Source organism: Salvia hispanica, chromosome 5 (genome assembly GCF_023119035.1).
Source record: "Salvia hispanica cultivar TCC Black 2014 chromosome 5, UniMelb_Shisp_WGS_1.0, whole genome shotgun sequence".
Taxonomy (NCBI): Eukaryota; Viridiplantae; Streptophyta; class Magnoliopsida; order Lamiales; family Lamiaceae; genus Salvia; species Salvia hispanica.
This window is the reverse complement of record NC_062969.1, coordinates 8,336,322-8,399,562: the sequence shown is the minus strand read 5'-3', so window position 1 is coordinate 8,399,562 and position 63,241 is coordinate 8,336,322. Positions and strand designations below refer to the sequence as shown.

The 63,241-nt window shown below is 35.6% G+C and overlaps 8 protein-coding genes, 2 long non-coding RNA genes and 1 pseudogene across 22 annotated transcripts; 8 read left to right on the top strand and 3 right to left on the bottom strand.

The window, feature by feature from the left end:
• Window positions 1-3,305: 3,305 nt before the first annotated feature.
• Window positions 3,306-5,153, top strand: LOC125186292. 2 transcript variants are annotated; one of them, XM_048082644.1, is made up of 4 exons: window positions 3,306-3,880; window positions 4,114-4,148; window positions 4,236-4,408; window positions 4,751-5,153. In XM_048082644.1, the coding sequence occupies exons 2-4, from the start codon at window positions 4,131-4,133 to the stop codon at window positions 4,926-4,928; spliced, it is 369 nt and encodes a 122-aa protein (XP_047938601.1). In that variant the 5' UTR covers window positions 3,306-3,880; window positions 4,114-4,130; the 3' UTR covers window positions 4,929-5,153. The 2 variants fall into 2 exon arrangements, with proteins under 2 accessions (XP_047938601.1, XP_047938600.1); XM_048082643.1 differs by lacking the exon at window positions 4,114-4,148 and having other exon boundaries at window positions 3,307-3,880.
• Window positions 5,154-5,802: 649 nt separating this feature from the next.
• LOC125186381 lies at window positions 5,803-6,158 on the top strand. The gene is made up of 2 exons (XR_007170424.1): window positions 5,803-5,932; window positions 6,026-6,158. It is a non-coding gene; the product is annotated as an uncharacterized LOC125186381 (long non-coding RNA).
• An 8,465-nt stretch (window positions 6,159-14,623) lies between these two features.
• On the top strand, window positions 14,624-18,220 carry LOC125186209. 10 transcript variants are annotated; one of them, XR_007170384.1, is made up of 9 exons: window positions 14,625-15,046; window positions 15,152-15,229; window positions 15,881-15,995; window positions 16,087-16,191; window positions 16,358-16,425; window positions 16,511-16,554; window positions 16,636-16,787; window positions 17,228-17,266; window positions 18,021-18,220. It is a non-coding gene; the product is annotated as an uncharacterized LOC125186209 (long non-coding RNA). The 10 variants fall into 10 exon arrangements; XR_007170385.1 differs by having other exon boundaries at window positions 16,625-16,787; XR_007170383.1 differs by having other exon boundaries at window positions 16,352-16,425; window positions 16,718-16,787.
• Window positions 18,221-19,611: 1,391 nt separating this feature from the next.
• LOC125189340 (agamous-like MADS-box protein AGL29) lies at window positions 19,612-20,328 on the top strand. Its single transcript, XM_048086625.1, has one exon. The coding sequence runs from the start codon at window positions 19,612-19,614 to the stop codon at window positions 20,326-20,328; it is 717 nt and encodes a 238-aa protein (XP_047942582.1).
• A 5,158-nt stretch (window positions 20,329-25,486) lies between these two features.
• On the top strand, window positions 25,487-27,093 carry LOC125187403 (protein TOO MANY MOUTHS). Its single transcript, XM_048083990.1, has one exon. It carries the CDS (start codon window positions 25,550-25,552, stop codon window positions 26,945-26,947), a length of 1,398 nt encoding a protein of 465 aa, XP_047939947.1. The 5' UTR covers window positions 25,487-25,549; the 3' UTR covers window positions 26,948-27,093.
• Window positions 27,094-27,257: 164 nt separating this feature from the next.
• On the top strand, window positions 27,258-29,120 carry LOC125187404 (annotated as a pseudogene).
• A 38-nt stretch (window positions 29,121-29,158) lies between these two features.
• On the bottom strand, window positions 29,159-40,081 carry LOC125187401 (pre-mRNA-processing-splicing factor 8A). The gene is made up of 25 exons (XM_048083989.1): window positions 39,558-40,081; window positions 38,800-38,923; window positions 38,609-38,701; window positions 38,104-38,494; window positions 37,364-37,850; window positions 36,474-37,264; window positions 36,107-36,375; window positions 35,680-35,994; window positions 35,193-35,497; window positions 34,651-35,105; window positions 34,416-34,542; window positions 34,096-34,337; window positions 33,883-34,006; window positions 33,605-33,794; window positions 33,421-33,528; window positions 32,948-33,201; window positions 32,105-32,721; window positions 31,908-32,014; window positions 31,564-31,818; window positions 31,007-31,480; window positions 30,704-30,865; window positions 30,400-30,597; window positions 30,038-30,316; window positions 29,705-29,947; window positions 29,159-29,603 (listed from the first exon to the last, which is right to left on the bottom strand). The coding sequence occupies exons 1-25, from the start codon at window positions 39,875-39,877 to the stop codon at window positions 29,412-29,414; spliced, it is 7,122 nt and encodes a 2,373-aa protein (XP_047939946.1). The 5' UTR covers window positions 39,878-40,081; the 3' UTR covers window positions 29,159-29,411.
• A 2,910-nt stretch (window positions 40,082-42,991) lies between these two features.
• Window positions 42,992-50,157, top strand: LOC125190160 (chaperone protein DnaJ). 2 transcript variants are annotated; one of them, XM_048087371.1, is made up of 11 exons: window positions 42,992-43,465; window positions 43,738-43,806; window positions 44,681-44,770; window positions 45,298-45,422; window positions 45,677-45,872; window positions 46,048-46,223; window positions 46,955-47,084; window positions 48,082-48,242; window positions 48,871-48,962; window positions 49,240-49,336; window positions 49,840-50,157. In XM_048087371.1, exons 1-11 carry the CDS (start codon window positions 43,160-43,162, stop codon window positions 49,871-49,873), a joined length of 1,476 nt encoding a protein of 491 aa, XP_047943328.1. In that variant the 5' UTR covers window positions 42,992-43,159; the 3' UTR covers window positions 49,874-50,157. The 2 variants fall into 2 exon arrangements, with proteins under 2 accessions (XP_047943328.1, XP_047943327.1); XM_048087370.1 differs by having other exon boundaries at window positions 42,993-43,465; window positions 49,782-50,157.
• Window positions 50,158-51,336: 1,179 nt separating this feature from the next.
• Window positions 51,337-54,574, top strand: LOC125190635 (zinc finger BED domain-containing protein DAYSLEEPER-like). 2 transcript variants are annotated; one of them, XM_048087984.1, is made up of 2 exons: window positions 51,337-51,456; window positions 52,450-54,574. In XM_048087984.1, the coding sequence occupies exon 2, from the start codon at window positions 52,451-52,453 to the stop codon at window positions 54,470-54,472; it is 2,022 nt and encodes a 673-aa protein (XP_047943941.1). In that variant the 5' UTR covers window positions 51,337-51,456; window position 52,450; the 3' UTR covers window positions 54,473-54,574. The 2 variants fall into 2 exon arrangements, with proteins under 2 accessions (XP_047943941.1, XP_047943943.1); XM_048087986.1 differs by having other exon boundaries at window positions 51,344-51,456; window positions 52,500-54,574.
• A 2,554-nt stretch (window positions 54,575-57,128) lies between these two features.
• Window positions 57,129-57,694, bottom strand: LOC125191123 (VQ motif-containing protein 11). The gene has a single exon (XM_048088593.1). It carries the CDS (start codon window positions 57,659-57,661, stop codon window positions 57,293-57,295), a length of 369 nt encoding a protein of 122 aa, XP_047944550.1. The 5' UTR covers window positions 57,662-57,694; the 3' UTR covers window positions 57,129-57,292.
• Window positions 57,695-58,666: 972 nt separating this feature from the next.
• Window positions 58,667-61,746, bottom strand: LOC125188838 (glycerol kinase). Its single transcript, XM_048085898.1, has 4 exons — window positions 61,514-61,746; window positions 61,029-61,250; window positions 59,676-60,642; window positions 58,667-59,125 (listed from the first exon to the last, which is right to left on the bottom strand). The coding sequence occupies exons 1-4, from the start codon at window positions 61,645-61,647 to the stop codon at window positions 58,880-58,882; spliced, it is 1,569 nt and encodes a 522-aa protein (XP_047941855.1). The 5' UTR covers window positions 61,648-61,746; the 3' UTR covers window positions 58,667-58,879.
• Window positions 61,747-63,241: the final 1,495 nt, after the last annotated feature.

The window sequence follows — 63,241 nt, the reverse complement described above, 5'->3', positions numbered from 1 at the left end:
ATATTATTAAAGTGAGGTTAAAGATCCACCAAATTTATTGTTTTACCTTTGCTTGAACGTGATCTTAAATACTCCATTTGTCTCTGGCATTGCCATTGTATGCATATTTCAGAAAATAACAGCAGCATAAATTGCCGTTATTCTGTCACCTTACCTTTATCCAAAAGGAAGAAATGGACATGATTTTTCTCTTCTTTACTTTTTGATTTTCAACAAGGTAATGCTCTGGTTTGGAGATTCTTTATCCAAAGTAATGCCATGGATCAAGGAACATATTTTGGAATTTTGGATGGTGATCTTGATCTCAGGCACTAGCTCTGGCTTTAGACTTATTGGTGACAAATCTGGGGGTGATCAAGTTACCAAGAAACGAACAAGAGGGGGCCTCGTATTCAGCACTTTATCAGGTAAAATGCCTTATTTTTAGATGTACTTATTATACTGCAAGACTATAGTTATTTATGATTTACTTGTATCCTGTGAAGTTCTCACTTGGTAACAATCTTGACTGATTTTATTTGTCATGACCTCATTTTCATTGCCTATATAGTGTTCAGCTAATATCTCCTCTTTGATGTTGGACGGTTTTGTTGGTTTGGAATGATAGTGATGTCATTATTGGTGCACAACTTCATATCTCATGAATAATTTGCATCACTAGTAGCTGCATTTTGGAAGCCAGCAAAAATCTTCATCAATTTGTAATGATATGTTTATCTCAGTTCAATTCTCCACCAGAAATAGGAAAGAAACAGAATTCGGAGGCCCGTCATCTCAGGTATAGCTGAAATATCATTGGTTTAGTCTTGTTTTCATTATTTTTGAATCTATTGAATAGTAGAAGTGAATATTTGATGCTCTGATTCGGTCCACAACTGGGATTCTATCTGGATAATAATACATGTCGAATATTTGATACATGGTATTTATGTGGATTCTATCTCATCAAATCATTGTTGAACATTTGAGACATCTGCTGGATATTTTGTATCAACCATAAACTATTTTTAAATATCAGTCTTATAATAAAACAGTTATTTTATGTCTGGGTCAGTTGTTTTCAAGGTCCCGACCAGACCCGTCCCACGATCGATTTGATAAAAAATTCGAACCAACTTGAACATACTTTGGTAAAATCATTTTCTTCTTAAATCACTAGTTTTTAGAAATGCTGGCAGAGTTAAAAAAGAATTTAGGATTTTGGCATTTATGGCATGAGGTTCATTGAGTAAAACTTTTTTAATCACTTAGCAAGTGCACGAAAATGGTTAATTGATTTTCTATCCCCAGCATATATGAAATTGTTCATTTGCACGAATTTTATAGCAGTAATTAATGTGACAAGTATTACCAGAGTAAAAGACGAAAAATAGATGGTTTCTTGTAAAATTGAAATGTAGTAGTACTACTTATTTGATTAAATCAGGAAAAGAATTCCAGTTAATTTTTTGCTGTTTCTTTAGCCAGTTATCTAAATTGCAATAATTTAAATAAAATATAATTAGATCAGTTATGACATTATGAGTAAATTAATTTTGTTTTCTTGGGTGCTTCGTAAAAGGGGAAGAATCTGGCCATAGTTTTGTACATCCTTGTAGTATATCTATCCTTACTATCAACTTATTAACAAATAAAGCATAGTAGTAGTATTTTAATTTATTTTTCTTGGCATTCGTGCATGATCGCATCTCTATATATTTTCAAGACTAATAAGGATCCATTTATAGCTATATATTGAGTTTTGTTAACTTCTTTTATCGTTATATAAATTTTATTTGGCGTAATGAGGATCTGGAATTTTTTTGAGCAAATAGGCAGAGGAGAAATTCACGAAACTGCAAAACTATGAAATGCTCTATTACCTTTTTATAAACATGATATTGATAATCATCAATAAGCATAAGGTTTGATGAGTCTAAAAAAACGGTGAATTTGTCCCATTCATTTTATCCCGTGCATTAAACAATATTATCTCGAATTAAATAACTACTGCAACCTGATTTGGATTGATTGAAGAATTTGGCATGCAACTTGATCTGTGACCAATTATTGTGATGTTTGAGTTATTTACAAACACAAGCATGTCCCCTTCCATTAAGAATAACATCCTATATGCGTGTGGATAATTTGTGGTTTCTTTTAATTACCATTGTTATTGTAGTCTTCTATTGCATTTGCAAATACCATTGATGTTGATGCGAAGGTCGTAAACCACCATTGATTATATAAGGTTATCATTATTACCCAACTTTTAATATTTTATTTGTTAACCACCAGCTTTACTGAGTACTTATAATGTATATTCGTTAGATATAAGACATTATCATATCATGAATTTAAAATTAATATATTACGATAAAGAATTTGTTCAACCAAACAACTAAACAAGGGCTACTACCTAGTTTATTCAACAGAAGTACGACCCACAAATCATTAACGAAAATCATTGGTGTTGCAGATGCTGCTTTTAGCTTTCTTTGTTCTTAAATTATTTTATGCATGCCAAAACTTTGAACTAATACCGATAACTTTGCTGATCCACCAATTAAACCATGGATACATAACTTCATTTAATTTCCTATTCCATCCAATTTCAAGAGCATTGTTTTAAAGCGTACTCATTAATAACATAATTTATAGTTGAAGTGAGAAAACTGGAGTGTACAAGGGAGTAGTAAAGTTTTCCGCTGTCATTAAATCTGCGGTGAACTTAAACCGGCGGCGGCCACCGCCATTATCACCTTATTAACGAGAGTTTTAGAAGTCCACGTTGAAGATTCAACAACTATGATAAGTACTCAACCACAAAAGATACAATAATTTGCTAAGGATAAAAATGAATCGTTGAATTTAATTTTAACATATGAAAATAAACATGATTATGAATCAGACACAAATTGCTTTATCCAGTGAGACGATACATATGCAAAAATATTTCCCTTGATCCTTTTATCACATTCGAAATGTCCTACTATTACTATTTAGTACTTAGGTAATGACACAAAATTTTAGAATATCTTAGTATTTATTTAGTGAAAAGATATATTTTTATATATTAATGTGTAAGAATTTTTATAAAAAGAGTGTTACATTTTTTATGAAATAAATTTTTAAAAAGACGTGTGACATCTTAAGATAAAATTTATGGATTTATATTTCTTTTAAAGATCTGTTTTTCGGATGGTCGATTAAATATCATTTTATCAATATTTAGAAGTAAATGTAAAATAAATCAAGATAGATATTTTTAATAATTCCGCCACAAAATTCAATGTCTCTTTATATATAAATGATAAATCCCTCAGCTCCGTGTCTCCACCTCAACGCGGCCTCCAGAACCACCAAATAAACCACTACAGCTCTCAACTCACACTAACAAAATCAAATTCGCGCTACAAGGAATAGAAATGCTACTCCGAAGCTCATCGTCACCAATTCTGCAATCATGGCCACCAAATTCCGCATCAGACCCCGACGCCCTGCCTCAGCTGCTACGGACCAGATCCGTCTCCTTCACGGCCTCCTCCGCCTGCAGCTCGCCGACGCGGATCGCGTTCGACTCATGCATTAGAGAACCGCTGAAGCCGAAGAAGAGCTTCCGCCCGCCTGCGCCCGATCCGGTGAACATCCAGGATAGGAGCGATGTTGTGTCGTTTTTCCTGTCGAGCTCCGGCTTGGGCGAGGCGACAGCGGTAACGGAGGAGCATGCTATTCCATCTGAGAGGACTCTGCAGGAGGCAGGGGACGGCGGCGGCGGAGAGGGCGGGACGACGGGCCGGGACCTGGCCGTGGGATTAGTGAGGCGTATTATGAGACGATGATCGATGCTAACCCTGGAAATCCTCTGTTTTTAGCTAATTATGCTAAATACTTGAAGGAGGTAACATTAAACTTCTTTGATTTTTCTATTTTTAATGAAATCAGGTTTCATTGATGCTGTGTGCTAGTTAGAAAGAAACTGATCTGAAATTTGTAATTTCTAGTGAATTTGGTTGTATTATTTCTGTATAATTGTGAATAGTTTTGATCAGTAATTAACACAAACTATATGATTAAGTTAATTAACACACATTTATAGTATTCCATTGTTCATGAAGATTCATTTTGATGCAGTGTTGATTTTGAGTTTGATGAAGGCTTCTTCTTCGGTATTGTGTCTAAATGATGTAGTTACCATTGTTGTTTTCGTTGATGAATAATGGAATTGATTTTGTAAGCAATAATTTGATTTGTAGGTTAAAGCAGATTTCACAAAAGCAGAAGAGTTCTACGAAAGAGCTATTTTGGCTAACCCTGCTGATGGAGATGTGTTATCACACTATGCTGATCTGTTATGGCAGACTCACGGAGATTCTGCTCGAGCCGAGGCTTATTTTGATCAAGCTGTCAAAACCGACCCCAACGACTGGTGAGAACCTGATTCTTTGTTTCATGATTACATGCTTTTCTTTGTCACCACTTCAGAATCTTTGGTTGTTTGAGTAACAAGGGAAGCTCTCCTTTGTTTTTTCTATGATGCACGGCAAACTCTGATCCCATGCTTCTTCAAATAACACGGAGTTAGTTAAAAGCTCCTCCAGTTCGCCCCCCGTGTAGTGTTACACAATTTAAAGTAAATCTAGTGAAAATGTGGATATAATTTGATGTATGCATGAATGAGGAGTCATTTTTCTTGAGTTTTGTTTATGTCAACATGATCAAAGACATGTGTTTATGTGCTTAAACTCAGCAAATGTCAATCTTGTGGCAGTTTTGTGCTGGCTTCGTATGCTCGTTTTTTGTGGGATGCTGACGACGATGAGGAAGAAGAAAATGACGTAGAGGCGGCCAAGGCCTCAAACAACCAATATGCAGCGGGAAGTCATAAGTCACCTTCTGAATTCATCACAACTGAATCTCATTGGCCTCCTCTTGCTGCAGCTTCTTGATCTAATGCAATCTCTCTCAATAAGAGTGTGTATACGTGAAGAGATTGCTATATAGATGAGCTTTGTGTAACAGTATCTTCTGTCGTATATAGTGAAAAATTATGCGAGAAATAATTGATTTAGCCAGCAATTACTTGAGAGTTTTGTGAGTCTTTGCTCTCTTGTGGCAGCGTGTTTATGATCGACACAAATAATTGTACTACCTATGTTTGTATTTTTCTTTTAGCGAAAGTGAAATGCCAAAATGGAGTTGTTAAAAACCAATAAATTGTAGAAAGTACAATCAAATTTAATTAGCGTTGTGTCATACTTTTACCACAATTAATAATTCTAATGAAGTCAATAGAGACATAAGTATGAATGAGGTGCATCCGAATCATGTAACCCAACTGAAGCCCGGCCCAAATATCGACCCCCACGTCACCAACCCACCAAAATAGCATTATCCGATTCCGTTGCATCTCACCGCTATATTCCCACCATTGAACAATCTCATCCGGACCTCAAACCCCATTATCCATTCCAATTTACTCACCATTTCAGGAACGTTATCGGGACTCACGACCTTTCTCTTCCCACTCTCACCCACCGCGCGTGATCTAACTCACCCCTAATCCTACACTCCATAGTCCCCCGTCCCATACACTCCCCGTCATGTAGCGTGGCGCAGCAGCTGACAAACGAAAATTTAAGATAGGGAGTGATATACCAAAGTAAACCGGGATATCACCGTTAGATCGTCACAGCCCTTGTAGTGGGGCGGCACGTGTCCCAGCACACCCGCTCGAGAACTTTCTTACCAAACGAGGCAATCAGAAACTGTCTGCAACGGTCAGATCCACGACTCTCGCGGGTGCCACGTGTCCCACGTAAATATCTCTTTGCTCCTTTTGAGGTGGTTTTAGCATTATCTCGAAATAAGGCGTCGTGGCGGTTAAGTTTTGGAGCACATTTTTGTTTAGTTTGAGAGAGAGAGAGAGAGAGTAGAGAGAAGCAGAGAAGAGGTAGCTGAAGCTTCTCACTGCGACCGGTTTTTTAATCCACTTTGCTTGGTTTCACCTTTCCGCTCGTAACTTCACATGGTTTTGGCTTTGTAGGTGCACGAGAATTATGGCGGAGATTCAGCGCAGTGACGAAGTTGTGTCGGTGGAGCTCCCAGCTCCTGCTTCCTGGAAGAAATTGGTACTCTTAGTAGCTATTTTGCTTAATGTTGACTTTCGTAGAGCTCAATTTCTAAGATTTTTTGGCTGAATTTTGCTATACCTTTCCTTATTTAGTGTTTGCTTGCTTGTATTTTCTCCTGCGGTTGCTTTTACCCTGTGTTTCTGGTGCTAGGTTTAATTTATACCAGTTCTTGTTAATTTGGGATTTTTTTTCAACCATGTTGTAGCCAATAGTTGATATTCGTTTTAAGGTATTTTTTGGAGTGGAGGGGGCTTCCCTTTGATTTCCCCTTTTAAAAATTGTGTTTTTTTGGTTTCTCTCTTTTAATTTTTTGTTTTTTTTTTTATATTTGGGACTGTTTTTTGTAGTTTTAGTTTGTAGTGATAATTTTCTGCATTTACAAAACAGTTGTCTTGGAACCATGTTTAAACAGCGTTTTACACAACTAGAATTGTTTTTGCTGAAGGTCGGGGCATGTTTGACTGCTTGTATCTTGGCAATTTTTGTTTTTCTTCAAATATTCATTCCAGTTTTGTTATTCATCCTGTTGTTTTTGAACATCGACTGTATTTGTTTTTAGGTATGTTGATTTGTTGAGTTCTACATGAGTGACTTGAATTGAGTTGTCAGGTTAGCCAAATTTTTTTGAACCCCGGATAGTTGCCTTATCTTGTTAAGTTAAACCCTGACTCCATTGGCTCCTTATCAGCCAAGATGGTATGTTTTCATTTGAACAAAATCACTTGTTAAAAACCTGAAGGGATGAGAATTTGGTGATTATTATGTAGGGACATGACATTGGATTATGGAAGGGCATGAGATGAGTGGGAGATTGTCCCCAGTTTTCAGTTATACACGCCTGAAAAGTGATATGTTTTTCAGTACCACCGGGTGGAACCCCAGGAAAATGAGATTGTATTTGTTTCACCTATGGGGGGAATCACCGCAGAATTTGGGGCAGTACCTAAAATCCCATGAGGGGAATCCTGCAATATCAGAATTCGACTGGGGTACGGGGGGGAAAGCCAAGAAGATCTGCTAGAAGGAGAAGGTGAAGTCAAGTCCTACATCTTTGGAGATTGAGCCACAAATGAAACGTGAAAAAATATCGATAATAAGGGAAAAAGAAAGAGGCAGAAGCTGGGAAAGAGGAAGTGAGGGGACTGAAGTTTATGGAAAGCCAGATGCAGCAAAAGAACTGAGGGGGTAAATTGATGGAAAGCAAGATGCTTACAAACAAGGCCGGAAGATAAAGAAACCCAAAATCGGTACAAGACAAACTGGGGGGAAAATGTTGGTGAGCGAACAGGGGTGCCATGTTGATTGATGTGGGGTGATGCCAAGGATGTTAAAACCCCATTGAATGGGGAAAGGGTGATGTAAAGATAATGGATGGGGATGCTTCACATGAAGGTGAAAAAGCTGAACATGAGAAGTTTTCTGAGAATGTGCAGGGGCCCATCTGAGGGGTCCCATGCATCTTCTGGCTTGCCACCCCAGATAAGCCCATTGAAAAAGAACAAGGTGCAAAAATGGAGCTGAAAGCAGGTGGCCAAAGGGGGGCCCCAAAATTTCCAGGGAAATGAATGGGATCCAGGAAGACAGTATCAAAACGAGCTGCAGGAACAGGAGCAGGAACAAGGTAATAATCAAGGCGGAGTCCATGGATAACAGCAAGGTGAACCAATCGCCAATCACCCGTCTCCCTCCATTAGTTGTTAAAGTTGTTAATGTAGAGCATCAAAGTCGGGTCCCTTTTTTTCTGATTTTGAAAATACAAAACTTGGATGACTGTAATCTTAATGTAACTAGATGCTGTTAAAATAGGAGTTGGTTATGCTTGACATTCGACATTTGTAGCTTTTGTGTATTCTGGTGTTGTGGGTATCATGTTATATTATGCCATGCTGCCCCCGCCTGACTTTGCTGCGGCTATTATGTTGCTTTTTTTTGTTGATCCTTTGTTGGTGGCGGTTGAAACTGTAGTTAGGCCTGAGGCAACTGGAAAATCAAAAATTGATCTTTTACTTCTTTTTTAATATTTTGTATGTTGTGTTTTTGTTTATGAAACCATCAGGGGTTTTTATCTAATCCGTGTCTAAAACTATTAATTTTGCATGGGGTTAGTCTTTTATTTTAAAGCTAAAAGCTGATTTGTGATCAAAACGTAGCAAGATTTGAAATACAATATTTGTTTTCTTTTTAAAATTTTATTTTTGGGTGTTTTTTAAGATGGTTTGCTGGTTTTTTTTTTAATTATGAATGTATGTATAAAATTGGATGTAAAAAGCTAATTAAAAAAAACATGTCAACATAATGTTATTCGTGCATGTAAGTTGGAGGGTTTTGTTATAAATGTTTTTTTGGAAATATTTAAGTATCAAACCCAATTGTAGTAATATTTACTTACCATATTTAGAAAACTGGGAGTATCAAGAAAAATAGACGATGTTAGGTTCGTGCGGTAAGTTAGATGATGTTTATGGTAAAATTGAAGAATTAGGTAAAAAAAACGGATACCTTCGAAAATTTTAGGAGAAAGTCAATAGGAAAGTTGAAAAGTGTGAATCAAGATTGATGAATGAAAAGGCAAGGGTTTGGAATCTTATTCCAAGGCAAAATTAAAATTTTGATCAAAAAACCACATCTTAGAATCAAGGTTTGGAATCTTTTATTTTGTAGTTTGGTATCATCCTGCAGACAAAGATTCTAGGTTTACAAAAATTGAAATCTACCTTTGAAAATCAACAACATTCTAATAGTGGTCCTACTAAAAATTTGGGATCCCCATCTTTCTTTCCTTTTCAATCCAAGATGGTTGCTTTTTTCCCCCTTCTTCTTCTTTTTGTATCTATTTTCCCCATCACATGGTACTCTCTCTCCCCATGATTAGTCAGTTCTAAACATGTTCTTTTCATAATAAAGTTTTGACTTTGCTAAAAGAATTTATTGAATTAAATATAAAATTTGGAGATAACTTTATCTTGTTATCTTAAAAGATCTAACCCCTTATTATTTGTCTCAATGCATTCACGGGCCGCAACGGCCCTCCGGGGGCAACATCCCCAAACCAAAGCGGGGGCCCCTCAAAAAAGTAAAACACCCCGGGTTCGGCGCCCGGGGCCTAAAAGGGCCTTTTCGGGCGGGATCGGGTCATCGTGGGCCGGGGCCAACCCCCCGCGAAAAAGCATCAACCAAGACCGAGCCCGACTGGGTCAAGACCAACGTGGGGCCCTTCCTCCCCGGGGACCTCCCACGGGGGTCGCGGGGGGGAACAGGTCCCCGGGGCGGGGCCCGGCCCGGGGGTCCCGTCCCCCCCGGGGAAACCGGAAAAACCCCGACCCAGCCCCCTCCCCAAGATCGAGGTTCAGCCCCACTCCGCCGCCGTGTTCGCCCCCATTTCCCCCCCAGCAGGGGCGTTCAAAGGGGTCCCCCCTCCCCCCCCGAGGCCCCCCCCTTTTTCTCCCACATCGGCAGCCCCTTCTACATCAACGCCTACCCTTTCCTGGCCTACATAAGCGACCCTTCCCACATCGACCTCAACTACGCCCTCTTCGAGAAGAACAAAGGCATCTACGACGCCAAGACGAAGCTGCATTACGACAACATGTTTGATGCGATGGTGGATGCGGCGTACGCGGCGCTGGAGAAGGTCGATTTTCACCGGATGGAGGTGATCGTGTCGGAGACGGGGTGGGCGTCCAAGTTTAGAGACATAATGTCTCCAAGCCATAATGCTTAAAATGGTAAGTATATATTATATCATATTTTTAATTAAATTTATATTTTGTATATGTACTTTATTACCCCTACATTAATTTGTTTACTAAATACACCTATTTAAGGATATAAATTTTGATTATGCATAGATGATGCATGCATTTAATAACATGTTGCAATCATCTAATTGTTTAAAACATGATTTGATAACTTTTTTTATATATGCCCATTTTAATGCATTTACTTAAAGATATTTCTTTAAAATTTTAAATATTAATTTTATTAGCTTTATATATTTAGTGTACATTTTGTCTACAAATAAAATAAGATTTATCAGCAAACAAATAATTTCAGACTTCTTAATGAATTAGTCTTTATAAATGTGAATTTAAATAATTTTTAACAAATAATTAGCGCTATAAAATATAAATAATTAGTTATCTAATATTTTTTAACTGTAAATACTTAGAGTTACTATAACATGTGACAAAAAATAATTACTTTGTAATTATAATACTATAATCTTCAATATTGATAAACTTATTCTTTTAATCACTTTTTATTCACAATAATCTTTAAAAAATAATAAATTTTTTAGCTCACTTTAATATAACACCCAACACATTAAAATTTGATAATACTATATTATATATTAATACTACTAATTAAGTGAGTATATGGTTTTGATTTTAAGAATTCTCTAGTTCTAATTTTTTATTTTTTTATTTTGATTTTTTTAAATTCTTAAATCTTGGACCATTATAGTTGAACCTCGATAAAATCATATGTTCTTATATCATTTATTTCATATTTTAAATATATTAAAATATTTAACTATAACATGCAATAAATTAAATTTGATACATGGTGTACGAATGCTAATTGAGTCTAGTGTTTATGATTTTAAGTTTAATTCTTTATTTTACAAAATTATAATTTCTTTAATTTATAATTTTTGAAAGATTATGTTTAACAGTGATCAATAAATAATCGCATGTTCTTAACTTATATATTTAACATTTTAAAGCTACATATTTAATATTCCCTCACTCTTTTTTTTGCAAATATTAGAATTCCTAACTCTAAACAAATAATACTCCGCACTATCTTATAATATTAGCAGAGTTTATGATTTTTATTACTTTTAATTATTAATCAATTAGTAGTAGTTGACATGTGGTATATTAAAATAATCTAAAATGAGAAAAGTAGATTCATCCAATTATTTTTGTATTAAATTAATAATTTCTTTGATTTTTAACATTTAAAACGATAGATTTGAATCTGAATAAAAATTAATTGTATTTTCTTAACTCATCTATTTAATATTTTAAAACTAAATAGTTATATTAAAATATTAGACGCCCTAGCTTAATTAAATAAAAAATATTAAATTTAGTTAAAGCAAAGAAAAATAACAAAAAAATTGAAAAGATAATGAAAAAATAGTATATTATTTTATTATATAAACCAATTTGAATAAGATAAATGTTTAATTTTTTACATATTTTTTCATATACTATTAAATGAATGATTTCATTGTTACTATATTGACAAAATGTTTCAGAAAATTTAAGGAAAAAAATAAGTTATGAAAGAATAGCACAACGTAAAATCTATTTGAAAAAGCATATGATGCTATTTAAGTAATCAAATTATTTTACAATTAAATATAATAATTTAGTTATGTAGTGTGTTAATTAATACTGGTAATCTAAATTACTGATTTTTTAATTAATTGTTTTAAAAATTTACACGACAAGAATGGTTTTGATTGAAAAAATTTTAAATTCATTACTCTAGTTGCATGATTAAGTTTATCTCCAATTAACATATATGCATTTAGATAAGAATAATTAATTTGGTTAAATTTTCCTTAATTAGGTATATATCTATTTAATACTTTAATGTTAGGGTAAATTAGTCACAATGTTATTATGGCTTGGAGACATTATGTCTCTAAATCACTACTCCGGAGTTAAAATTACATTAAATGCATAGTAAAAGTATATTAGAGCATCTCCAAGGGAAGAAGGTATATAGAAAAGGTATATCATCTATATACCTTCTCAAAAAGTGAAATATACCTTTTCGAAAAGAAACATATTCCAAAGAAAAAGGGTATATAGAAAGGTAAATGATTTTTAAACATAAAATAATACTCGTACAAAATGCATTAAAAGAACCTAAAGTGTGATACCTTCTCAAATACATTTCCCTTGGAGAAGGGTTTTTCATGAAAAGAAGGCAAATATGGTAGTTATAAGATTTTACCTCTCCATGGATGAGAAGGTAAAGATACCTCTCCAAAATGGGAAAATGTATAATACCTTCTCAAAAACCTCTCCCATTGGAGAATGATTTTTCATAAAAAAAAAAAGATAAATATGATAGTTATATTAGTTTACATCTCTATTTACCTCGCCCCTTGGAGATGCTCTTAAAAACCATTGGAGCTCCTCGTGCGGACTAATAGTGTTTATAATTAGAAAAGGGTGCCAAATTAAAGCGCAAACGTATACCTTCTCGGAGACAAGTTCTAGGTTATAATTCACTCTCTAACTAACAAAAAGGTCGAAGAATTTCAAATGCAAAATATGGTTTTAAGGAAACATCTATTTGAAAAACAATATAGTATATACTACTATAAGACGTCAATGAAGCAATTGGTATGTTTCAGGTTCATGTATAAAGTTTAAATTCGTGCATCAACTCTATTGGATCAATATTTTAATTTATTAAATATAATTAAAATTAACGAATTCAATATTTTAATTTATTAAATATAATTAAAATTAACGAATTCAAATCTCAAGAGTAGATTAAAAATTAATTTATTATCGATCAATCTTATAAATTATAATTCCTACATATTTTAGCACGTCATTGACAAATCTTGTATAGTAAAGGAGCACCCATAACTTGAGTTGATTAAATTACATTTTAAACACGCTTCATATAAGTTTATAAAACAATGTAAAATAATCTCAAACGAAATTAATTTTTGTTTAGAAATTTCTGATAATATCTATTTCTTTGAGATACTGCAAAAGTTTAAGTAAAATTGTGTACAGACTCTCTTTTTGAGGCCAACGTGAGGAATAGATTTGCGATGAAAAAAGGATCATATATATGAATAATAAGGTTGACTAATGCATATGCCCTGCTGCATTTAGAATTAATACACATATTTTTCGCATTAATTAGTCTTTTAAACCACTACGGTCAATACTATATTAAAATTTCTTACTTATTTTTATGAATAATATACTCCATATAGTAATTTATTTTATTATGTTGATTTCTATTGTGTATGATAAATTAATAATGCCAAACTAATTTTTATTTTTCCAACCATTTCAACTATTCCAGACTTCCAGTATATGGGTGATATATGCTTGGTACACCTTATTTTGTGAGCATAAGAGTTACCTCTGAAAATTAAAATTATTTTCGTTTATCTAAGCACAACTTATTTTAGTATGAATGTATGGTCATGCATTCATGCCCTAACTTGTTCGATATCAATTCTCATCTCAACTTTCTGAGATGCATATTTTGTAAAATCACCTATATAATTCCTAAAACTCATTAAATATCTGTTTTTACAGAAATAAATGATAATAGAATTAATATTACAAAAATCAGGCATTTGTCCAAAGATAGTGAAATAAAACACAAATTAAATGATGACCATTTCTTATCAATACTATATAGGAGAGTTTTTTTTTTTTTTTATATCAAATTTAGGAAAAAATTTAGCAACACTTCTATAGCTTATTTTTTTTACTTATTTATTGCTATGTCATTAACATCAATTAGTTTTTGCATTACATAGTATTTATATAACAATCAGTAATATATAATGCTCAGATTATATATAAAGGGAAATAATATACTACTATTATGTTAGCAACACCTGTAAGTGCCACTTTCGTTTAGTACACTTTATTTTATTTATTTAGTTTAATTCTTGATAACAATTATCTTTTTTTTTTGGGAGCTGTTTGGATGATCCACCTCCACAAGTGAATACAAATGTGTTTTTATATATATTAAGCTATTGGGCTACACTAAAACTTTGGCCTTTTACCTCAAATCTATATTGTCATTATGTGTATCAAGTAGAGCCATGGACTACTGCATGCAATATCTAATTCATATATATCTCAAATTCATTGAAGTTTGATTGCTGTCTTTAGTAGAGATTGTAAATATTCTAATTAATAGTACTATATATGTTTATGTTGTTTTAATTGTGAACTTATTTAATTTTATATTTTAAATTATTTAATAAAGTATTACTTTCTCTGTTAAATTATTTAATAAAGTATTACTTTCTCTGTTAGTAGAATTGTTTCTTTTCAGCATGAGATTTGTTCTAGTGAGTTAAGTAAAGAGAGAATAAAGTAGAAATGAAAAAAGATAGAGAAATAAAGATGGAAAAAGTAAGAGAGAAAAAATGCATTGTTTTTGGGATAATTTATCTCATCGATCTTTGGATGTGCAACTATTGATTTATTTTTTCTTCAATTTTAATTTTAATTTTTAGTTGATTTATGAATATTTTAGGATCCTATTCTATTAATTAGATCTTTAGTTACTTCTACGTTTAACATTTAAAATTGAATTAATTACTGATTATGAGACACTACAAATATACTCCATAAAGACGCAAAACTAGTGACGCAGTCATTTGCGTTGCAAAATTTTAAAAATAAACAAAATTAAGGACGCTAAATATAAGCGTAGTTAAGTTAGAGACGATTAAACTATTGCGTCTTTAAATTAGGGATACTTTCGTAAATGCGTCGTTAAATGCATTCACATTTTTATCCCTACTTTCATCTTTAGCATCACTGTATTGTTCTCCGGCGAAAGTTCGCCGCCTCAACCGCGGTTTTTCCTCCTTCCCTAACATCTAATTCTCACCCTTAACTTCTAATTCTCACCCTTAACTTCTAATTCAATAGCTTAGTCATTAACTCAACCCTCCCCCAATTCTACTCTCATTTTTCCTTCATTCATCTTCCTCCAAACCGATCAATTCCTCCTGAAATTCGGCGAATCCACAACTGGAATCCACAATCTCTCGCTTGAAATCTCTCTCCGATTCTACAGCGGAGTGTCTTCCCCACTTTCATCACATTCGGCCGAACGCCAGCGAAATTGCAGTGTCTTCCTCCACCGCCTGCATCTTAGGTTTATTCCTTTTTTCTTCCTAATCGGACGAGGTATAAACTTTTCCTTGATGATTTTGATTTCCTTTATTAATTTATTTGGTGGTATATATAAGTGATTGATTTTCCTTTTTTCCTTCTCATTTTTTCGTTGCCTAGAGAAATTGGAGAGTAGATCGATGATGAGTTCGTTCTCCAAATCAAAAGGTTCAGGAATTTAAATATAAGCTTCAGAAGGTGAGTCCAAATTTTTATGATTATTTTCTCAAAAATTGAAGAAACTTTGAGCTTAATTCTCATATAATTCTTCTTATGAGTCAGCTTTTTTTCCTTGTGAGTGAGTATGATAAAAGAAAAATTGAGTAGAACAATTTTAAGTTTATGAGTATGAGTATGAGTTTGATCATTGGTCAAGCTGGAATGTATTAAATCGTATAGAATTTAGGTATTTTGTGTATCTATACTCTGTTCATACATGTCCTCATCTTCGGCTTGTGAATGTAGCAATTCTTAAAACTGTTTTGTGAAATAAAAAATGACTTTACAAATATGTCATCCTTCTTTGCTGGGTATATTGGTTTTGTAATTTGATTATTTATCACATTTGCATATAGTTTCTGCAATGTGATAGTTTTATAATTGATTAATTGATTTTATAATATTGAGCATAATGAATAATTGAATTTATAATATTGAGCATAATTAAATTGCAGTTTTAAGGCTGCTTTCACCAATAGTTACTAAACGTACGAAGAATGTTATGATGAGACCATTATTTAAAACATTTATCTTGTTTTAGGTGGATTTTTGATATGGTATTGTTTAAACAAAACACTTATGAGATAAAACAGATTGAATGGACTTATGTCTTGTTATATCCATCACCAGAGCTTTTGTGACACAAGAGCATACTGTTATGCAAGAGCATTACTCTCGCTTTCACTAACGCCTATCTGTTATGCCGGTTGACCTCTTGCCAGAAAACAAATGTTTTGGTTCGAGAGTAAGTATGACTTTTTCGCTTCTCCTCTATGAGCTTCTTTGTTCTTGTTTTATTTGCACTTTAGCAATCTTAATAGCCTTCTTTTTATTAGGAGAATCTTTGAAGCCCTCTCCAGTGATAACTTCTTTGGTGGTCTTGACATCGACCTTGATGGATCAAGTCCAAGAGATGATAGTTGTCTCCCTTTCTATCAGATGTAAACTTTTTATCATTATCGAATTTTCTTTGTATAGTTGGTCAGCTCTCAGCCGTGCTCTTCTTAATTCTATGTTGTTGGTCGGCTCCAGCCGGTGGATATTTAGTCTTCTACATTTTCTTTACTGACAATGTTTTTTTTCTTTCTCACCATTACCAAGGAGCAGCACAAGGAATTTTGGGATCAGATCGCTGATCAGAGTTTCGACCGTCCACTTAAAACTTACTTTGACATGTAATTACTCTTATAACTATGGATTTATCTTTAATTCTCATTTCCAATCACATATACACATATTAAATGAATTCTTGAATGCAAGGTTGATATGTAGATGGAAGAATTACAGAAGATGAAGTCAGTGAGGTACTCTTTTTTGGTTAATGTTATAGTGTTGATAAAGATGCAAATAGAACAATCACATATATTGTTATAGTGTTTTAACAGGCTCGGTCATGTTTTTTATTCTTGGTTAATTCATTGACCTCATTGGTTGTTGTATTGGATATGAGCCCTGCATTACTTCTAGGAAATGATTGAGAAACAATAGAGTGATTTCTACTCCAGGAGAAGAAAAGTCAAGATTCAGCTCCAATGAGGTATATTGCTGCTGGTTAACTGAATTCAGTGCACTGTAAGTGAACTCTATTAAGCAGTCAGTATATCAACTGTGATCTAGACTAAATAAACTTAAAATCACTTGAAAACTATTCTCGTATCAACCTTTTATCTGCTCATTCAAGCTAGTAGGTCTTAAGATTTAACAACTTGTAGACCCTCACTTTGGATAAGATAAATGCTGCAACTGGTGACATGGTAGACTATGCCGAAGTAAATGGACAAACTATAAAAAAAATTATTGTCTTTAGCTGTTTTTTTGATGATATAATACTCCTAGTAATTACTTTGCTTACTGTTATGTATTATTTGAACATCGATATTTCAATAGTATTGTCTAAGTGTTGGTATTTATAAACCTCAAGATCCTGCCTTTTCTTTGTAGTTCTTATGTTTTACTCATCATAGTCTTATGTTTCAGGTGAATTCTTATCATCATACATGGGTTAAATGAACACAGGTACAACAGTACTTGGCCTCATCCTTTTTTTTTTTTTGCATGTGCCTTAGGCAAAAGAGAACTATTGATGCTAGCTATGATTATTAGATACCAACCATAATAGAAGTAATATTCTCCTTGTAGTGGATGCTACAAACAACTAGTCTCCTGCTTTGGTGTATATGCAGTGGACTCGATAGCTAAGTGCTAGAGTATTTTCTACCACCTCCTAGATCTAGAATTATATATGCATGTGGTGTTGGTGAATAACAAATGTATGTCTGAACTTAGATTTTTTTGTTTTCTCTTGAATTCCTTGCTGGTAATAATTTGTCTACTTGAATATGATATCTGACTCTGTTTATTTGTCAACTATTGCTTCAACGAAGGTTTTAGCCAACTAATAGAAGTTACACAAGTCGTGCTATATGAGCTAGGTAGTTTCTCCTATTTGAGTAATAGTAACAGTACTAAATTGAAAATTGTGGAGTATTGTGGCTTCATAAAGATAGAGCTTCAACAAATCAATCATATAGTATGTCTTACATTCAAGTTAAGTGATAAATAAATCTATAAATAATGATTGTTGTCATGTAACTTAGTAGGAGTTGTTTTGATGTTTGTATATTTAATTTTCAGATCATTAAGCTTTAGCAAATCAATCATATTTGTCTTACATTCAATCTATGTGATAAATTGATGTTTAGATAAAGGTTGTTGTAGTTAACAAAGTAGGAGTTGTTTTGATATTTGGATATCTGATTTTTCAGATCAGATCTATGCACAAGCTTTGCTTAATGATAATTGGAAGCATTGAAGAGAGAATGTAGAGAGTTATCAATCAAAGAAGCAGCTTAGTGTCCTTCAAATCTCAAATCTCGATTACTGTTTATGAAGCTGTAATTTACTTATTGTGGAGGTGGAGTGTTTCACTTAATCAAATATTGTCTCAATAAATGTTTTCTTAATCTTTGATCAATAAATTTACAAATTTGAAAATAAAATTTGAGGTTTCTTTTTTTTTAAAACTGGATTGATATTAGTGACGGATTTTTTCCGTCAGGAACAATGAGTTAAGTAACAAGCTTTTTACAACGACGCTAATCCGTCAGGAATAATTTACTGACGGATATATGGAAATAATTCCTGACGGATATATGGAATTTACTGACGGATATTTCCGTCACTAATGGCCGCTTTTTTTTTTTTGTGTGCACTATTTAAAAGCGTCACAAATCCATTGGAGATGCTTTTAAAAGCGTCCCAAAAATTAATTCACCGATGCTAGTTAAAAGCGTCCTTAATTAGATTTGGCACGCTTACAATAAGGACACTTTTTAAAGCGTCGGTGATTTATTTAGAAACACAAAAAAATGTCCTTAATTAACCAAAAAAGCGTCCTTAGACTTCTTTTTTGTTGTAGTGAGAGTAGATGATATAACTTCTTTATAATTAAATTTTAATATATAGTAGTAGTAAATATTAATTAGGATACAATGTATTATGATCCTAATATTTAATATTAAAAAAATAATAATGGCCCATATCGAATACATAAAATCAGGAGACCGTAGTTCACTCTAAATAACATTATCTATATTTTCATAAGATCCTTATATAATACTTGTAATTCAATAATTTTATAGCTACGCTTATTGCTCCATCATTAGATAAAATTGTGGCTGTTTAGATATAGTCGGAGATAATTTAGAGAGCGAGTGCAAGACAACAAGACGTCTTTGATTACTATAAACTGTACATCTAACTCGATAACAATATTGTAGCATCGCGTACAAATTATATTTGAAGTAAAATATTATTCAACATAAAAATTAATGTAGTAACCAAGTTGAATTGTTTTAAATGCAATTACCACGATTTCCCCGCCAAAAATATTGTTACTTTATTTTCTACATCACAATTTGGTAGCAAGATAAATTCAGAATTTAGATGTTACCCAATTCTTAAAATAAGTATACGTGATAAATTTATTTGACCGATTTGAGTAATCGAATGCAAGAACACTGACAATGTTTTGAAATTCAAATCAAGTCAACACAACACCTCTATGCATTTTAGTAATTGAAATTCAAATTAAAAAAATCATTCAAAGAATACAGCATAGATTTTATTGGATCATGAAAATACTATACAGCATTTTGTATAATTCACAAAAGAAAAGGAGTAACAACAATTAATCATGTTTTTCAAAAATAAAAATCACCACCTTTTCCTCACTATATATCCCATGCTATAATCATTCCATATTTTCAAGAATCACTACCTTTTCTTCTACTAACCCAAGCATTGTAGGGCAACAATATCCTTTTTTTTTTTTTTTTTTTTAAATTTTTAAGAGTGAAAAAATGTCGGAAAAGAAGACAAGAGGTCGTCAAAAGATCCCGATCAGACTGATCGAGAACAAAGACGACCTCTTGGTTTCCTTCTCGAAACGGCGCGTGGGCGTGTACAAGAAGGCGAGCGAGCTGAGCACGCTGTGCGGCGTGGACGTGGGCGCCATCATCTTCTCTCCGTCGGGCATCCCTCACTCGTTCTTCACCCCGGACTTGGACTCCGTCGTCCACGGGCGCCGCGAGGGAAACGGCCCGCAGACGAGGATCCACGAGATCAACAGGCGGCTGGATGGGGTGGTGGAGCAGCTGGAGCGGGAGGAGAGGAGGGAGAAGCATCTCGGCGGCGGCGGCGAGATGGGGTGGTGGGAGTTTCCGATGGAGAGCTTGGATGCGGAGCAGGTGAAGGAGCAGATCGAGTGGTTCCGGACGTTCAGGGCGCAGGTTAAAGGGCGGATTGAAGAGCTCAAGAATGGCGGCGCAAGCTCTGCGGCGGCGGGAGATGGTGGTGGTGGTGTTATAGGTGGAGAGAGTTTCTTTGCTGCGCCGGTGTCTGATGATGCGTATGGTTTTGCTCCGGCGTTTGATGGGGGGAGGTACGGTTTGGATTTGTTTGGTGGTGGGATGGGGAATGAGTATTTTCCGGGGTCGTCGGATGTCGGCGGTGATGGTCATGGTCATGGATATGGTTATCTTCCTGGAGGATATGGAGAGGCTGGACCTTCCAAATAGTTGTTTCTAACTATATTACTACTACCTATGTTACTTTTTCTTGTTGCTTTTTATTTTATTCATCTTCAACATATGTAACCTTGCATACCATGTACCAATGAGATTTAGGATGATACTATATCATGTAACTCTTCATGACTATTATTTACATAAAAATTAAAATTTTAATGTATTACTAGCATATACCACTATTTCGGAATATCAATCAAAAAAGATTTAAATTATTGGTGGGAGTGGAACACTAATCCAATCCATTTTCTCATGTCCAAGTGAAAAAGAATGAGGTTAATTTGCATTTCATGTAAATTACTCAACCCACTTCCATTTTTTACAAGGGAAAAAATCTTCACATATATGAGTTGGAAAGATTAGCAAAATATTGAGATTTGTAATTTGTAATTTGTAATTTATCCTTCTGTGTAATGTAATTATATTACTTAGATAAATTAAACATGTCGCTGATAAGGAAATTGTACAAATATTATTCCCGCCCACGAACCTCAGCCCACAGCCCAAAAGACCATATGTCTACAACAAAAGAGTGTTGGCCCATTTACACCTGAACCAACCTGATTTAGCTCATTAATTTTTTGACACATACTTGTTACTGTGTATACTAGTAATTTCGTGCTTTAATTTCTTTTTTCGTGCTTTTTTTTTACTATGTATACTAGTAATAGGAAAAACTCAATGCATTATGGATATATATGAAGCATAAAGTACAGAACCGAAGATGAAATATGATACATTCAATAAATCAACTGACTAAATTAAATATCTTAACTACCATTTTGTAGTAGATTTAGGTCATTGCAATGATGTAGTATTATCAATTATCATGGTGATTTTTGATTCATTAATTAAACTAACAAAAGTTAAAATTTAAGGGTTAAAATAAGGCTGTGTTAATTTATTTTTAAAAAATAATTTTAAGTGTCGCCTAGTTCATAGTGTGAGAGAGAGTGTCATTACAAAAATCTAAATCAAATAACTCTGGTATATATAAATTAGATAATACCCAAAATCATTATGACTAATATACGAATGTATGACCTAACTATGGTATAAAATTATGTGGGATACATCATATATACTCCCTCGCTTCCTAAAAAGTATAAACAATCTCATTTTATCATTTAACTAGTATCTCTCCCGTGCTATGCACGGCATAATGTAATTTTTTGAAATATACATATTATACGTATATAATAATAATGCATAGTAAAAGATTATTTATTCAAATTTATACATAGTGTTGATTGAAATTTGTTGAATATCTAATAAAAAAACTGCAAATCTAGAAAATGTAATGAAGTAATAACCGTGCAAACAGTAAAAGGAACCAAAAATATCAAGTTTGGTGAGCAAGGTTTGTAATGATTATAAGTGAGTATCAATCTTTCTCCCTCTGTTAAGAACAAAATATCAAATTTTAGTTTTGTTGCTATTCAAAAATACAAAAAAATGTACTCATATTACAACAAAATTTACGATGAGTCAGACGAATACCAACTCACGAAGCCTGTCAATTTGTTGTTTGAAAGTAACGAAAAATAAATAAAAATAAAGGTGTATCAATAATAAGTTACTAAATGTCATATTTATAGTCTAGAAAATAACTAAACTCTTCAAAAACCTTCAACGTTCTCAATAAAAAAAATACTTAATTAGCCAATTAGTTCAGTACCCAATTAACTAAAAGAATAAATCTAATCAGTTAAAGACTTCGACTAATCATAATAATAATTCGAATATCGAAAAAGCCTAAACCATCTTTCTTCCTTCTTCCATCATCCTTGTAAACTCCATAAAAAGATACAAATTCAAATCTTAAATTTGTAAACCCTCTACTACCATGCAAAAAATATGGATACTCGTCAACCAACTAACCGAGCAACTAAAGACAGCTCGAATATTACTGCCCTAATGGTGAAATCACATAAAATAACACAAAAAAACCCTTAGATCTGGGGCTCCATCGCTGCCACATATATGAAATAGTCGATTGCCACCTACATCGATGTGTCCTCCGCACCAATAAGGTCCGTGAGGCTCATGTTGATATTCTTCCTGTAATTTCCTCGGACACCAACAATGTCCAAAAAATGCAAATATGAATAACAATGAAAGAACATGTATTTATAGAAAACTAAAAGTTAACATTTCATGTTCCACAATTCATAAACAAAAGACCTTTTAGTTTCCACCATCTTCAACATAATTATAATATTTACATATGAAACGTTTACTAAAATTTAATATTTGCAGGTGAAATGCTTAGAGAAGAAATGCTAATTAAAGGCCACGTGCGGTGGTTTTTGGAATGTGGAAAGCAAAACGCTTAGAATATACGCCACCAATTAAAATAATGGACTATTAATAAAAAGCTAATTTAATTAATAAATAACTTTTTTATTAACCTGACATTGAAAATAAAGTTTAATGTCATTTGTTACAAATTATATCAATAATAAATGTCTATTCTTTTTACATCTCAAATCATAAACTATTTATAAAAATTAATTTTAAATAATAAATATATATATTATTCGAATGGCATTCATGTGAATATCACCGAGCTTCATTTCATTACAATATAGTGATCCTATACACTAAAAACTCAAACCTTGAAACCTAAATCCTAAACCCTTGACTTTAAAATATACTCATCATGACCAACAAATGAGCGAAATATCAATAAAATTCTTCGTCCGCCCTGGTTCAATTTTACTTTGTTGATCACTTATTTTATTTTGAGAGGTTTTAGATCTGTATTCGATATCTTACACTGCGTTGGCCTACTTGATAACCCTTACTGATAGTAGAGATTTTTTTACCTTAATCTTGGCTGTAAATTTGTTTATATACTCATATCAAGAAAGAGTGGCTTTAATTAAAAAAACATGATGACATTCTTTTTCTTTCCTAAACTCCAATTTTATATAACTCATAAAAATCTGTTTAATGTCATTTGTTACAAATTATATCAATAATAAATGTCTATTCGTTTTACATTTCAAATCATAAACTATTTATAAAAATTAATTTTAAATAATAAACAAATATATTATTCGAATGGCATTCATGTAAATATTATACCGAACTTCATTTCATTACAATACAGTGATCCTATACACTAAAAACCCAAACCTTGAAACCTAAATCCTAAACCCTTGACTTTAAAATATACTCATCATGACCAACAAATGAGCCAAATATTAATAAAATTCTCCATCCGTCCTGGTTTAATTTTACTTTGTTGATCACTTATTTTATTTTGGGAGGTTTTAGATCTGTATTTGATATCTTACACTGCGTTGGCCTACTTGATAACCCTTACTGATAGTAGAGATTTTTTTTTACCTTAATCTTGGCCGTAAATTTGTTTATATAACTCATAAAAATCTATATGAATATCATTGTAAATATTGAAATTTATAAAATAATTTAGGTTCATGTATTTGATTGGATTAAAAAAAATAATTATTGTTATTATTATTATTATGCATTAAATTAACGTTACCACATATTCAAACATTGGAATTCAGTACATAATATAATAAAACATAAAACGCACTAACTGCGCTACAACCCATTTGTAGCATCTGTTTTTTCTTTAAAATATGCAAAATCTATAAATGTTTTTTCTTTAAAATATGCAAAATCTATAAATGACTATTATCAATAACATGATAATTATTTAAATTAATTTTTAACTGAAAATTTAATATCACTATTTGATTTAAAAGTAATGAATTCTAATGTCATTGATAATTAATTAACGAAACGGTGAGGAAACACAATTCATCTCTGATAAGAGAAAGAGACGGTGTCGTCCTTCAGCTCAGCAGTCTCAACGGCGCTACACCTCTCTTCGCCACCGAGCTCGTTCCCCCGTTTTTCTAGTGCTGTGGCGAGAAAGCGCCATGGATTATCCTCCAAGCCTACAGCCGTTGCTTCCATTAGGATCTGCAACGATCATGCCGCAGTCAAAGAGCTTCTTCGCGGAGAGGGACGCTTTATCCCTATTATCTTGACCAACTTCAAACGTGAAATTGAGATCATCATCTCCTGCATTCACCACGGCTTTCCGTGTGCTCGACTTTTCCACGCATTGAAATGACACCACCGCATGGGTCGTCGATGAATATTGGAATTTTGACGAATGAAGCTGTTTTGGGAAGATATTTATAGAGATTTTGCTTGAACGTTTGGATTTTTGTCATTAATATACAAATCATGCATTGTTTGTAAACGTTTGGGATGAGGAATATTAAGAGTTGTATATAAAGTGGTTTGGGATGAGTATTGTTCACAACAATGATGAGAATTTATGTTTTTCAATTAATATGAAATCATGGATAGAATGTATCGTCACAACAAATTGTAATTTTTCAGCTAAAATGGCATTTGCGTAAATATCCCCAAAACATGTATAGATTTGTTGGCTAAAATTAATCCATTTTTGTTTAAATTTTTACACGCTTTAGACTACTAATTATTTGGATTTTATTTTTCCATTAACACTATTTCAATTATTTTTTTATTATTCTCAGGTTTAGCAGTTTCGCATGAAAACATATTGTTAGGGAACAAAGAATGTATTTCATAAACTAATTTTCTTTTTAATTAAAACCGAGTCGAATTAATTGAAAAATTAAATCAAACTGAATACAGAAATTATAAAAATATTCAAAAATATGAAACAGAAAACTTATTTAATTATTATATTTATTGTTACAGCTTTTTTATAATGTCCCAATTAGAAATCTAAAAATCATCCACTCCAAATCTTCAATATGTTTGAAATTTTGAATAAATAATTAAATATGGTTCAGTGGGTGGGTTTTTATCTTCTCTTCTAGCTATATAGCAAGTTGTTTTCAAAAAGAAAAGTAACAGTAAATACTATGAGGAAATGATTAGGACTAGAGCTTCAACAACAGAACCCTCAAAGGATGAATTGCGTGATTGAATTTAATGCCCCAAACTATCATTAATTCCATCTCCTCTCCTTCCCCGTGATTTCATTACTAGCTTACTTCAATATATTTGCCCCACACTCACCAACCCTAAGCATATATCATTAAACTCCCTTACCTATATATACTATACCCTTCAAACATCCCTTTTATCTAACACAATAATTAAAATGAAATTCTCAACACCTCAAGCAACAATACTATTCCATGTATTGTTACTAGTGAACGTTCACTTAGGCATGCCCTTCACCGTTATCATGCCGGATTCGGGTGCCCTCGTAGACGGGCCACAAACCGGGCTACCCGGGTCCAACACCGGCGCTCAAACGGATCCCGAAGAGCAAGAAGCGGTCTACGACATAATGAGAGCAACCGGCAACGACTGGGCCACGGAGATCCCGAACGTGTGCCGCGGTCGGTGGCACGGGATCGAGTGCGTGCCCGACAAAGACAACGTGTTCCACGTCGTGTCTCTTTCTTTCGGGTCACTATCGGACGATACCGCATTCCCGACGTGCGACCCGACCCGCTCCACCATCTCACCATCCATCACTAAACTCCCTCACCTAAGAACCCTTTTCTTCTACCGATGTTTCACCAACAACCCTCAACCCATACCATCTTTTCTAGGCCAATTGGGCTCCTCTTTGCAAACTTTAGTACTAAGGGAAAACAACCACATTGGCCCAATTCCACCTGAATTAGGCAACTTGACCTATTTGACCGTTTTAGATCTTCACAAAAACAATTTAAATGGTTCAATCCCACATTCATTAGGTCATATCCATGATTTAAGGTCATTAGACTTGAGTTGCAATAAATTATCTGGCTCATTTCCTAACATCACATTCCCATCATTAAGCATCCTAGACCTCAACCAAAATCATTTCAAAGGCTCCCTCCCAAACTCCCTCCTAAGTAGTAATTCCCTCCTAAAAATAGATTTAAGTCGAAATCGAATCTCCGGTCCCATCCCAAACCTAGAAAACCTCGAAAACCTAGTTCTCCTCGACTTGAGTTACAATACCCTAACCGGACCTCTCCCTAACACACTTCAAAACCAAAGATCTCTTCAAGCTCTCATCCTCAATGGCAACCCCTCCATATCCACCACAATTCCAAAGGACATGTTTTCAGGTTTGAACAACTTGATCATCTTAGGATTATCAAACACAGACTTGAAAGGTCCAATCCCGGAATCACTAGGAGAGTTAGCTATGCTAAGAGTGCTCCATCTTGATGGGAACCAACTCAATGGAACCATACCATCAACATTTGCCAAATTGAATAGTCTTAGTGAGCTAAGGCTAGACAATAACAAATTGGTAGGGCCAATTCCTTTCAAGAGAGAGAGGGTTTGGAGAATGGGGAGAAAATTGAGGATTCACAATAATTTGGGGCTTTGCTATGATGAGAAAAGTGGGCTTGGAGATGATTTGGACAGTTTGGCTAGTGCAGGAATTGGACTTTGTGACGTGCCTAAAAATGTACCAGCGTCATCAGTTCAACATATCTCTACACTTGATTATGGGAACATGTTCAATTCCACCACGAATTCAAGTGCTTCACCACACAAAAATAATGCTTTTGTTGGAGTGATGATCATATTTTTCATTTTTGTTTCTTGTTTATTGTGAGGAAATATATAGATAGATGTCTCTTTTGTATTGTTGTTAGTTCACTATTGTGTAAAGTGAGTTGTGTATATTGTAAGAATAGTATCATAAGTTAGTTGCCAATATAAAAAATCTTTTTGCATGAGTGTATTTTTTTTTTTGGTATTGATCCTTGACTCGTCTCCTTAAGAAAACGCTTGATTACAAATTTTCAACTGTGTTTGTTAAATATCCAAATCACCATTGGCGTTTCTTTCCGTTTTAACATATTCAACTCCGTAGCTTTGACTCAATCAGAATCAACCAAATATTTTTAAAGAAAAATTGAAGAATGGGAAATGTACAACTAATGAGGACCTCTTTCATAAACAACTCTTGGCAATTTTGGAATTGGTAGCTTTAACTGCAGTGGAACTTTTTTGCTCAAAGTTTGAATTTTGAGAGGTGGGGTGTGTTGAAATTACTGATTTTGGCTCAATGTTGTGTTGTGTCAAGGCATCAAATCGGTATGTGATTTCTTTTTGTTCTGTTTCTTGATTGCTCATTTATGTTGAGTTTTGTACTCTGTTTTCACTATTACTTCCTTTATAGGGCTGTTCTAAGATGTGGATTTGTTATTTCTCTGTTGAGGTTTTCAGCTACTGTTTGATTTTATCAGCTATTCAACTATTATGTGTTTTGAAGTTAAGTTGAAACTGGAATTTGAACAGAAAAAGGTAAGGGAAAAAGGACCCCAAAAAATGGAGGATTTTTTCTCTGAAGGAATTGCAATTGGCTACGAATAATTTTAACCATGATAACAAGCTTGGAGAAGAAGAATTTGGAAGTGTGTATTGGGGTCAGCTCTGGGATGGCTCTCAAGTAAGATCATTGTGTGTTTTCTCATTCAATTTCATTCATGCTGCTGTGCTTTACTTACCTCTGCTTCTAGATTATTCCACTGCTGCGGTAACTGAGACGTCGAGCAACCATCGATGTGAGTCGTGTTTGTTTGCCATAAGGAAGCATTGGTTGTAGTCATGTTGGTGAAGCAAAATCCAACATATAGCCCATGTTAGTGTAGTAAAGTTGAGTTTAAATGCGGAAATACAAATACTGAAACAGAGGAAAGAGAATAACTTAGAGACTACATTTTGTTGACTAGATTAATTCATTTCATAGTTACATCCATTCCTTTCTTATAGAGTGATAAATTAGGTTGATTAATCATTAATTCATATTATCTTTCCTTTGATTTTGCTAAACATTAGTAGTTCATAATGAATTGTGGCTGTAGTTCTTGAAGATAGTACTAATCTGATGCAAGCTCTCACATTTTTCTTGCATTTGCAGATAGCGGTAAAAAGGTTCAAGTCATGGAACAGCAAACAGGATATGGAATTCTCAGTCGAAGTCGAGATAGTGGCTCGTGTGTGCCACAAGAATCTGCTCAGTATGCACGGGTACTGTGTGGAAGGGCAGGAGCATCTGATCGTCTATGATTACATGCCCATTCTGAGACTGTTTTCTCATCTCCACGGACACCAATCTGCAGAATGCCAGCTCAACTGGGCCAGGCGAATGAACATCGCTCTTGGCACCGCTGAGGGCCTCGCGTAAGACTCTCTCACACAATTCTACTTTTCTGCCTTCTTCTTCCTCTCCCAGAGTCGAACTAATACTTGCTCTATCACAGTTATCTGCACCACACTGCAATCCAGCACATTATCCACAGAGATATCAAAGCTAGCAACGTGCTGCTAGACCGTGACTTCAGAGCTGTGGTTGCAGATTTCAGGTTTGCAAAGTTCATCCCCGATGGGGGACATATGTGAACACCAAAGTGAAAGGCACAGTGGGTCTGGGGAAGGCATCGGAGAAGTGCGACATCTATAGCTTCGGCATTCTACTGCTCGAGCTCGCTAGTGGGAAGAAGCCAGTAGAGAAGTTCAACTCAACGATGAAATGTGACATTACAGAATGGGCATTGCTACTGGCTCAAGAGAGGAAGCTGAGTCAACTGGCGGACCCAAAGCTGAACGAGTTGTCTTGGTTGGACTTATGTGTGCAGATATTCGACCAGAGAAGAGGCCGACGATGCTTGAAGTGATCAAGCTACTGGAAGGAGACAAGGAGAAACTCGCCTAGCCGGAGAAGGGAGAGAGGTTTAAATATTAGAGTTCCGATCGAAAAAAAAAAACACACAAAGACGGCACCTGCTTATTGCGAATATTAACAGAAACTGAAACCAACTGCCAAACTTCAAAAACTATGTTATAGCTCTCAATTACGATTTGGTTTGTAAACAGAAATAACAAAAGGACTCGTTACAAGAAAATTGGAATTCAGTTTCCATGTAACATCTTGTCAACAAAGTCGTACGTTAGTTTCTAAACAGACATTTTCTCAGTAGATTATCTGAAGATGCACAGCTCGTAGAATTCATATTACAATATTAGGTAAGAAGATGCAATTTCTGATAGAACTTCCACAGCTACCAGAACAATCAAGTGAAGGTGTCCTCCCTGTCACCTTCGGCAATGTCACCTTCCTCCAAGTTGGAGAACTCGAGGAAATGTGTTGGCCGATGATCCTCGTGATAGAACTCCCTGGGTGTGCCGAGTTTAACTCCATATTTCATGCTCACTGTGTGCTTCACCCCCATAAAATTGTAGTTCCATGGTCCATTATCGGGGATCTGTAGAAAGGTCAAATTCGGATACATAAGGATAGGGACTACGAGGGAGGATACTAAATCACCTGTAATAATTTAAGAATCAAAATGAATAGTAATATTACCATATAGAATCCCAGGAAACGATCACTCAAGAGCATCTGAACCTTCTCGTAGTACGTAGGGAGGTAACCATGGGGGTTGCTTGCAGCATCTGTGTTGCTCTTACCCCATTCATATCCAGTTGGGGTCAACTTGTATGCTGTTAGAGAGCATGAACCAGGGGTGAAACTACATGTCAATATTATACATTTCTCTCCATCCCATTGTTTGTTGTTTGACAAGATCCGAGCATGAGCAGCAAGATCCTACATTGAGAGGTTGTAAATATTAGAACAAAGACGATGGAAGTATAACAGTACTATCAGAAACCAATGCAAAGATGAAGCAAGTAAAACCTGTGGTGACAGTTGAGGCTGCTCGTTTGGCTGAGTGTGCATCCATCCTAGAGGCTCCAAGTCATTCAAGAAATCATGTTCAGGTAGAGCTGATGGTAGATGAACTTGCTGGTGGGTACCCCACTGTGGCGCCATGGCAATGCACCGGATTTCCTTGACTTGGGGATTGTCTGGAGGACTAACACCATAAAGGTAACCTGCAACCTGGGTGCGCAGATCTGCAATGCAAATGAACTTCTTCAAGATATTCTTGGGCATAATGTATGTATATCCAGTTTCCTGCATAAAGTTAACCAAAAATGTTGTTAGAGTAATAGCTTTATATGAGCAGACGGATTTCATTCAGCAGAAGGTACCAGTACCTTAATGTCCTCTGAGTTTACATATATATGATTGACACGAAGATGGAGATTGGTAGCAGAAATAGCTCTGACACGCCAGTCAGTTTTAGACCCAAATGCTGCTTGTTCATAAGGACTGGTAGTAGTCACGATTAATTCATCACCATGCACATTTGTGGTTCTTGTGGTGACTGCTGTGAGCTGACTAGAATCCTTTGCCTGAAGGACCACAAAAGTCGCACAATAAGTCGCACAATAAGCAACCAGGTAAACATATAAAGAATGAGATGCCACAATCAGTTGCAACAAAGAGTAGAACAATCACCTGTTTCTCGATCTCAGCAATTTGTTGACGTTGTTGTGAAGGTGGAGTGATCTCAGCTCCAAGAATAATATCACGAATCTCGGAATTGGTCAATGCAGAAGTGTTCACATTATTCTTTGTCGCATAGTCAGAAAGTATCAGATCTCTGAGAGCTATTTCAACCTACACATTTCAACAAAAGAAAATAGATTAGACAGTAATACCAATCAAATGCATGTTCAGAAAAGATTTCAAGTGCAGCATTCCCTCAACCAACAAAAACTAGAAAATTCAATTCTGAAAAACAAATTTCAACAATCTCACCTTCACCCACTGTTCATTTGTTAAACTCGGCCATATATGATGAGGCTCCGTGACAATTGTCTTATCAGGCTTGAGCAACATTTTTGCCTTCTCATTGTTTACATGAAGAGCTCGTAGAATCAATATCAGCCTCGAGAAAGCTGTGTAGGAGGAGACCGTCTTCAACCAATCATCATATATGTTGAACAATACCATCTGAGGTTCGGTGGCCTTCAGTATCAGATCACCAAATTTCTCGATCTTCAAGCATGCCTGGAATGGCAATTGTAGCTCACTTCCTTTAATCACAATATTTGGGAAATCGAGTAAATGCACTTCAAGGGGATCCAACATTCCTTTGCGGGTCACAATAACTTGTTTCGGCTGCTCTTCAACAGGTAATGATCGGACCAGGGCAGCAACTTCTTCGGCAGTTTTCCACTTGGCAAGCTGACCGAGACGCTTTTGTCCAGCCCACACACTTGTGTGAATAACCTGTGGCCCAGAAAAGCAGGAATAAATACATGCATAACCCTCGGAAATACAGAAAACAGCATAACAAGGGGATATGAAAAAACCTTCAAAAACAGCTGGCCAGTCCTTGGGTTGAAAATGAAAATCGCACCATTAATGGGTTTTGTTGTGAGATTTCCCTCAAATGTCTTGTGAATAGTGACACGATACACATTTGTGTCATCTACAAACCAGATTATCTGATTGCTGAAGATCTCCCCATAGTTCTGGGATGACAGATAGGGCTCTGTAGGTTCTGAAGAGTACAGCTGCAGTCCTTTTCTAATGCGTTCTCTAAGAACATATAAGGCAGGGTTCGACTGCAAGCAAAAGTTGATTGATTAATATTTGTTAGACAAAAAAAATCAAATTCAACTCCAGTTTATACAACAGCAATTAAAAAAAATACCTTCATGATCTTGTTCATAGCCTGTGCAATCAGTGGCTTCGAACCAGGGAACCAATTTCCAAAAGCAGAGTGCAGATTATAAGCTAGATCGAGTCCAATCATAACACCTGCAGACAGTTTCATCCATGTCATTCAATATGAAAGAAAAGATTAACTTTAACAGTTAAACATGTAAAACCAACTAAAAATTAACACACCAGTTGGTGATGGATAGATTGACATGTTGTCTGTTGTGTAATCCATAAACTTTGCTCTAGTGTACCGCTCAATATCGTGGGAATCATAATCACCCCAGCGAAGCTGCACATCAATCCAGTATTTATTGCTGGCCTTTTGATCAAAAACATCCTTAGACTCTTGCACAAGACTTGGTTTTGACATGGGCCATCTATGGGCAGCAAACAACAGGATATCAGCGCATGAGCTGTTCATTTTGTAACTCTTTCGAGGGTGAATTGTCTCTTTCTGAACAGTCTCAATTTCCAGTGCATCCAACTCCTGATCCAAAACTTGACAAAGATCCATCACTACACTCTCATGTATCTTCTGCCACAGATGCGCACGGAATATCTGGATCAGGGATATCTTAAGAGTTGGTATCTTCCCGTGCATAAAGATCCCAGTGAGATCCAGCTGGACTTGGAAACCAACATATACATTTGCTCTGTTAATAGTCGGCGACCACCACAGAGTAAATCTTCTGTTAGGAATTTGGTTTAGACCGGATCTTTGTGCATTAGTCAACTTCTTATACTTCATAGACTCCTCAAATCCGGAAGCCTTCTCCCAAAAAAGACCCTCCCATGTTGGGAAACTGAATAATCACACAATAAAAATGAGACAGATTAGCATCATATGAACTTAAAAAGAAAACTAATGCAGGCATCAACTATGTACCTAATAATATTAAACGTAGATAGGTCAAGATGGAAACTTTGGCTAGTTGCCAGTTAGGCTCATGAGGTATGACAATGGTAGCTCATGTTATTATTATAAAAAAATGAAGGTTAAGATTATTGTGGACAGATAGAGGGACTTACTAGGTTCCCTTAAACAATGTATGTTCAAGAATTCCTTCTACTCCTCCCAGAGCTTGGATAACATCTGTACGGTAGTTATTCAAATTCCATAATTTCCCGTCATGCCTTTGGTGCGTCCACCAAAATGGATTTTGCTTCAGGACCTGGTACTGCTTGAAATCTGTCCGAACTCGCCACCCTTTGTCATATGCAAGTGTGTGCCTGTCCTTCTGGAAAAGAGTATTGATACGGGGTATCCCACGATCCCATGAATCCTAAAAATTGAAAATAATATACAAGTTAGACAATCACTTGAAAAAAAGTTCAGGTATTAACTTAAAACCAAAGAGTTAACAGTTCATCATACTCAATACAAACAGGATTCAAGGTTATAAACCACCCTCCTCAGCATACCCCTAAAACCAACTGGGAACCAATGCAGACTGAAATTGGAAGAAAAGATGCACAACTCAAAGTAAACTAAATAAACTTACTTCCAGATCTTCCAGGGTTAATCGCCTATTCTGTGCCTGAGCTTCCTGCCTTTTCAATGCATACTCAGCCCAAACACGTTGGGAATCAATGAACTCGCTTTCCCAAGGCTGTCACAGAGGCAAAAAGAGAAATTAGAAAACTGTGATGTGGTAAGGAAAACAAAAACACATGAACTCAACATACCTGTATGTACCGATACAGATTGGGAATCAACTGGTCCTCATCATGACTCATTCCACTCCTAAAATGACTGACACCAGTATCTGTTTGTTTGCTATACCGGAGATCACTCTGAGGGATCAAGATGTGACCCATTGACAGCATTCCAAGTCCTCCAATTTCCTTTGGAGTGTAAAAGATGACAGGAGGGAACCTGACAGCATACAACGTTTCATAATTTCAGTAAGGAAAAAAACAGAACTAAAAGAGACTGCATATACAGGATTCAAAATGTAAATAACCTGCTAGGCATTTTGGAATTCAGCCCAATCTTAATACGCGTCTGTATCTTGTTTTCGCACTTAACAAGAAGATCCAACAACTCTTGCGTGTGTACAGTAGCTTCACGAAAATATGTCATGAGACCTGCACAAATAAGATAGAAGGTTTCAGCAACAAGAAGTAGCAGCTGGTAGTCTGCCACAATGGCATAGAAAGATATATCTAAATAATACCTATTAAGGCAGTATTCCACTTGTTGACAATCTTTGTGAATGTTGTTGAACCTGAAGACATGAGAATCTGCCTAACTCGGTTCTCGAACACCTTCATATGTTCATCATCAACCCTTAAGAAAGCAACTGCAGTTCTTTCTTTTGTTTGCTCATTTTGCAGATTCCAAACACCATCTCTTGTATTACTGAAAGCCTCTTGAGTCATTCTTATCTTGGGCAGTATACGAACTTCAAAACCACTCCTGCAATACCAAAAAGTAAATGGTCATTTTAAACATTCCTCAACTATTGAACGAGGGATGAATAGAGAGCACACATACATGCTGAACAGCAGGTTTGGATTGTCCTTGCTGTAGACAGAGACAAAGCTGTTCTCCCATTCAAGTGTGGTGATACTTCTTGGAAGTCGATTCTTCATGTCCCAGAAAACACTCCTACCAAGATTAACTGAAAGAATGTTGTAGAGACATATTAGCAGTCATATATAGGTCGAGAACGTCAACATTTTAATGATATTAGATATATGAATCATGGTAAAATAAAGAAGACCCATACCATCATGCTTCATGAGTCTCATTCTAGCATCTCTTGGCCAGCACTTCTTATTATTATACCCAACCATATTTTCATTGTTGGGATCAGGATGCTCAGTAAGATAACGCTGGATAAGATCCCGAGCCTCCTCGTGAGTGAACCGGAACAGTATATGTACCTTGTCAATGTACCTAGAGTACAGTCTGATCGGATGCCGAATTTCCACTCTAGCGTCGTGGAAAGTAATGAACTCATTAGGCATCTGGGGTGGACCAGCTATCTCACTGGCTCGTGTCAGACCAAGAAGCAGTAGATCCAGAACAAGTCCATAGTACTGCACAACAAACGAAGCAAACTGAAGACCACGGATGAGACCATAAGAATTCGTATGGCTCATGTCCTTGTATGATAAAACAACATTGTTCTTCGCAGTGACATAATCAGCAATATTATGGTCCAGAACCAAACGCAGAAGCCTGCGGATGTAAGATAAAAGTAAGCTTCTCAGACATACCAATTATATAGTTGTCAAAAGCAAAGATAAATCAAATTTACTACAATACCTGTTGAGCATGGTTAAATCGATCTTTTCAAAAAACTTCTCAAATTTAGTTTGAAGCATCACAACACACTGCCCGTCACTAGTGTCCCATACGCCTTGTAGGTTGTTTATGCCTTGACACCACTTGTAAACCAACAGAGGTGGTGGTTCTGAATCTGCAGGCTTAATCCAATTAGGGAAAAGATGACGTTTGTCACCCTCATACCACAGATACTGGTCCAGATATGCATCAGTGATCTTTTCAAGAGGTTCAATCTCATAAACAGGAATTAGATAGCTGTATAGATCCATGAACTCAATGCCAACCTGCAAGACATTTCATTTTCTAGCTTAGAATTTTCAAAGAAAAGAAACGCAAATTGAAGTTAAATATAAAATAGTTTCAACCATTTAAATAGAACTTTGACAGGCATGTGAGGCTAAAAGAACTGAACATTTAAGAACATTCTATGAACTCAATCAAATAGGAAGCTTAATCGAGAACTTACTTCTTTGAAGGCACGTTGAGTAAGCAAATGACGTTTGATACGCGACAAAGCCTCGTGAGGGTTGTCATATGCCTGCTCAATCAAGCCCAGTTCTTCTCTTTGTAGCTGGTTCAACCTTACAGCAACACTATACGACTCCTTCAATCGCTCCAGAGCAAGGATGAGGAGTTTAGTATCATGCTTGTAAGACAGAGGAGGGAAAGGAATCGGAGAGAATTTTCTAGATTCCAGCCAATGCACAGTTGTAGTGTATATTGCAACTGCTTCTTCAGGAGTGACATATGGACCATCTTTCAAGTAGTTGTGTTGTCGTTCCTGCAAAGTGTGTGGAAAGAGAATATTAAAAAAAGCTATGGAGATAAATCAGAACTTGAATATCCAACTCCAGGAGACTTCATGATGGTGTGGGTGATACAAAGTTACAAACCTGTTCAGCTTTTAACCAAAGACGAGTTAATCTACCAAGATTCTTTCGGCAAACAGTCTTGTCAACTGTGGCTCCCCTTCTAATACGTTCTCGATTATAATGAGCAACATTGGTCCACCAATCAGCTTTCGATTTGACATAACGCAATATCATGTTCTCGATTGGAACTGGCAAACCAGGTACCTTCCACGGAATATTTGCTTTCCAGCAACGCCAAGCCTCACTCAGATGCTGCAAAATAGTCCTAGCTTTATTTTGCTTAATACCCTCTGCAAGAAAAACAATGAGCATTTTTATTTCAAAAATAAATATCACATAATAGTTAAGGGAAGAGAGGTGAACATAAACATATATCAGAAGCTTTTACCTGGCATTGCATCGAGGACATCGTGCATGACAGCAGCACGAAGCTCTAGATCAAAGTGGCTCTCAACACGCTGTTTAGTCACAGTTTTCGCCACTCCCTTGGAATGCCTTCCTTCAAATTGCCTAGCAAGTAAATTTCCAAGCCACCTTTCCAGGAGAGGAACTATACCACGGAGGAAAAACAACCACACTCTCCACATAGGTGCCCAAAAGCCACAACCAGGACCTTTCCCAACCGGCCCAGTATTAAATCGGTAATAGATCAGATGCTTTAAGTCTTTACACATCCGAATCTGGCGCATGAGCCGATATTTGTAACGGTACATACCAGTCAATTGTCCAACATGTGAAAAAATGTATTGTAGGCCATCAGCCAACTGAAACGCATCAACATTTCCCAGCCGGAACTGGATATTTGCGTCAACTACAAGCTTAGTCAATCTTAGGATTTCACGGCAAAGATGGAAGGCATTACCAAAACGTGACTTTTTGCGTTCCTTAGTGGTTAGAGTCTTTACAGGCTTCAAGTTGAAGTTGTAGTCCAGATGAAGGTAGTTCAAGTTTTTCCTATGAATCAGTAGGTTCAGCATGTTGTACCCTTGCTTGCACACTTGCAGACCAGCTTCAGCCCAATCAAGTTCAGTAGTCTGGAAAAACTTTGTAGCTTGGAGGGACCTGAACAGGTGCTTCTTCTTCTGAGCCTTAGGTGGGCGGTGATGCAGCTCATTCAACACAAAACATTTCAACAATTTCTGATAGCTAACGCGAACTTTGACAGGGTAAGACGGGGGGCTGCAAATAGAAAAGGGAAAGAAAACGTCAGATACATAAGCACATTCTCCAGAGCTAACTCTGTGTGTGAAACTAAGAGAAGTTAAGAGCATATCTCACCAGTGTTCCTTGAACCACTCAGATACAAGAGGTATATCTTCGGCACGCCTCATCCGTCCAGATCGCATGTTAAAAGGGCGTGGGGCAAACAGAAGAGAAATACCAGCAGCAGTTGTGTCCGTATATATAGGAGTGCCACCTAATAACGGTTCTACACCCTCAGGCAAAGCAAAATCATCGTCTTCTTCTTCATCATATACCTTCTTATCTCTCCTATCTTTACTTGTACTTGTTATGGGATGGATTAGAGGATCATAGTAGAAAGCAGGTAAATCAGGATCCTCTGTTTTTATGAACATAATCATTGGAGTGTGATATATACTAAGCTTTACTTTCCTCGGCCTATTGTTGTAAAGATGGGGAAAAGCAATCCTGTATTCTGTCCTGAGAGGTGAGCGAATGATAAGCTTATTGATATCATTAAACTCATTCCAGTCCTCGTCGCCTTTCTCCATGTCCCGATACAAAGGCTCAAACTTAGGACCACCTGCAAAATTAATACCGGAATAATCAGAGAAAGGTGGTACAGATTACTTCTATAGTCACTTATCAATCTTAATCACAATAATCAAACCGAAAAGTAGAAACTACTATCTCAAAGAAGGAACATAACAAGTGCCATCATCTGCAAGAACTGGTCACCTGAATCACTTCTACAAACAAGCACAACAACATTTGTAAAGATATAATTAGAACAAGAGTCACTAGAGAAGAGAATTAGATATAGCATACAGACATACCAGGTATACACATGTTGAGAGCCTTGGCAGTGAAGAATGACTCCATGTCAAAAAGGTAGAAGTAATTTCGATCAATCAAATCAGATAGCAACTGGCCAGCAAGCCGGTGAAGTGTCGCCATGATTGGAAGCGAAAGATGCCATTTTCGGTAGCTAGGCCCATTTATAAGCTTTGTCTTCACAAGAGGCTTATGGTCATAGAACCAGGTATGCACAGCGGAATCTTCTTCCTCATCCAATTCCAACTGAATTGGTTCTAAGGGATCCACATCAAGGAGATTGTCAGCATAGTCTAATGGAGGCTCTTCATCATCAAAAGGTGGGAAACGCATCCTCTTGAAATGTCGACGATCTCTCTTCTCTCTTCGCATCATGATCCACATGGTACCCCACTGCAAGGAGTTTTAATATTCAGCAACGGTAGTGGCAAGAAAAGGCTATTTAGATGAGATAAAATGCACATATAACTACAAAACACACGAAATGTTCAAAACAAAGAAACATACCTGTGCCAAATAAATTGGTTCAACAACCCAAGGAATTTCATTTACAAAGGTAATAGCCCCAGTAATGTGGTACAGAACCTTCACTTCACGGACCTGAAGTCGCAAAAGGCAAATATGGTTAATACAAGCATAAAACACCAAAAGGAACCTCACCAAAAATCCAGTTGTCACGAGTTATCTAGCACAATTACCTGTTCCCAAGGCATAGGCATATTTTCGAGAAGTTTGTACACAGCATGTGGCACAAACTTGAGAGCACCCAAATAGACACGCTTATCATGGCGATATTTCTTTGACGACATGTCACCATGGTCCCTGCCACAAAATATCAAAACATGAGTCGATACATAAAAATGGTAATGCCTTCAAAAAAGACCTACCGTGAACAAAGAGACTTCACAGTCAAAATGAATTTTGCAATGCTACCTACATGTCAATGAAGCATATGCTATGTACTCATTCAGATGCTCTAAAAGACTTAAGAGTAACACAGATAAACAATTACACCATCATCACATAAACATACCCATAACCCATTGAATAGAACACTTCCACTGCAACATACTGTAGTAATTTATGAGCTCTAATATAGTTAAAATCAAAAGGAATTTCAGAGCTAGTGTCATACCATGTTATACCCACGTACTGACTTACGTGATTTGGATAATATTTTAGCAACTCCATAGGCGGACCTAAGTTCTATCAATAGAACCAAACTAATATGTTGAAGCTGATCATTACAGTATAAATTATCAACAGCCACCGGGGACACTATAAATCTGAAATAGCAAAACTTTATTTGTGGGAAACAAAATACCCGTAATAACCTAGCAATGGAGAAAAACAACACGATAAAATTTTACATAATTCTCTACATGAAAACAAGTTTTGAATCACAAAGCACAGCCCAAATAAGCACAAAATACTAAAATCAAAAAGAGTAACATACCTAATGATTTTCCTGACATGTTCAGGAGGCATATCCTCCTTCTGCGTCTCAACAAATCCGAATTTCCGTTTGTCGCTATACCGCTTCGTGTTCAGCTGCATCCACTTCCTCGCTCTCTCGTCCAACTGAGACTCGGTCGGCACGACAGTGTATGAAGGCAGCAACGACGGCATCGGGGGCGCAACTGGCTGAGCTCCGCTAGTCCCAGGCGGCGCAATAGGCTGAGCTCCGCTAGTGCCAGGGGGCGCCATCATTGGCGGCATAGCTCCCGCTCCGCTCGTCCCCGGCGGCGCCGGGTTGTTCATGTTGTTGTTCCACATATCCTGCCCGCTGTTGTACGTCTCTCTATCCTCTACTAAAAAACCCTAAAACCCTAGCAAAACACTCCGACCACACAGCAGTAGATTTGCTGGACGAAGTTGCGATGATTCATAGAGGCCTAGAAATTAGGGGTTGGAATTCGGATTCACAGTAAATCAACTCTCTCTCTCTCTCTCGAAGTGGATCGAAGAGAGCCAAAATTGGCTGCTGAGAGAAATACTATGGTTTATAACTATCTATGCAAGAGGAGGCGGTCTATTCGAACCGACTTTAACATTTGGGCTCTCTGTTATGGGCCTGGGATTTCGGGCGGTGAATGGGATGGGCTTCAGATTATTACCATCTTCATATTGTGATTTACTACTACCATTGCTTGGAGGTTAAGTAATTTTATTTTAATATTTGTTTATTTTTTAATTAGTAAAATTCGTAGATAGAAAAACAGTAGTACTTACTTATTTTTCCTTTTATTGAATTTGTATTTTCTTTAGATTTAATTTCCTTTTTAGTTATTTCTTTTCAATTTTTTTTATAAGATAGAATTTTCTTTTATCTAATTTAAAGCCCTCGTGGTTGTATTATAAAGACATGTCTTTTGAATATTAATTTTATGATGAGTTTTTTTCTACTCTTCAATATGGGTGAGCACTCGTATTTCGGTTCGTTTTATTGTCAAAATCTAACCAAACTCGAAAATTTGAATTTAGTTCAAAACTCAAACCGAACCGAACCCGAAAAACCGAAAATCGAACTTTAAAAACCGAACAAAACCAAAAATTTCAAAAAAACCGAAAACCGAAAAAATAGTTTATTTTATTTTATATATACTTATAGAATATAAATATATACAATATAAAATTAATAGAATATATGTAATACATATTATATAAAATATATTAAGAGAATATATTATATATATGATATAATATATTAAATTAATAGAATAAATACATGTAATATTATATTTAAAATATAACTCGGTTTTTCAGGTTTTCCGGGTTTTTTTTCGCCCGAACCGAACCGTACCGAACCGAAAAACCGGAAAAAACGAACCGAATTTCAAAATTTCGGTTTGGTTTAGTTCGAATATTCGGTTTTCGATTTTTTTCTCACCCCTACTCTTGAGTTTTCAATTCTTTGAGATTTTTTTATCCAACTTAACAAACTATTTTTCACAACCATTCATGATTTCAATCATTACACTTCACAATTTATCAACCGTTTATTCATACTCGTTGTGGCATCATTCCTCCACAATTAGAAGTCTTTACGCCCTGTTTCTTCGCAAAATCCTTGTCAAGCGTCAAATAATAAACGAGGATCATATTATTTCTTATACGAATATATTAATATAAAAAATAGTTGTTATTTTTAAAAGACAAGTGTGGTAATAAAACATACTACTCCATATTAATACTCCATCGTGTCCATGAAAAAAGTTACCACAATTGGTTTTCCAATATATCCACTCAAATTTTGTTAGTGTACTTTGCATATATAAAAGTAGGGTGTCCTTAACTCACGATCCTCATCCTCACACATTATTAAAATTTGTTTCGTCCATATTATGACAAAATTGTTTACTTTGATGTGGTTTTGAAGATACAAACGTTTTCAATTTTTTAAATGAAGTGTCCAAATTTTGTTAGTCGCACGAAGCAGGCGACCGACCCCTCTCGCCCCATAGATTCGCCGCTGCTCCAGACATCTATCTCTATGTCTCTCTCCATCCACCTATTGTAGTTGTTGTTGTTGAAAAATTACACTCATTACTATTGGAAATATTTTTACCAAACATGTGCCTAATGCCTGGCGTTGTGATGGAATGTTCATGTGACTTGGACTAACTAGTTCAAACCCTAAAAGGCGAATTAGATGAGAATGCTAACAATTCTTTATTTTTTCATTGAGATAGGTCATTATTAAATTAGATACCAAATTTCATTTAGTTGAAATTGAATACATGAAATAGTGAAATTTGAATTATAACTTTTTTATTGATCTAAAGTCTAAATGGCGATGTCTATGAAGCACAACTAATGTTACATGAAAATATATAAGTAAGGTGGATCGGTACGGTGTATCTACCTAAACCACCATATTGCAAATGGTCACCAAGGTACAAAATACAATTGGTCTAATCAAATGCAAGCAAGCAACGCTACAAGTTTCATACATATAAGATCTAGAAAATATATATGTATAAAAAGTGAAATCAGAATAAAAGTGAAACATGCATACTAAACATGACTTAGTATATTAATAATTTAGTTGAAAATTAATTAAGTCGAAAATAGAACATTGATGAACATACCAAGGGAGTCCCCAACGGTAAAAGTTTTGCCCCTTGCCAAGTTGACGCTGTTGTCCCAACCGGTGGAGTCGCCGACGATGTGCGTAGTCTGCCCGTACACCGCCGGAGATATCACAAGCACAAAGAGGAGCGCAATGGCTCTACCTATTTTCATTTTACTATATTTTTTTTGTTCGTTCGGTCATTAGTGAGACATATCAGTGGGGTGGTAATTACAAGCTAATGGGAAAAGTGGAAAGTGGTTATTTAAGCAGTGGAGGAGTATTTAGGTAGTGGCGAATCTAAAATCAATTCAATTTATTTTAATTTTATTGGTTAGTTCCACTTAATTATACGCTTAGCTAAAAAATAACGCAAAATGAATTTAATAAATCAAATGACACAAAACTAAAAGTCGGGCGTCTTACTGTGATATTACTCTTTAAACTTCCTTTGTAATTTAAAAATGACTATAATTATCATATAAACAAAAATAATTTCCAATGACATTTATGTAAATATATTGAAAACTTCTTTTTTATATATCGTATAGATTCGGTGAAAACTTATTAAACAAATAAGAAAACACAGAATTGGAACAATGTTTTGCAGTTAACCCATGACAATTCAATTATTCAAGTGTCTAAATATTGTATAAACAAATGAAAAGAAAAAAAAATCCAGTTTACAAAACGTGCTATATAAATGTCGCAGAGGCGTGTCACCCCACAATTATTTCCACGCGACGCATCTCTACACCCACACATAAAAAGGCTTCAAATAGTAAAAATAAAAATAAAATGATTTATCAAAATTGGAAAATCTCAACAGCTAACATCGGAGAGCTGAAGTTGAAAAATACAAAAATGCGATGAAAAGAAATCCAAAAATTCCCCACACTCTATCTGAACTTTCATCAAGCACATTCTGTTAGTGCTAAATTTTCACACAAATTTCGCCCAGGAATCCGTAATCATTCTCCACTACTATGGCCTCCGCCACCTCGCCGTCGCTGTTTTTCCCTTCATCTTTGAGCTCAACGCCCCAAAGGCAGAACAGCTTATTACCTTCCTCTTCGTCTTGTTTCTTCACCGGTGGGGCCCCAATGTGGGGCAACAGGACACTTCTGCAAGTTTCTGCCTCATCTGCCGCTCAATCGAACAAGAGAATGGCTGCTCGAAGGTTTGGGAGAGCGGTTGTGGTTGCTGCCGCTGATTATTATTCCACTCTGGGAGTTCCGAAGTCTGCTAATAGCAAGGAAATTAAGGCTGCTTATAGGAAGCTAGCTAGACAGGTACCTCGATACAGTTTTTTCTCAAAATAGGTGAATATAGCATAATGTTCCCAAAATGGTGTCGGGTTAAATTATTGGTGTGTGGCAGATTTTGTGATGTTATGTGATTGTTTGAAGGCCTTTGTTGTTCTGTGTAGGTTGATCGTGATAATACCTATTGAATTACATTCTAGATAACTTGTTCGTTTAGGAATTGTAAAATTGTTATTGTTTAGAAGTTAATCATTAGTATTTAGGAATTGATAATGATCATTTTCTGTTTGGTCTTTTAGTTTCATCCCGATGTCAACAAAGAACCCGGAGCAACTGATAAATTCAAGGAGATCAGTGCGGCATATGAGGTAAGCATATGAGGAGACAAGAATGTATGCTGAATATTCAGCATGATTGACTGATTGGTAGTCGTTTTGCTGTGAAGTCACTTATACCGAGTTGTTGGGAGTTTTGATTGTTACAGTTAGAGTGGCATACAGTTGTCGGAACCCTATTATTCTGATTTTTGAGATTCGTGATCACAACCAACATTTCATGTGATTGAGTCAGAATTGTTGAAACGACCTTTCAGCATTACATGGCCCTCCATTTTATGTGGTTAATAACTTTTGTTTCTGTTCAATCATTGATCAAGCAAGCAATCAAAGTTTAATCTGGTCAATGTCAACCATTTAATCATGTTTGTATGGCGATCAGATCACAGCTGGGTGTCTCTGTGTTCATATAGGGAGTGACCTCCAATGAAATGAGGTCACTTTTCCGGTTGAAGTATTCTCTGATTATGTATCTGTGTGCCTCAAAATGTATTTCTAAATTTACTTGCATTTTCCTGTAGAAGCTCTGTTACTGGTATGCACTTATTACATCTTTCGTTGCAACACTATCTGCATCTTTGTCTCTATATTGCCTTTTTAGCTTCTTTGGTTGCTTTACTGAATTATTATTTAATGTCTCCTTTAGTCACTGTGCAGCTTTGTATCTCAAATTGTTATCAAGTTATTAGGGTATCCCTGTCTTCTGCTTCTTTTTTTGGCTGCCCTGCTTGAGACTTACATTACTCAGCACTGCAGTCTTTCTGATATTTATTTAATGAAGTCCTAAATATTTGCTGATGTTGAAAAATCAAGATTCCCATGGTTGTTGAAGAGTATGTTGGATAGTTCTCACATGCTGTATGTGTACATTTATTATTTTGAGAATCCTGAAGTACAATATTGTCAGGTACTATCAGATGACAAAAAAAGAGCTTTATACGATCAATATGGTGAAGCTGGAGTGAAGAGTGCTGTAGGGGGAGGTGGTGGTTACACGGTATTTCCAATTTTATGTAGTCTTTGCCTCCTCCTCTGTTTTCTTCCGTTTTTGCTCTTTGTGTTTGCGTGTGCATGCTATTTCGTGGTTAGTTTATTATAAGATTTAGAAGAAAGAGTTATGGACAACGGATAAAACACACCTTATGGGTGCACTAAAGATGCCATAGGAAAATGTGCTTCAAATTAACAGCTAACTTGTTTGGGAAATTTTTGGGTTTTCCCCCGCCCCCTCAAATCAACCCATTTTCCTGATGACTAATATTAGTCATTTTCTTAACTTCTTTCATTCCCTTGAAAAAATTCAAATACTGATGTAGGGCTGTTATAAGGTTGTAATACAAAGCTTGATGTTATGTATGCTAAAGATAACTTTATACATGTAAAATCTTCAAGACAACTGTTTATTAGCTAAATTATATAGATTTTTTAAGCATGTGATAGTTATCATTAGTGACTTGTGCTAGTGACTTGTAATGTCGGGATATAATGGCTTATGTTGTGCTGTTGTACATGTCTTTCCCATAGGCTACAAACCCATTTGATCTATTTGAAGCATTTTTTGGGCCTAGTATGGGTGGATTCCCTGGAATGGATGGAGGTGGATTTGGAACATCACGTCGTAGTACTGTTTCCAAAGGTGAAGATCTCCGGTGAGTCAAATTTGAGCATATTGTTCTTTGACATGCCTGTCAATTGTCATCTTCAATTTTTCATTAATGACCAAATTAATCTCTCCTTCTTGTCTATAAATATAAGAAGGTTTGCATAGTTACTCAGGTGAGGTTGGATCTTACTTAACTTCTAATTTGGGGATATTTCGGCCAAGATATCTTCTGCTGCAATCATTTTGTGTTAAGTGAATTTAGCCTCATCAAGCTAACTTATTACTGAAAATGGATTTTAGTTATGACATGGTATTGGAATTTACTGCGGCTATCTTTGGAGCTGAGAAAGAGTTTGAGCTGTCCCATCTTGAAACATGTGACGTTTGTGCTGGCACCGGAGCAAAAGTAGGCTCCAAAATGAGAATTTGCTCGACATGTGGTGGCAGAGGTCAAGTCATGAGAACTGAGCAAACACCTTTTGGCATGTTTTCCCAGGTGCTTGTTTATATAGTCTGTTAAAAGGTCATTTCCATGGTTGTGAGTTCAATTCTTGCCTAAAGGTTATATGCTTCAATTTATTTGTAGTGATTACGTTTCATTTTTATTAGCCACTTCATCCTCATTAAATTAACAAAAATGCATTTTCATGATGAAATATGGATTAACTTAGGTTTCTATATGCCCAAATTGTGGTGGGGATGGTGAAATGATATCTGAATCCTGTCGTAAATGTTCTGGTGCTGGCCGTATACGAATTAGAAAAGATATTAAAGTCAAAATCCCTCCTGGAGTGAGCAAGGGCAGTATTCTTAGAGTTGCAGGAGAGGGTGATGCAGGACCAAAAGGGTATGCGATACACTGTTCTTGTCATTGTTCTCAATAATATGATTTCTCTAGTTAACCCAACTGATGAAGTGTTTTACTCGAAATATCTGTCATGTTAAACTGGTTAACTGTAGGAAACCAGGTGACCCTGAAGGCATTTGCATAAGAAATACTCTTGTGAGAATTAATCACAGGATATTCTATCATAACCAGTCCATGAGATAGAGTCATGTATTTGGTATGTTGGCAGCATAGACGTTCATTTCTCTAGTTGCTGCTTCCGAAGATGCAGGCTAAAAGTTGAAGCCTGTTAATAACAAATCTATTCTCAAGCGGCCTTAATAAATGTCTAAATTGTCCAATTTTTAAGTGCACATATCAGTTACGACTAGAAGTATTCAGAAGCTCTGCAATGTGATAATGTCTTTGGAGCTCTTGTTTCAAAAGTAAATTTGTGGCTACTCATCATCTAAACTTGACATATTTTAACCATAAAGGGGATTGAGAGAATTATTGAACTTGTTCACTTAATAGTTGTGGGGCAGAATGCAGAGTGCTTTTTCAGGGGAAAAAGGGGGAGAGGTAGTTGTATGGGTATGCAAATATGGTGCTTATAAATTTGAGATTTTTATGTTGCATAGTTGTTATAAACTTGTTTGATACATGTTCTTCTTTGTTGTATATAGCTGATGTAAAGTATAATCCATGAAACACTAGGAGTTATCACTTCCTGATGCTTCACTTCTTTACAGGGGGGCACCTGGAGATCTCTTTGTGTATCTTGACATCGAAGAGATACCTGAGATTCAAAGAGATGGCATAAATCTCCTTTCTACCGTTCAAATCAGCTATCTGGAGGCCATATTAGGAACTGTTACAAAGGTACACCTACTCTTGGATCTTGATCATATTTCCATGTATTTTCACAGGCTCATTAATTTCAATTTTCAACTTACTTGCATTTATACGTTCTAATAAGAATGTCTCAGCCTAGATAGAATAATGCTAAATTCATTTATAATGTTTAATTTTTTTAAGGAAACTTAGCATATCCTAAAGCCTAAAATCACCAACTGTAGCAATCAGTTTGTATTACTTGAAGAACTCAAAGTATGTGTTTAGGTATCTCTTACAAGTCATGAAATATGAAGTATTTATGTACTGCGTGCTGTCAAAATTTTACTTCCTAAAGTTTCTAATGTAGGCTTTAGAGTTTAGACATCTGTTGGTGGCTTTTTGAATCCTTCTAACTTCCTTAATAGTAGTATCTTAAACTGCTTTTGGAAATATTTTACTATTCTTAAAGTCTTATGACGTTTCTTAAAACCTTTCACCTCTCTGATGTCTGGTTATTTCCAATTCTTTAGTACATGTATGAGCTCATCTTTTGTCAGTTGTTAATGAAAAACTATAATTCTACAAGTTTACCTTTGCACACTGCATTTATATATCTGCTCCATCAGTGTCTATAACCTATATCTGCAGTAGCCATTCCTCTCAATGTCAACAAGTTTAAATAGTAAGCAATCTTCATAATCTTACTAAAATAACCATAGGGAATTCTTATATGTGGAATGTTGGCATAGAAGGCCAGATAAACTGGATTTTATTGAGTTTTCGTATGTGCAGTTTAACCACAAGAACGAAAGGAAGGACAAAGTAAACTATACAAACTTGATTTCCTTATCAAGAAAAAATATGTAACTTTTGTTACATGGCATTGTGAAAAACTACGGAAACACCTGTATTCTAAATTATTTGTTGAGTTGCCTGCAGATTGTATGGAGCTCTTCTTTGTGACTAGGTTATGTTTTGCTGTGAAATATTCATGATATGTACTCTGTGTCAACATGACAATGATGCCTGGTATCTGAAACAGGTAAAGACGGTTGAAGGAATGACAGATCTGCAGATTCCTCCAGGAACTCAACCTGGAGATGTACTGGTCTTGGCAAGAAAAGGTGCTCCTAAATTGAACAGGCCATCTATACGTGGCGACCATCTTTTTACCGTTAAAGTTAACATACCAAAACGCATCAGGTAAGCCAAAGGCCTTTCACTTTTATATTCCAAATATATCTGTTGTAGCTTAAAAATTTGCTACTTGTTAAATAGTTGCAGAAAGTCTCATTTTGTTTGACGTACCTAATTAATCTTTTTTGTGTACCATTGCTATATGATTATACAATTTAGTCTATCCCTTAAATTGGAATTTGAATAAATCATCGTTTTATGTCCAATAGTTCCTACTATATGGATGTTCTTTTTAATATTAATCTGTTGCCACCTGTTTCTGGTGTTGCACTGCTGGAGTTATAATGTGTCAGTTTCTGATGTTGCACTGCTAGAGTTAGAAGTAACCTTTTCCTTCCTGCATCCAACCAACTCTTTCAATTTGATTTGATATCATGGTAGTGCTGTTAGCACCGAGCAATATTATTATAAGTATGATGTTACAAAGAAGAGGATTAAATAAATAATCTAGTTGTCCCCATTTTCATGCATATTGAAACAAGGAAATTCATCAAGAAGTATTTGTTCGTTGAGTGGTAGACAGGATTCATATCTCATCAGCATGTCAAATTAATTCTAATCTTATCTTTTTGTAATGATTGATTATTTCTTCATGAACTTCATTAGAATTAATATACTTTGTATCCGTCTTCAGTGCAAAAGAACGTGAACTACTTGAGGAGCTTGCTGCTCTTGGCAGCGCCCCTGCAAGCCGTACAAGAACTCGCCCAAAAGTTCAACAACCTGGTGAGCACCAACATTCAGCTGGCTATGGCTATTGAAGTCTTGTAAATTTGTGGCTAAACCTAGTTAGTTTTTTCAATTTTATCACCTAGACTATTGTGTGCAAGTTTCCCTACATTATTGTCATGCTGGGAGGTTGTGGGTCTTATTTGGGGACTTGTTATTTTCGTATTGCATTGCAAATTAGAACAGGGTTACAGACACGAGAGTATGCGGAAGTGGAACTGAAATTGCAGTTTTACATCTAATACTGAAGCCTGATCTTGTATCTGCATTGCAGATGAAAGTACAGAAGTTGAAACGAGTCCAACCACGGAAAAGGAAAATGAATCAGAAAATGAAAGTGACGTATGGAAGCAGTTGAAAGATCTTGCTGGGTACATTCTATTTTCCTGTTGTTTTCCTACAAATTTTTGCTGGAAATATTGAGCTATCATCGAACTTAATTACATCACTCATGTCCATAAAGCATATAACTCATGCAAATAGGAAGCTCCCAACTCAAAGTTTGAGATTTATCTTTTTCTTGGTGATCCCATTACATGGATAGAAATTACAGTTGTTGATTTTATATTACGTATGTGCAATGGAGACTGAGTTTACATATTTCTCAAAAGGCACGCCAACTTCTCCATGCCGATGCAGTTTGAAATTGACATGATAATTCTTATAGTATTTCTTTAGAGATGAAGTTTGAGATTATTCTTGAGCATTATATTGATAACATTATCGTGCTCTTTCTTACTTTGAATGTTCCTATCACTGCCATCGCACTTTATTTGTCTGCACAGCTTCGCTTAGAGGATAATACTTTGATTGCAGGTCTATTGCTAATGGAGCAATAAAGTGGTTTAAGGACAACTTATAACTCTACATACGGGTCTCAGTCATCCACGACGAACACTGCAGCTTAGGCACGCTGGCTGTTTCTCGGACTACAATCGTTACGCAGATTTCATGGCACATTTTGCGCTTCCAGCAATTGAATGCTCTTCAGATTAGCTGAGAAATTTGAATTATAATCCATTGTGATTTTTTTTCACAATTTTTCCCTATGCTGTAAATTGTAGCATGAGTTAATATTCTTACTGCAGAGTGACCTCACTTTAATTCTTTTGTATGGCTGTGAATCATGTTAATCAGTGATGGAAAACATTAGTTAGAAATGTTGCCAAAATAACATGAATTTTCTTCCATCTTTCTACTACCTCATTAGTCATTAAGATAGTTGTGGTTTTTGTCTTTCAAATTGCATTTGGTTCAATGCTATTACTATTCATTGTAGTATGAGAATTCCGATTTGTGGGCAGATATGAATGGAGTAAATACAATAATATAAATCTTCTCATAATATTTAAATACGGCTGAATCTGATATCTTATCTAGATATTGAGATACGGATGTTTGTTATACTTGTCATATAGAGTTTTGGATATTAAATCATTCTAGATAAAAATCTAAGATTGAAAAACTAGACACAAAAGTTTGGGGATTAATCATAAAAGAGTAAAGGCCAAATGTGGTCCCTAACATATGATCATTTTATCAATTTGGTCCTTAACATTATCATTTTGATTATTTGGTCTTTCACAAATAAACCCGAACCCGAATCAGTCCTCACTTAACAGAACCGTAAATTAATAGACGGTGATTGCAATTTGACTATATTAAATTACTAATGGTAATTAATTATACCTAATTATAATTCTTAATTCCTATTAAATTACAAATTATTCATTTCATTTTGCAATTGATACTATCTTTTTTCCAATTTTGCTCATAGGAAAAGAATTATAATTAGGTATAATTAATCACCATTAGTAATTTAATATAGTAAAATTGCGGTCATCGTCTATTTTTTGACGGTTATGTTAAGTGAGGACCGAATCGGGTCCGAGTTTATTTGTGAGGGACCAAATAATAAAAAAGATAATGTTAAGGACCACATTTGACCTTTACTCATTATAAAATCTCAGAGTTTGGGGATTCGATGACAAAACCTATTTGTGTATTTATAGAACATATTCTAAAATTTGAGATTTAATTAATACTATATATTTAATAGAATTTCTGAAATAAAAAAGTTGGATTCATCGAGTTGACATGCGTTGTTACCTTTTCACTATATATTTAATAGAATTTCTGAAATAAAAAAGTTGGATTCATCGAGTTGACATGCGTTGTTACCTTTTACTACTATGAATTGATGATGATGCAAGGAATATTACCTTACAAAATCAACGGCTACGATCAGATTAATATAAACCAAAATTAGATCAGACGGCTAAAATTTGTACACAAAAGTATTTCCTTAATTAGTGGACTAAGAATTAGGTTTATATATATGTCGCCCAAACTCCAAAGAGGCCGCCTTGCAAAGTCCATTAGGGTTTATCAGCCCATCCTCTTTCCCCCCTCCCCCTCTCCCACTACAGAGCTCGTAAAACCCTTAACCCCGGAGCTTCACAGCGGCGGAGACTCTCGCTGCGTCGCTGAAGTAAGTGTTTCTCAACATCACTTATCGCGTTTTTGAATTCTCCTCTCTCAATTTCGACCGATAGTGAAGTTTTTTTCTGCCTTTTTATCTTGTTTGTATTCTTACCCTATCTCTATTCGTGTGATGATTGGGGATGAATTAGGGTATCTGGAATTTGTGTTGATTTTGTGTGTTCAAGTTTGATTTTTTATGGTAATGTTGTTTGGTTTGATGATCATGTGTACTGAATCGAATTATTGCCTCCACTGCGTTAAATTGGATGTGTTTTATCCGTATAACGTGTAGTCTTTTGTATGTTTATGTGGTTTCGCTTGTATTATGTTAAAAATCTGAGAGCTTGATATTTAAATGTTATGGTAGTGTTTTCTTTGTATTTGATGAACACGGCTACTATCATAATGTTCTTGTAGATGTGACAATGTAATTACTTTACATTGTTTCCTGTTTATGCATCATTCTGAAGTAATTTGTTTAGGCGTATGCCATAATATTTTACCTAAATGCCTAAGCGTATCTTTTATCTGTTCAGTATATTAGTGGTTAGTTTTATGAATGATTTCCGGGTGGTATTTACTTTAGTAGAATCATAGTATTAGCATTTTAATGGTTTATTAATTTTGAGTAAATAGCTCATTCTTCCACAACTTATTGGAGAGTTGCTTGCTGAGTTTTGGATAGAAAATATACAGAACTTTTTAGCAATGTAATGCAACCTTTTATAATCTGAGATCATCATTAGTTTCTACATGTGATATTCTTGTTAACATTCTGATGATTGACAATATTAAGCCTTAACTACAATTGGAACAGTTATTGTGTTAGTGGCATTCTATTACTTAGGACTCTTGAGCAGTACTGGCTTACTTTATCTGGTTTGTGCGATCAAGATATGCATCAATCATTTATGCTTTATATTTACTATTGTAGGCATTTCCTTGATTCAAAAACACGTATGGTTGACTAATGACCCTCCTTGATTTTATATGATTGCAGGATGTATGAAATGGATATATCTATTGATCAAAGTGCTTTCCCCAATGCAGATGCCCAGCCGAATAAACGAAGGAGGAAAAAGTCCATGGTTTGGGATCACTTCACAATTGAAACTATAAATCCTGATTGTGTCAGGGCGTTCTGCAACCAGTGCAGAAAATCATTTGCTTATATATCAGGCGCAAAGCTAGCTGGAACCAGTCATCTAAAGCGTCATATTTCTTTGGGAATCTGCCCTGTTGGGCGTAGTAAGAAGGAGAAAGATCAAATGATTTCACATGTTCCACCCCCTGTGAATTTCACTAACATACCAAGAAAACGTTGCCGTGCTTCAAATGGAGTCCCGAGTACTTACTTCGACGGTGATAGCTGCAGCTACGACCTTGCAAAAATGATAATTCAGCATGATTATCCACTTGATATGGTTCAACAATCTGGTTTTGTGGATTTTACAAGGAGTCTTCAACCTCAGTTTAATATTCCTAGCGTGAACCTATTGCAAGAGCAGATTATGGGCATATACTTGAGAGAGAAGCAAAAGCTTATGGACCTTCTTTGTGGAATTCCAGGACGTCTAAACCTCACAGTAAACTTATGTACGTCAGATCAGAGTGTAGCTTATGTACTGGTAACAGGTCACTTTACCGATCATGATTGGAAGTTGCAAAGAAGGATCTTCAATGCTATTGCTGTACAGTCTCCTGATTCTGCAACAGCCTTTATGCATGCTGTTGCTGCTTGCTTGGGTGATTGGGGCATTCAGGACAAGTTATTTACTATCACTCTCAACCTCAGTCATGCTACTCCAAGTGCTAGAGAAACTATTAGAAATATGCTACCTGTCAAGAACACCATTATTCTCAAAGGTCAGCTGTTGATTAACCATTGCTATGCACGTACGATGATGAGTCTGGCTCAAGATTCTCTATATTCCATGAGGGAAACTGTTCAGAAAGTACGGCAGAGTGTGAAGTATGTGAAAACGTCAGATGATAACGAAAAAAGATTTAACAAACTGAGACAAGATCTTCAAGTTCCCAGTACAAAGAGCTTGATGATTGATGATTTGACCCAATGGAATACCACCTACCAAATGTTGGTGGCTGCTTCTGAACTGAAGGAGGTATTTTCTAATCTGGATGCTTATGATCCAGATTACAAGTTGTCTGTGTCCTGGGATGAATGGCGACAGGTGGAAACACTCTGCTCGTACTTGAAGATGTTTTATGAGGCAGCGAACATACTAAACTCCCCTGTTTACCCAACAACTAACTCATTCTTTGATGTTGTGTGGAAAATGTATCTTAAACTTAAGCATGATGCTGAGAGCCAGGATTTCTTTGAAAGCATGCTGACAAGACCACTGCTGGATATGTTTACCAAATTCTGGGATGATTGCAACCTTGTTCTTGCAATTGCAGTTGTTATGGATCCAAGGTTCAAGATGAAGGTTGTGGACTTCAGCTTCTCCAGGATATTTGGTGATGATGCCGACTCTCAAATCAAGGTTGTCGATCAGGGTCTGCATGATCTGTATCTTGATTATGTTATGCTGTCCCTTCATTGCCCTATCATAGAAGGTGACAATGAGCATCTGGTGAAAGAAGAGGTGGTATCTGAAGATATTCTTTGTGATGATGATGATGATGGCCTGTCTGATTTCTATGTCGACATCTCAGAAATCATGGGCGAAGCACATGTCAAGTCTGAGATAGACCAGTACCTTGAGGAATCAGTTCTTCCCCGTGTGCAAGATTTTGATGTATTAGGATGGTGGAGAGTGAATAGGGAACGGTATCCTACTCTGTCGAAGCTTGCTTCCGACGTGCTATCTATTCCGGTCTCGACTGTCCCTCCAGAATCAGTGTTCGATTCAGGGGAGAGGAAGATGGATAGCCACTTGAGTTCCTTGAGACCTAAAACCGTTCAGGCCCTCGTGTGTGCAAAAGATTGGCTTCAGCATCCGCAAACACTACCTAATGAAGTATTTCCCTCTCACACTTTTGTTAAAACAGAAGTATAACGCTTTTTATTGCACACTCATTTTTTGTAGAGTTTTTTTTGCTAGGCTTTAGCTAATATTCTTTGTTCTTGATGATATAAAGAAGAATATTTTCCCCCCTTACCGTTTAGCCATGTTTCAATTTTGCACATCTGTCTATACACTTTTCTTCTATCTATGAAGTAGTAATTGTTTTTATTAAAGTGATACTATTGTTTAAGAGTTGTAACATAAATATAGTGATATAATATTTACCTAAAGAGTACTATGTGATAAGTTATGAACGTGTAAAGTCCTTTGGTCATACTCTCTAATCCACAACTACTATTATTCATGAATATCTGGAGCTATAAAATGTTATGTAACTAAACTCTTGATCATTTTACGCACATAGTACTTGCCACACAACTAATTCATTAAACTCAATGGGATAACCAACATTATTGAAGATAAATTTCGATAACGGTATTAAAATTTTCAACAATCCTATTCCTAACAATCGGCTAGAATAGAAACCATATACTTTTATGATTGAGTTTTTGGGTAATTTTATTGCTTGAAATCTTTAATTGCAGCTTATGATTCATGCTATTTCAACTATGAATCGTACATAAAAATGTACATATTTACATGTCTTTTCTCGTGAGCACTTGCTCGGAACGATGACAAAAGCTATGTGTTTCTTGCCATAAAAAAGAAACAACGTATATTGCATAATTATTGACTCTATGAGAAATCAAAATTTTAAAACAAACATTTTAATTAGATTTTGTTTCTCCCTCACCAAATGCGTTTTGGTAGGATGAGGTGCACTTTATGGCCTGAATTTTGGAGTGATTTATAAAAATATAAAAATAGCCTTTAAGAAATACAGAAAAATACTTTGAACTTTAATAAAAGTTATAAAAACAATTTGAATTTTTTTTTTTTTAAAAAAAAAAAAAAAAAAAACAATTCTTAGCAACGTGGATCATATGCTTTGGAGCAAAGCTTGCTTGGTCGCTATCCATGACCATTCAACAAAGGTTAGAGTTTTCATGTGGAGAGTCCTCTTAAATTTGCCCTGAGCTGATAAATTTATGATTATACATATATATCTACTAGTATGTTTTATGTAGGGATTGTAGGTTCAATGGAGCATAATCAGACATTTTTGGTAGACCTCATGGTTTTTCGACATTGTTCATGATCCTTTTATTTTTTCTACCCAATATTTATGTTTTACGAAGAGCTCCAGAGTTTGCGCCATAAACTACCATTGTTGATATGGATCTGAACAAATAAAAACAAATTTTAAAATTAAAATTAAACTTAACTGTTAGTCATTCGACCGAGAAGATTTATAATGATTTATGACTTTGACGATGAATTTATATTTAGTGGTGTTAGACTCTTACGTTAGGGCGAGAATTGTCTTTTTGAATTAATCAATTTTCACGTTCAATTTATCATATTTCTCATAGAATTACAAATATATTATACATATATGAGCAGCAACAAATAATTATTTCAGATATTATAACACTAAATGACACGAAAATGTCCACAACAATTATTTATGGTAACTTCAAAGGTAAATTTGTGTGCTTATGATTTTTGTATTTAAATAGTCGAAAACCTTGAATTTACGGCATTACAGACACAGTGGTCCTTTCCATATAATAAATGTTATCTTATCCCTATTCATACATTCCTTGCTTGCTGCACTTATTTTGGAGACAATTTCAAATGTTTTTGAAAGTTTAAACACTGCATCCAATTAAAACCAACTATCCCAATTATTAAATACTACTACTACTACTTGAAAATTGGCGCCTTTCTTCATTTTTTGCAATTACTATCCTAAACCCTTCAATCAATATTATCTTGCATTTCATGACAAATTATTTTTGTAAGGGCAGACTGGCAGTACCATGGTGACATCTAATCATTTTTAGAATTAATTAATTAAAATTTTTTACCACATCCAAATGATATATCACTATACAATCATACAAAGTGGAAAATATATTAGTAAATCGCATACATACATACAGTTAATAACCACTATATAAAGTGAAAGCTACCTTGGTGGAATTGAATCCAAAATCTCTTGTTGTTGCCTCAGTTTTATCACGGCCTTTATAACTTATTAAATTTGTAATTAAGTACATATTATGCCTTGTATTTGTGAAATATGGTTGTTAGTCCGACACAATCAATGATCATGTCCAAAGTTTATCTTTCATTATATTTGTATCTTGCCTTGTATATACCCCATCAATATACAATACACATAGTAGCAAATTATCATCATACGCAACTATACTCGCTCTCATTGAACTTTTTGTTGCTCTAAAGCGAAGGTCTTGTCCTCTCTTTTTTTGGCCTAAAGTAAAGGTCTTCCACGCACATAGTGTCACAATGTCAATAGGTAATGCACTTTGCAATACACAGCATAATCCATATATGTGTGCATACAAGTTAGTAATAATTTGTCGTTTTGAACAATATATCAAACTAACAAATCCGTGTGACGATTTATTTATTTATAATTATTATTAAATCTAGTAATATCAGAATTTATTAAGTACTCCATACCACAACAAAGAACATTGAATGATACAATTAAATTAGTCATATTAATTCTTGGCTGTCTAAGCCCAGATAGAAATTAAATAAAGCACATTAATGAATAACCAAAATTGGAAATGCCACACAAAAATTTAAACCGACATGATCTTCTTTATACTACTAAAACCCAAACAAAATGGAACATAAAAACCTTATTTAAGCTCTTCTAAAACTACAAATCACACAACACTACTAATAGTCTAATACTCATCAACTAAAAAAACAGGATCAATTAATAGGCGAATGGAGTGGAAACAGAGGCAGCAGCTCAGGCGGGTCGGATCCTGGCGGAGTGCCAAACGGGTTCGGGTGCAAATAAAAGCCCTTCTCCGCAATGGCCCTCTCTTCCTCGTCGCTCGGAGTCGCCGGGCTCCCCGCGTACTCCAGCGTGGAAACCGGCGACTCCATCACCGCGCCGAGCTTGATCTTCAGCTTTCTCACGGTTGTCCTTCTCTCGAAGGCGGCCGAGTCACGGCTGGCGCCGGTTAGCCTTTGGACGACTTCCCGGAATGTTTCCGGGTCGGTTTGGACGAATGTGGTGTCCGGGTCGTGGAATATGGATCGGTGGGAGGAATGGTTGGGAGAAGAGGCAGCCATTGTAGAGAAAAGAGAGAGAGTGTTTTGGAGAGATGAAAATGGTGGCATTTCATTCTTCATTTATATCCTTCATGTTATAATATACATTGAAATAGTTATATTATTAATAGTAAATACCATATACTATAGCAACAAACTACGAAACGTAACACTAAATTTCTTTACCATTTAGTAGTACTAATTTTTAAGTCTCTATTGTTATTTTATTATATTTCGTTGGTAGCTATGATTTGCAACATGTATTCACATTGGGTTAATGTATTTTGATTTACTAAGAAAAAATCTACAGGAGTTATTGATACTGGGATTCACATATTTTTTCACATGTGTAAAAGTAATATGCAAATATGGTAGCATATCATATATTACTTGATTTACAATTAGTTTGCGTGGGTAACTAAAGTTTGACATTATGAGTCATGACAAATAAAAAACTCTCTTTGCTAAAGAACTCTCTTTTAAATAACTATCTTCTAAAAAAAAGTGTTTTAAGATTTGTTATATGACTATTTAATTAATCAATAAGCGTGTCTTTGAGTTGGTCACAACTATTTAATTGAAAATGATGTCTATTTTGATAAAATGCAATTTATACGGATGGTTAACCGCAAATTGTTAATATGAACTAATTAAAATAATGCCATGTTTTCTCCAAAAAGTCCCCACCAAATTAACTTTTCTCTTAAAAGTCTGACTTTGGGCCGTTGTAGTTGTATTGAAGTTAAGTTGGTCAAATGCTTTGGAAAGAAAGATGTAGTCTAATACAAAGACTTATTAATTAGTACTTAAAACTAGAGTAACACATGTCTATTTATCAACATTAAGTTATTAACTTATTATAGTTTCACCTACTCAACAATTTGGCATTTGTATTAGACTACACCATTCATTTCCAAATCGTTTAGACCAACTTAAATGCAAATACAATTAAAAAGGCCCAATTTTAGACTTCCAATGCAAATAAAAGTAGCTTTCAACGTTTACATATTCAATCCAAAACTGTACTTAAAAAAAACAGTAGTATATATAAGTAGAATCACCACAGCTGAATAATTCACAATTTAACACAATCCAAATTTCTGCAGGCTTTAGTAATGCATGTGTTTTTGTTGTGTTCAAAAACAGGAAAATGAAGGAATCCAAGTCAACAATCTTATTACATATTGCTTCGAAAAACCTAAAGAATCCAGCATCAGAAAGATTCTATTACATTTCAACTTACAGGGAAAGATCAGCCAAATCGAAGGTTCTGGAAACAGCTTTGCACCACGACTCGACCTTCTTCTTTCTCACTTGCTCCTCTATAACTGGACGGAATGTGGTGTCTTTCTTCATCTTCTCCCCCGGAGAGAATATCTGCTCCTCCGTCCACACTCCCACGGCTAGTCCAGCAGCGTAGGCCGCTCCAAGAGCTGTTGTCTCTATATCAGCCGGCCTGACTACAGGATTGCCTAACAAGTCAGCCTGCAAATGACCAACATGTCAATTTGGTGCAATGCAGCGTTCAAGCAATGTATTGCTCGTTAAGTTGATGAACGAGAGGACAAGAAACGGCTCTAATGAAACATGGCTATGATGAGTTAGTATACACTATATAGCATAGCATAGAGCATTCAAGATGTTGTTTGGTGTGATGTAGCTCGTATATTCACAAGCTCATTTAGATGATCAACGAAGCAAAGCTAGTGTAGCAGTAGCACAGAGTATTCAATATGTGATTTGAGGTAATGCAGCCTTCTGTCGCTGTAGCTTGTGTTTCTCTAAGCTTGTTTAGTTGACGAACGAGAGCACAAGCAACGCTCCAATAATATACGGCTGTGAAGAGTTAGTATATTGTACTCCAATAGCATAGCATGGAGCATTCAAGTCTCAAAATGTCATTTTGTGTGATGTAGCTAGTGGATGTCTAAGCTCGTTTGGATGATCAACGAAGCAACGGTCCAATGAAACGCAATCATAATGAGCTAGAATACAACATGGCATAGAGAATATAGATGGAGAAAGAAAATCAGACCTGAATTTGCATTAGTAGGTTGTTTACAGTGGCGCCACCATCGACTCTGAGCAAAAACTCCCCCTTCTCTTTCTTGACCTCTCCCTTCTCGTCTGCATCCTTGTGCATCGAGTCCAACACATCCTTCACCTGAAAACACATGCTCTCGAGCACAGCACGAGCAATGTGGGATTTGTTAGTAAACCTTGTGATGCCAATGCAAACTCCTCTGGCATCATCGCGCCACCAAGGGGCGAACAGTCCATTAAAAGCTGGCACGAAATAAACCCCTCCAGACGATTCAACCTGCATCGCCAACTCCTCAATCTCACCAGCACTCTTGATGATGCCGAGGCTGTCTCTCAGCCACTGAACGGCAGCACCAGCAATGGCTATCGAGCCCTCCAAAGCATAATTGGCCGGGGCTTTAGGCCCAAGCTTGTAAGAAAGAGTGCTCAACAGGCCATGATTCGATTGTATGATCTCTTCACCAGTGTTCAACAGTATGAACGCCCCCGTCCCATACGTGCTTTTAGCTTCACCTTTACGACAAGCTTGTCCCACCATCGCTGCGTGCTGATCACCGAGGCATCCAGCAATTGGGATCCCTGCAATAGGCCATCCTTTGCCTATATTACCTATTACCTCAGCATTACTGACAATTTTAGATAAGATTTCTGAAGGAATCCCAAGAGTATTCAGAATCTTCTCGTCCCATTCGAGTGTTTTCAAGTTCATCAACATAGTTCTCGAGGCATTAGAGACATCAGTGATGTGGAGACCACCTTCTTTCCCTCCAGTCAAGTTCCAAATCAACCAAGTGTCGATTGTTCCAAACAACAAGTCTCCTTTTTTCATGGCCCCCTTCACAGAATCGACATTTTCCAACAGCCATAACAGCTTCAGTGCACTGAAATATGTGCTTATTGGCAAACCACATTGTTCAACAAAATGAGTTCTACCACCAGATAACTCCTTTTCCAATTTTCTGAACAAAAATATCAACAAGAATCATACATTTTGATGAGAACTCAATACTTGCATAAACAAATCAAGCATAACACCCTTACAAAATCCATAACCAAACGAAATTTTATTGAATAGAAAGCTAAACAAACCCCAGGAGATGCAAAACCGAACTCCAACGGGAAAAACACCGTGAAAGGAAATAGAGTAATCGTCTAAGTTACAATACGAGTAAAGAATCTTACCAAACATCAACTAACACTATTAACTCATACCAGCTTTAGATCAATATACACTTAACAGGTAAATTCAAGGTACAAACACAACCAAATTTAGTTACAGAAAATTCAAGAATGAGGCATGAATAGTTCATAGAAGCCAAAAAGAATCAAGAGGGAGAGGAGAGACCTGCAGATGGAAGTGGTTCGGGCATCCATCCAAACAATAGCATTGTAAAGAGGCAATCCAGTGGATTTGCTCCAAACCACAGATGTCTCTCTCTGATTGGTCAATCCAATTGCTTTCAATCCGCTATCAACATTGTGCCCAGCAGCAGTGGCTTTGTCAACAGCTTTTGCAACACATACTCTCACACTCTCAAGAATCTCCATTGGATCATGCTCCACCCATCTACCAATACAACAAAGTCACACATCCAATCATAAACCCACTGCCTATTACTATTGATCATATATACACATACACATACACACACGCACAGTTTTACACTCCAATGATTTCATGAGATGACTAATCACGCAGTTGAAATACACAAACACCCACGAAAAAAGATTGAATCTTTCTTTCACATAAATAACGAATTTCAAGAACATGCTGAATATTTCATGTAGGGAGGAGAAAAAAGCAGAGTCATATTGTGTATTGATTCATACCCTGATTGTGGATAGAACTGAGTGAATTCAACTTGGTGAGATCCAACGGATTTAGCAGAGCGATCATAGATTATGAATCTTGTGCTGGTTGTGCCTTGATCTATTGAACCAATAAACACTTCTTCCCCTGACATTTTTCCTGAAACTTTTTCTCCTTAGAATTTTGGTGTTGAAATGATGAAAACGGAGCAAATGAGATGATGTGGAAAAAGTCAACCTATTGGAATGCCTTGTGATTTGTTTCGGTTACTATCATACTCATATCTATTTTTTCAATTATCTTAGAAAAGGCAACCAACTTTTTTATTTAAATTAAATTACAATAGTTCAAAAAAGTTAGATAAATCATAAATCTATAGGTTAGTAGCAACAAAAATAAAGAATTATATTATTATAGTACTGATTGATACCAGAATCTAGACTCCATTAGTCCATTCGATATACAGTACTTTGTGCATAAAAAATCTCATGTTTCTAACATATTTATCAAAACAAATCCTATTCTGTTTAATTGAATAACTTTTCTTTTCTTAATTTTTTTTTCTCTTTCTCTTTCTCTTTTATTTTATTAATTTGTATTAATTAAAATTCATGTTATGCACAAATGAAATTACTATTTTTGTTGACAGATGAAATATTATTCCACCAAAATGTGAACTATTAATAAATTTTCCATTATAGCAGTACTTCTCTTCGGTCCATAAACTATTCACCTAATTATTTTAGTACGTACGTTAATAAATTGCTTTAATATATTGAGTGAAATGAAGATGTCATTTTTACGCAAGCAATTTTGGACTGTTTAATTTTATTGAATATTTGTTATTAACTTTCGATTCAGAAAGCAGATCATTTAAATAAAATAAATTAAAGGTATAATAATTAAGGCAAATTAATTTTAAAAGGGCACTCAAAGTGACTAAATAGTACTAGGAGGAAAAGCTATAAGTTTAAAATGAAACTTCATTTTCCAACCAAAAAACTCTACATGCATTTATTATGATCTAGCTCTAGCTAACAAAAACCACAATAAATGTACAAAATTAATGAAGCAATGAGTGATCACAAGGCAAGTGGCAAATTATTTTATTTTTTAAAAAAATATAAACATTTAATTTAACATGAGTTTTAATATATAATTAGTAAAATAAAAAAAATAATTAAAAAAAAAAAAATATTATTAGTGGAACATGATCTCACCTCATTAGGGATAAAGGAATTTCTAAATTAGAAAGTTCATTATTTTTCGTACTTTTCAAAGTAAGAGCATGCACAATAGTGGACTAACTTCTGCCCTGGCCACCGGCTAGCGGCTCGGACGTGGCGTTAGTCCACTATTGCGTCAGGCTAACGCGACGGACGAGCGATCGGCTCGTCCACTATTTTTTTTCTATAATATCCTATTTTCATTTCATTTTTTTTCTATGTTTTTTTTCTCTAATTCATTTCGTTGTTTATGTCTTTTGGTGTGTTCTTTTTTTTTTTGCGAGAGCTAGGGCATTGGCAAGGCTATTGCTATTCTTTTGCTAGGCTTTTGTTTAGTTAGTCTAGTGCTAAACCGTGGAAATGACATAATGATAGACATAAATAGTTTTTGATCAGGCTATTACTGCTATATTTTTTTTCCTTCATGGACAGAGAAAGTATTTTGCTTTTATGCATTGAATTAGATATTGCACCCATTTGCAAAACAATATGACATGCTTTGTAATATTCATTTATTTTCTA

Coding starts and splice junctions, on each gene's coding strand:
- LOC125189340 (XM_048086625.1), top strand. CDS start 19,612: ATGTCGGAAAAGAAGACAAGAGGTCGTCAAAAGATCCCGATCAGACTG.
- LOC125187403 (XM_048083990.1), top strand. CDS start 25,550: ATGCCCTTCACCGTTATCATGCCGGATTCGGGTGCCCTCGTAGACGGG.
- LOC125187401 (XM_048083989.1), bottom strand. CDS start 39,877: ATGTGGAACAACAACATGAACAACCCGGCGCCGCCGGGGACGAGCGGA. Junction 30,866..31,006: donor CAAATGAACAGTGGGTGAAG/GTGAGATTGTTG, acceptor TGAAATGTGTAG/GTTGAAATAGCTCTCAGAGA. Junction 29,948..30,037: donor AGCCTCAACTGTCACCACAG/GTTTTACTTGCT, acceptor CTCTCAATGTAG/GATCTTGCTGCTCATGCTCG.
- LOC125190160 (XM_048087370.1), top strand. CDS start 43,160: ATGGCCTCCGCCACCTCGCCGTCGCTGTTTTTCCCTTCATCTTTGAGC. Junction 45,423..45,676: donor TCCAAAGGTGAAGATCTCCG/GTGAGTCAAATT, acceptor AATGGATTTTAG/TTATGACATGGTATTGGAAT. Junction 46,224..46,954: donor GGTGATGCAGGACCAAAAGG/GTATGCGATACA, acceptor ACTTCTTTACAG/GGGGGCACCTGGAGATCTCT.
- LOC125190635 (XM_048087984.1), top strand. CDS start 52,451: ATGTATGAAATGGATATATCTATTGATCAAAGTGCTTTCCCCAATGCA.
- LOC125188838 (XM_048085898.1), bottom strand. CDS start 61,647: ATGTCAGGGGAAGAAGTGTTTATTGGTTCAATAGATCAAGGCACAACC. Junction 61,251..61,513: donor CAGTTCTATCCACAATCAGG/GTATGAATCAAT, acceptor TTGTATTGGTAG/ATGGGTGGAGCATGATCCAA. Junction 60,643..61,028: donor CGAACCACTTCCATCTGCAG/GTCTCTCCTCTC, acceptor ATTTTTGTTCAG/AAAATTGGAAAAGGAGTTAT.
- LOC125186292 (XM_048082643.1), top strand. CDS start 3,818: ATGATCGATGCTAACCCTGGAAATCCTCTGTTTTTAGCTAATTATGCT. Junction 3,881..4,235: donor ATGCTAAATACTTGAAGGAG/GTAACATTAAAC, acceptor TTTGATTTGTAG/GTTAAAGCAGATTTCACAAA. Junction 4,409..4,750: donor AAAACCGACCCCAACGACTG/GTGAGAACCTGA, acceptor ATCTTGTGGCAG/TTTTGTGCTGGCTTCGTATG.
- LOC125191123 (XM_048088593.1), bottom strand. CDS start 57,661: ATGGCTGCCTCTTCTCCCAACCATTCCTCCCACCGATCCATATTCCAC.